This window comes from Beta vulgaris, chromosome 5, assembly GCF_026745355.1.
Source record: "Beta vulgaris subsp. vulgaris cultivar EL10 chromosome 5, EL10.2, whole genome shotgun sequence".
NCBI classification, from domain to species: domain Eukaryota; kingdom Viridiplantae; phylum Streptophyta; class Magnoliopsida; order Caryophyllales; family Amaranthaceae; genus Beta; species Beta vulgaris.
The window spans coordinates 63,131,487-63,201,626 of NC_079206.1; the positions used below are offsets into that span (position 1 = coordinate 63,131,487).

Sequence of the window (70,140 nt, forward strand, 5' to 3'; positions counted from 1 at the left end):
AACCATTTGCAGTTTAACCATCGGTTTTCAACCAAACTGACAGCACTACAAGTAACTCCATTTATTCATAAGGGTTTGTGCATAAGGGTCAACTTCAAAAGGTCATATCTCACAGCACACTTAATATTTTGGGAAGATATAAGTTGGAGATGAAATTTTTGGCTTAATGCTTTCCAACACCTGATCAAAAACTCGATTCCTATGAGAAACGAGTGAGATATGACCATTTGAAAATAAGCTGATAGGGTGTCGCACGCGCGGCTATACATGTAATTTCACGTGTGGCCGGCCACCTGCAAGACGCGCTGGATGAAAAATATGGATAAAGTTACATAGGAGTACCAAGTTATCTTTCAGGTCGCATTTAGGTTGACCCATTTATCTAATCGGATTGAAAACTGAACCCGAATCCGCTATTTTTAGGTTGGATTCAGATTGAGTTATTAAATTAGACAGCTTTTGTCAGGCCTACCAAAAACCTTGCTTAGGAGCCAAATGATTGCTCTCTTGGAGATTAAGCCATTAGAATAAAAATGCGGCGGTGGGACGTCAAGAGAAGAATAAACACAGAGCTGGAACTCTGGCAGGCCTTCATAATTAATGCTCCTATCTTATTGTAGTAATATCGTCATCTGCCATTTATATTCACGTTTCTTTTGTAGTACAGTATATCATCAGCTCACCAACTTTCTTGACCTTCGAGCAGTCTGTAGGTATAATCCCCTGTAATCTTACGACTTTACATAAATCTGTGATTTTGGTGAACAGTCTCTTGAACATGGTCACTTTGAATAAATTTTTTAAGCTCGATTAGTAATATAATTAGATGTAAAAAACTTTGTGGTATACTTCCACTACTTATTCAGGACTCAGTTAAGACATCAAAAATATCAGCTCGGTTAATATTGTGAAATGCGTTCCATAAGTTATACTTCCTCCGTTTCTTTTTACTTGTAATGGTTTGATTTTTACATTATTTACTAATTAACTATACTTAGTTTATTTTTGGTAATTTATATTTAAGAAAAAACATATTCATGGGGATGTATATTTTCCGAATATCTACTTTTTATAATTTTAAATGATTGACAATTAAGTTACTAATGATTAAAGTTATGCATTGACAAGCGTGAAAGTCAAACGATTGCAAGTAAAAAAAAGAAAAAAAAGAAGTATAACTTATGTGTAATATGAAGATTGACAAATTATAAAATTTATTTATCAGATGTATGTATATGATCTTCAAAGAAATTCCTTCTATAAAAGATGCAAGACTTGTTTATTAGATCAAGTATGTTCACGATAGATTTTTAAACTTGAAAAGAAATCGAGCATATATATGAGTTCAAAAAAGTTCAATATTTAACCTGCCAAGCTCAAACAAGAAATTTTAAAAGCTTGTTTGAACTTGAGCCATGTTCAAACACTACTAATAATATTTATCAAGCTAAGCTTAACTCGAGAAAAACTAAAACCCAATGATTCGACTCGACTACTTCACCTACACAAATTCTTGGGTGTAATAAACCAAAAGTCACTACTTTTCTAAAAAAAACTCAAATAGCATGAAATAAAACTGTCATTATCTGTATAGACCATGTTATTCTGTACGTGTAAGGTTTTGTTACACGATAAGTTATGGCGTAATATATTACACCGAGAACGCACAAGGATAACTAGTTTTTGCAATCTTCTTACCCGCGATCAATGAATATTCACATCAACAGAGAAGGGCCTTTGCCTTCCGCAGAAAGTACATATTACCTTATGCATATCATGATCTATCATCCATATGCTAACTGCTTCTTGACCTTGACACCTAATTCTTACTAATTTATATTAATTCACTTTAACTTTTAGTGGCTCCGACTCGTACGCTTTCCTAAGGGACCTTTACTGCTCAATATATGGTACTTTGATTAAGCTTTATAGTTACCCCTTAATTAAAGTATTATAGCAGTGACTTCAAGTTAATTTCATTTTTATCACAAAATAAAGTTGGAAAGAGTTATTAGTAGTAGTTGTCATCATCATCCCCATTCATGCTCTTAAAAAAATAAGTAATACAAGATCACTAAAGCAAATATTATTCCTCCTTTACTTAGGTCATGTAATTAATTTAATTCTTATCATAAGATGACTACTTAAGCAAACATAATTGGCATAATGACCATCATGATTGCCCATCCTTCTTTAGTTCCACTATATAATCTCTAGTAAGTTATCCCCACATCAAACAAAATTAACTAGCTAGACCATAATTAGTTAATTAATTACAAGTCATAGAGAAGAAGAGAAAAGTGAGTAGTTAATTACTAAGAATGTTTAAGTCTAGGGGATCAATTGATGTCTCTATACTCCCTAACTCAACCCTTCTAGTGGGGTGGTGTCGTCCACGGAGGCGAATGAGAAGGCGGAGAGTGAGCACCATAAAGCTCGGAAACCGACGCCGGGGATTTAGTCTTGGCTCACGTCCGGTGGTGCATTGGAGTTGCATGGCGGTCCCTCTACGAGTGTTGAAGAAGTTCATGGCTGATATAGGGGCTAATGGACGGTGGCTTGATGCTTGTTTGAGGTCCTTGCCTATACTACGGCCACAAGCATTTCCATTGTGTTGATTTCTTCCTTTTTTTTGTCTTTTTTTTGGGGAAGGGGGGAGTTGTTGATCTTGTGTTAAACTTGATTTCATGCTTCACCCAAAATCAGGGTGGAAATAGCATTTTCTTGGTTAATTTAATGATCTTCATGGGATTTTCTATATATGCTTTCTCCGTTTCGTTTTAAATGCAACAAATGAATATTTTATATTTAAAAAATATATCTCTTTAGTATATTTAAAACGAAACGGAGTAAGTATATATAAGTGAAATATCACGGCCTATGTAAAAAATATAGGATGTATGCTCTTGTGATAGAATATGAAGGGAGCTTGATATTCTGTCTATGCAATGTGTATATTTCTTTTATATTAATAAAAAAAACTAAATATGGTTAATTATGTAAATTCAATTTTGTTTTCAATTGATCTATACTCTTTCGTGTGTACTTAAAGTGACTTGTTTGATGCACTTTTAACTTATTTGATGTCTTAGCCTAGTGGTTAAAATTGAGGTGCTGTGAATGATAGGTACCTCCCTTTCTTTGTACTTTGTACTGCCTTCGTGGCTCATATGGATCAAAAAAGAATCATAAATACATATATATTTATCAAGTAGTTTTTTTTTATGTTAGTTAGACCTACTTACTTGAACCAATGTAAATGCAGAAGTGGTGAAAATTTGAAATCATTGAACTTTATGAACTATGACATGGTTTATGGTGCAACTCTTATGGCTTAGAGAGACATGATGAACACTTCCAATAATGAGAGAGCATATTCTTTATTACAAGATCAATTTGGACTTGTAAGTTATACCTTTTTAGATTTTGTACTTTGTAATAAAATATCGAATGGAAAGATTTTCATTGAATATAAGGTTCAATTCAAAAATGTTTCCCTTTGAACTAAAACCAAACATATATGAGATAATACTCCCACGTCAAATAGAAACCTTAACTAGTTTTTAGTCACAGGTAGGGATGACAATCCAGTCCGGATCCGACCATAGTTCCCTCCGATCCGGAGTAAAAATTCGAGTCGACTCCGACAAAAAAATAATCCGACTATGACTCCTTTTAGAAAGCCCGACTCCGAGTCGGAGGAGGGCCGGAGTGGGATCTCATAAAATAATCCGGCATCCGAATCCGACTCCGACTTTGAGTCAATAAATCCTTTTTTCTTATTTATGTATAAACTGACTTCGCTTCCAGCCAATTATATTATATATGATTGTCCCATTGAAAAAATAATTGTTAAAAATAATAGTAATATTTAGATTATTTGTACTATATAAGATTTTCATATGATTATTACAATTAATTGTAATGATTAGATTATTGTATTATAGAAGACTATTCTATTATAAAAAATGGGTAAAAAATAAGTCGGATCGGATTCGGAGTCAGATGTTCGGATTTTAAGTCGGATTGTAAGTCAGATCGGATTCGGAGTCAGATTCGGGTTATAAGTCGGGTCGGAGTCGGGATCAGATTTAAAACCCGACTTCTTGTAGGGTTGGGGTCAGATTGTGCATAATCCGGTCCAAATCCGACCCGTTGCCATCCCCAGTCACAGGCTATTCCCCGAATAATTATACGTTATACCATGTATTTTCTACTTTTTATTGTATATGGAGTACATATATATCTCTTTTCCCTATAGGAAAGATATTAAGTAGGGAAAATGGAATTTCCACAATAATTGTAAACCCTTTCTATTATCTTTCCGAATATAATTTAAGTAAACATTTTAAGGGATAGTGTCACGTAGCACAGTTCGTTTAAGAACGTCTTTAAACGAAATGTAACAATATTAAAAGAAGTTCTTAAACGAATATTAAATAAAATATCATTTTTTTTACCTAACAATACTTACTTAGTACTACTTCATCACCACATAAATACATGTGATTTAACTTTTTAAATTTAAATAATACACACTCTCCCACCAAATTTGGAGGAAAAAAATTGTGCCATTTATCTGTACAAACTCCTCCATCAGCAATCAGCATATTACCTCGGATGAAGATTTTGTTCGACTAAAGTAAACCTAGTACGACGTACCATATTGCACATTTGCACCAATTCAAAATGAAGTAGGAGAATCAGGAGTGACCAATCCAACCGTAATTTCCGGGATGTGCTAATTTCAAGCATTACTTTATACTAAATTTGGATTTGCTCAATCTAATAAACATAAGCCAAAATCACGTCTAATTTGTACAGTTGTGTATAATGAGGCATGAGCTAATTAAGAGCCCAGCCAACCCATTTTTCCTGGGATCTGCGCACGTCAGCTATTAGCAGCTTCTAGCCTTCAACATGGATCATGCATGATGCATCCGGAGATAAAAGGCCAAAAGTATAGACAGCAACACCTTCACAGTTCACAGTAGATGAAGTCTTAGACTGGGGAAGTTAGCAAAATACTAACTTTAATAACTTTTACTTATGCATAATTTAATATATTAATGATATAAGAAGTGCATTGAATTATATGAAAAAGTGAACGTAAAACTTATTTAGAAACGAAGAAAGTATATGTTTTATTAAATTCTTTTCAATGTGTATTTTGAAATTTTAGGGTTGATGAATACTGACTTGATAAAGTTTGGCTTGAAAGTCATATCCCTACCACCAAATACAATATATGGACATTATTTTTGAAATTTTTGGACTTAAATCAGAATTAGTGTATATTTGGACTACTTTTACTTTATTGCTCACCTTAGTTAAATTAGGACGTTTCTTTTTTTTTGGGTCGTGTATCGAAAAAGGGATTAAACCCTTTTTTGTTTTACACGAAAGAAATGGTAGAGAATTTTACCGTCAAGGTAGAGTAGCTTCAAAATCGAATTTTAATAAAAAAGCAAATCATGCAAGACCGTCTTGTCTTCTTTGTGATCTCGACCGTAGTCCGGGGAAGATAGTGAGCTACACTAGCTCAGCAAGGTCCGCCTTCTTTGCATCAAACTCTTTGGTTTCATTTTGGGAGAAAACTGGGACCTCTCCGCTTTCAGTTCACAATCTAGTTCTTTTTGGAACAGATCCCTCCCCCGGTTCTCTATCGAGAATCCCGATATTCCTGATGTTAAGAATATTCTCTTATGCTTTGCCAACACCCAATAAGGACTATCTCGAATTCACGGCACTGTAAAAATATCCCCAGTTCTCCCCTACCTAAAAGAGCGATGGCGTCCTGCCTCTCAGTTCACCTCTTGCATCCCTTACCCAAGAATAAAAAAACAGCAGTCTTCATAATGAGCTTATCTGAATAAGCGGCCCTTTTTTCTACCAAATTTTATCGAGTTCGATAGAATCTATGATGAATATTAAGAACCAACCCAACTCCCAAGGCCAAAACGGCTTGGCGCAGCCCATAAACACCTGTAACTTACCTGAACTATAGGAAACAATTGTTTTAGGTAGTGTTTGGATACTTGTATTTCATTTCAAATAATGGAATTGAAATCTGGAATTTAAAGTTTGTATTTCAATTCCTAACCATTGTTTTGTAAAAGGGGTTTGATAGAGGAGAGATACATAGAAGTTTAATGGAGGAGAGAGAAAAAATGTGGGTTTGCTAAAGGAGAGAGAAATAAATATTAGAAAGAAAATGGGTGAAGTTGGGAAATAGATACTCATGGATATGGGATATGCATGAGGAGAGAATTTCAAATGACAAGGTAATAGCTTGAATTTCAAATTCTACTAATGTAGGCTTTTGATAAGAATTTGGACAAATTTCATAATTTCAAATTTCATGCCATCCAAACAATAGATTTTATCCAAATCCAGGATTTGAAATGAAATCTTGCTATCTAAACATAGCATTTAGTGGTTTTGGAATGTGGTGTTTGTTTCAAGAATAGGTATACTAGTGACTAGTGAGAGAATAGAAGCGTATGGTGAATGCTTCAGAAGTGCCAGAACTTTCTCGGTTTTATGTATTGCTCGTAAGTCGTAACTACTCCTCTACTTTTTATTAGCGTACCCATTTTGTTTGTGTGCTCTTTATTACTTCATTTATTCTTCCGTCTGCAAACTTCTTCTTCCTTGATCCGCAAACAAACACAAAAATGGCTACCAATACCATCACCAACAACAACGTATCTTTCCTCCTTCACCACAAACTAAACTCCACCGCCCATCTCCGCCGCAATAACCACCATCACCACCACCACAATCTCAACACCATCACCTCTCTCTCTTTTCCAAAACCCACCAAAATCTCTCTCAAAAAACCCCTTAAACCCTACTCCTTAAAACCCCTCAATTCCTCCTTAAACCCTTCTTTCCCACAATCCCCCCAAAACCCCCAATTTTCCCCCAATTCAACCAAAACCCTAGCTACCCTTTTCTCTCTCTTCCTCTCTCTCTCCTCCAAAATCGCCCAATTCATCACAACTCACTTCCAAAACCTCAAATTCGCTTGTTCATCCTTGCACCTCCAAACCCTTCAATTTCTCCATGATAATGTCATTTGTACTTTGGGTCCCCTGTTTTTATCCACCTTTAATAGTGATCATTCTACTGGATTGGTCAACACTCCCCTGTTGACTTCCATAGCTTCTGGGTTGGCTAAATGGCTTGATATTTATAGTGGGATTTTGATGATTAGGGTTTTACTTACTTGGTTCCCTAATACTCCTTGGGATAGACAACCTTTATCTGCAATTAGGGATCTTACTGATCCTTTCTTGAGCCTGATTAGGACTATTGTTCCTCCTGTTTTTAAGTCTGTTGATATTAGCCCTCTTTTGGCTTTTGCTGTTCTTGGTACTCTCGGTTCGATACTTAATGTTCCTCGCCCATGATGCTTGATCATCAACATTTTTCGAACTTTCGGGTTTAGGTATGATGCTTTTGCTGAAGTGCATTACTTGGCTAGTTCATTATTGATGAAATGGCTTTTGTTGTAATACATGAATATGATTAAGTATATATATATGTGTTAAGAGTGTATGCTTTGGTAGGATTACTTGCTACATTGTTCTTGTCTAATTTCTGAATATGTTGCCAATATTTTGACCTTGGATGAATGAATGAGGACATTGAAATTGTATTAGCATGACCAACTCCATCGACACGAAAAAGAGCTACTAATACTAGCCAAACATATACTAATGTGCCAAGGTTTTATAATTTGTGCATTATGCGGGGAGATCAAGTTTAATTCTTTATCAGTAGCGATCATTTGATCAACTAATTTATCGTTGTCTCTTGGTTTTGAGCCTATTGCACCTTTGTGGGGAGGTAAGTAATTCATATTTGTTATAAAACTGGAAGGGCAATGTTTTGGATTTTGGGTTCTTGGTACTTGGAGTAGATGTATTTGTTGAATGTTCACATTGTAATTGCAGTTTTCTTTGAATTTCTGACAAATTGAACCAGACCCCTGTTTCCTTTTGTAGAGTTTAAGAATGTTAAGGTTTCTTTTGCTAATTCTCTACATATGCTCAGCTAATTCTACAGTATTGGCTTTTCTTACAAGAGTTGGGAGACCACCTGTTAGAACTTGGGACACAATTGTTGTTAAATGTTACCTAGCTTATGAGATATACACATGTGCAGAGATTGATCTTCTCTTATTGTTGAAACTATTGATGTCTGTTATGTAATTTAATTAGTTTATCATGCCAAGCATTGCTCTGTATAATGGTAAAAGTATGTATCTCACTTGACAACAAAGAGGTAAGTGAAAATTCCCTTAACTTTCTCCTTAATGTCGAGGGGCCTTGCCTATGTAACTGGAAACATATTGAACCTTTGTGGGGTTTCACTCCAGTAGGGAACTTTTCTTACAAACCTGATTAAGTTTTTTAATTAGAGGCCACTCTTGGCTTTATCCGTTTTAACGTAAAAGTTGGCAACCAAATTGTTAGTAATCTTCGTTATGTCCCTTGCGGACCAATTTCCTTAGTAGAAAGACTCAACGATTAAACAAATTCATCAACTCTTTAGCTGGTTCCAACAAGTCTCAAATTTCTCATTTTCATGTTGAAATCATGCACCAAATCTGGTAGCAAATATTTGCCATCTATTTTTGTTTCTCTCTGGATATGTCTAGCTTCTTATAGGTTCGGATTAGATAATATTTACACTCTAATAGCTTGTGATTCCCTGCATCAGGAGGTTTTCTAAAAGTCTTGTACATTACCTTCTGAACTAAAAAGGGCCTAGAGATTTCAAGTGGTTTACATGTGCTCCTTCCACCTTACAGAGAGTTTTAGGTAATAGCAAGTTTAGGTGAGTTCAGAGCAAGGCCAATAAGTCCTATTATATTTTAAATTTTGATCAATGGCTTAGGTCTTTATGAGCAAGTGATGATACTGTTGAAGCAATTGATTTCCTGTTCTTCTTTCCCCTCCTTTTTTCAGACTCTTGAGTGATCTTAAACAGTAATTTTCTTCTCTGTTCAGTGAAACGACAGGCGAGGAGTTGGTAATGATGGTTCTTTCTGCTCCAGGATCAGGGAGGAGCCATGGCAATCAACAAAGCTTTAGTGATGAGTAACCTTCATAAACAACTACTTGATGTGCATAGCTTTTTACTTGTTGGTTAAATTGCATATGTTATAATTCAGTTTGCACAGGATGGATTAGTTATTATTTATTTTTATTTTTTTTTGGGTTGAGAATGGACGTGATTACCAAAAATTTTGTAAGGTGATTATGCTAAAAGTTTGAGGATCTACCAGCATGTTTCTTCTAATTATAATATAGGGTTTTGGGTTACATAATTTTTGTTTCTATCACTTCTTGAAAGTTCAACTAACTCCATGAACAAACCTGTATTGGAGTTTGGTGGAATATTGATAATTAATGGATTGCAATGCAAAGAAAAGCCTGGCCTCAATGAACAACATTCCTCCAAGATGACGGTCTAATTTGAGGAGTACTAGTGATTATTATTAAGAGGGTGTTTGGTATGAAAACTTTTGATGTAGGAAACGGATTCAAATAAGCGTTTCCATTTCTAATTGTTTGGTATGAGTGTTACGACCGTACTCCCCAGGCGGAGTGTTTCACGCGTTAGCTGGGCCCCTGATCCGTGTAGACCAAGTAACAAATACCGTTTCCGGAGGGGAACATAATCCCCCCATTTGTTACCCTTATCAAACTAGTGGAAACAAATCACGTTTCCTTCCTCAATCATAAACCTCTCAATTGTTTCCGTTCCACTAGGATACCAAACAACTATTAAAGGTAACGGTTATTATTTCCATTTCCCCTCTTTATCCAAATCCTCTCCACTCCATTTACGTTTATCATACCAAACACCCTCTAAGAAGTGTTCATGCTAAGCTCATTTTGTCTTTTCATAGGACCAATTATAAATAAGACAAAAATTAATAGAATAAATGAGACAATAATTAGTTTCATATAATAAATAATGAAAATGTCCTACTAATCAAGAACCAAACATAATTATATAAGGGTGATCTTGAAGATAAACCAAACAATAGAAAGTAGAAAATTTCCACCCAATCAAACATTTGTTATACTTTTTTTTCTTAAGGAATTGGCTTTCAAATATCATATGAATTATATTAAATTATATCTCTGCAACTTTACAAGATATTGTTTCTTGACTAAGTAAAAATATAACATTGAATTGCTTTAGATTTTATACCTCATACAAATATTATGTACTAATATAATATAAGGAGCTTAAAGATAAAAAGTCTTGAGTTCTAGGCAGTAAAGTCTAATAGATGAACTGTTGCATGTATAACATAAGTGTCGCTTTGGCCGAGTGGTTAAGGCGTGTGCCTGCTAAGTACATGGGGTTTCCCCGCGAGAGTTCGAATCTCTCAGGCGACGTATGATTTTGGAGCTGATTCAATTTTCTCAGGCGAAGTATATACAAAGCTACCGGTTAATAATAATAATACTCCCTCCGTCCCATAATATAGTGCTTGTTTCTTTTTTACACGGTCTCCAAGACGTAACTTTGACCTTTAATATCTTCAATTCCATATTAATAAAAAATATAAAAAGTTGGTATTATGAAACTACACATTGAGACGAATCTAACAAGATCCCACATGAATATGTTTTTTTATATATACAAATGAGAATATTCGGTCAAAGATTTTAAAGTTTGACCCACCAAAAAGGAAATAGGCACTATATTATGGGACGGAGGGAGTAACTCGTATTTGGGCTCGCTGATTCAATTTTCTTTGTGCATATATACAAAGCTACCGGTTAATAATAATAATAACTCGTATTTGGGCTCGTTGCTTCGGGTTGGTATAGTTTTCTGAACTTAAATCTTAATGCAAGCTAATTTTACTTTTGCTAATTGACATTACATTGAACAATTTTAGTGAAATAACAGAGGTGCCACGTGGCATATATACATTGTCATGCACGTATTTTGATATATTTTTATAGGTGGTAAACTAATAATCGAACTGAAAAATGAAAATAAGTCTAAAAGCATAGAAGTTAGGGGTAAGTACTCTTTAATTGTTTCCCTATTCTCAATTTTAGTTATAGCTTAATGTCTCAGACGATTTGGTATAAATATATTGTATCAAAAAAAAGTTATCTTGTTTTAACGGGATATTTTAGATTATTTTCTTAAACTATAATTTATGATTTTTTTATATTATTAAAGAATTACATTTAGTCTATCATTTTAGAATAGTTGCCATAGATAGAAAATATATTTTGAAATGGTGGTTGCTCTTTCCATCTTCTGTCATATTCCGATGAATCTTCTCAATTTATAAGAAAAATATAGTTATGTTCGGTCTTGTTTAATTCGTTTTAATTAATATTTTTTAATATTCACTATAATTTTTACTAATATATAATGAAAGATATTTAAGTTCAAATATGTGTATTGGGAGACGTGCACAAAAAATGAGAATGATAAAAATAGAATGAGTAATAACAATAATAGTTTTTTCACCAAGTACCATGAGTTTTACGAAAATTCACAAGGTACCCTCGTGCTTTCAACAATTCACCTGGTGCCCCTGAGGTTTTGAAAAATACTCGAAATACCCTATATGACTAACGCCGTCAAACTCCGTTAGTGATTAAACCCAATTCAATCTAATTAAGTCAAATAACTCTTAATTAACCTAATGGAAAATTTGTGAGAAACAATATTTTATAAACACCTTTTTGCGAGAAACAAACTTTTAAATTTTTTTTGGCATTTTACAACCTTAACCAAAATTTATTTTGCGAGATCATACCTCAAAGCTATTTTCCAATGTTAATTTTCGATCACAAACGTTGGTCAAGGCATTGAACACCTTTAGGTGCGAGGATTGCACATGAAAAACGAATAGATCAAACAAGAATCAATACTTGGAAAAAACCCCTCAAAAACACCAGGTGAATTGTTGAAAAACGAGGGTACCCTGTAAATTTTCGTAAAACTCAAAAGTACTTGTTGGAAAAACAATATTAACAAATTTTATTTGAAAAAGGCTTGTACATGCATAAAAAGCATGGTATATTAGTATGCACTAAAAATCTACTTCGGTTTGATCATTGATAGATGAGGAAATTATTTACTATATATGTTTTTTTTTCTAAGACCTTAGTTCTTCCTGCTAGACAGGTCGTTTGGATTTAGTAGTATGCGTTTAATAGATTTATATAATATCAAGTCGCTTTGGCCGAGTGGTTAAGGCGTGTGCCTGCTAAGTACATGGGGTTTCCCCGCGAGAGTTCGAATCTCTCAGGCGACGTTTATTTTTCTACTTTCTGGCTCAAGGCACATTTACTTTAACACAGTTTTTGGTGCTCTTTTATCTAAACAAATTCTTTATAAAAATAGTATAACATATCAAGCTGCTGTAGCAGTGTAGCACAATTGTTAAATCTTTATTCTTAAGATCCCAGATTCTAGTATAGATGTTTTTAGTTCTAAGATTTCTAACAACCTCATTTGATTTTATCTAAATAATTTTTTGTTAACAACACATTAAAAGTCGTAGTAGCACATCTACACTAGCTAATATATTAAATGGCTTTTCTAAATAAGGAACAATGTTACGTGATGCTTTTCCATATAAAAATTCAGAAAATACCTTGTATAAAATTTGATCTCATGATCACAATTCACAAGCATATATACTAAAGTTTTATTAACCAGTAAACTAAGGCCTCGTTTGGTTCACATGGGAAGTAATTTCCCATGGGAATTTATATTTCATGGGAAATTCTTTCCCTTGTATATTTCCTAGGAATTAGACAAAATTGTTTGGTTGACACTATAGGAAATTGCATTTCCTAGGAATTACTCACCAAGGGGGGGCTTGGTGAGTGATTTCCCATGTTTCATGGGAAATTCTATTTCCCTTGGAATTTGTATTTCTTATGCTTCTACCATTTCCCTCCAACCAAACACAACATCCATAATGTATTTCCTAGGAATTTGTATTTCCAAGGGAAATAGCTTCCAACCAAACAACACCTAAGTGATGCTTGTTGTTATCATTTTAAAGTAGAATATTATGGGAAAATTTCGTAAAATTACTTTTTATAATCAAAAAAAATTCACAAAGTTACCTTTTAAAAAATTTCTATAAAAAAACTACCTTATATAACAAATTTGTTTTAATATACTACCATTTTATCATAAATGGGGTTTAATCACTAATAATTAAGTCACTGTAAATTATTTTTCTTTCTTCCCCTCTCGTTTCTCTCTTCTTTTCTCGCTATCCGTCGGCAGCAACACCTACGATTACTGTCATTTATTGATTAGTATTAAGTATAAACATAAAATAGTAGTATATTGAAAAGAATTTGTTATATAATGTAGTTTTTTGATAGAAAAATTTTAAAAGGTGGTTTTTTTTGAAAAAAATTGATTATAAAAGGTAGTTTTTTGAATTTTTTTCAAATCTCTATTATATAAGCCAAGGGAGGAGGTGTGGTGTCCTCTTTTGAAGTGACTAAAATTCCCTTAATGATCTAATTAATGGAATGAAAAAAATTACAAAAGCAAATCATTTAAAAATTTTCATTCCAACTTGCCATTTAAAACAAGTTTAAAATGGTATATGCATCAAATACTTCAATCAAAAATTAAATGGACAAAATACTTATACCTTATAAAAAAAGATGACATACATAACGTGCACATGAATTAAATGTCTGAACATTCACTGCCTTTGATACTCTTTAATTCAGTTAAACCAACTCATTATTTTTGTTCTTTATGTTCAATATTCATTCACAAAAAATTAATGTTAACAATCACTCACAACCTTTTTATTTTTTTACATTAGCGAATTAATATATCTAAATTCATCTAACTGTTGAATTTTTCACATTTAAGTTTAATCATAAATAAAGTACGAATGGAGTATCTAATAGAATAACAAATTTTGAAATTAACGCACGCATCGCGTGCATATGAAGGCTAGTATTAATAAATGAAAGATACAATTACTCGGGGACCTAAAAACTAGTTAGTGAAATATTACGTGGCACTACTTTTCCTTAAAGTGTTATACTCCATGTTATTCACGTACAATAAAAAAAGTAGAAATTGCGTTGTACTCCCTTCGTTCCAAAATATAGTTTTCATAACCCTTTTTTCACGGTACTTTATGCAAATAGAATCTAAAAGGGATAGTAAAGATTTTTTTTTTTATTTAAATAAATGTTGTATAGGGAAAGATGATTTTAAGAGAGAGAACGAAGAATGATTAGTGAAAGAACATGTAACCGTGTGGGCTAATGATTAGCATAAATAAAGCTACTGATAATGCATATATGCGATTACAAACAGTAACTATTAGCACATTTGTTTATTAAGTTATAGACAATTTCAATTGAGGTTATTAATATGCATACTTAAAGTTACTTTTACCCTATTACTCATTGATCTCATGCCACACCATCTAGACATGCACATTGTGTGAACATGAAAGAGGGTGTTAATTTTATTGTTAATATTAAAAACTTTAACTTTCCCACTCAATGTGGTTGTTGTAGCTATCATGGCTCTCTCCCTAGCTTGGCCAAATTCAAATCTTTATGATACTTGTTTTGACAAATTCAAATCTGAAGGCGGCACACCAGTTGCATCTGGTGGTTTTCAGCATGCCCACTCAAAAGCGTTTCTCCTTTCTGATAGAGAAACCTGAAATACTTTCGAGTAAGAGTACTGAGTCACAAAGGAACATAACTCTTCACAAGATCATGAGACCAGAATCCCAAGCAATAGCGGTTTGTTGGAATTGCTCATGCGATGAGATAGGACGTTCGCCGTTGGTTGTTCGTTGTTCGAATCGTGAAAGACACTCGCTTAACTCACCACTGCCATCAGCCATCAAAGTTTTGACTCCGACATCACTAACATTGACCAGCGACTCCCTCCCTCACATGCGACTCTTTATCGTTTTTGTTTTTTTATAGATTGTAAGAGCTCTTACATCTTATTTAGGTCCGTTTTTTTGTTTTAAATTTGGTTGTATTAGCATTAGGCTATACTTACTCTTTTAATTAATGTACGATTTCTTGTTGTAAAAAAAAAAGCTATCGCATTATTCTGTGGCGACAAGTTTGTGACAATATGTAAATACAAATCTAACTATTACCAGAATCAAAATTTGTGCCAAAGGATATTATATTTGGTTCTACTTGGTAAAATACAAACCTGATGTTTATTAGTATCACAATGGATGCCAAAGAATATTTGGTTACATAAAGAAAAAGGAGTCTAGTCTAACATCCTTTTCAACAAAAAGAAATAGGAAGCCTGAGCAATGATTGGTTGTAAAAAGAACCAAAGATTGATGCTAGATGTAAAAGATTAGATCAGAACCTATGCCGTATGGCCCACTAGTTAACTCATGTACAACAAGTAGTAGTATAAATTTGCAGCTTCTTATGACTGATATTAGCAAGGAAGTCCATATATAGTTTGGTCAGAAATGGGTAATCTGCATCCTGAGGCTCAAAGCAATAGAATGAAGCATCTTCTTCTAATGCCATTTATGAGCCTCTAGATGCAGATGATCTGTTTCTTGCCAAGGCTACTTCATATTATTTCCAGCTATGTTTTCAGCATGATAATGGTAAGTTTCTTTGTCATATAAGGTTGATATAACATATAACTTAAGGGGGTGATAATGAGCCTATCTTGAGCTATTTGAGCTCGTGAGTCAAGTTGACTTAAGAGGCATGATAACAAGTTCAAATAATTATTTTTAGTTCGTACGATACTTGAAAGATTTAATCAAAATGTGAGTAAGAACTTCACAACTATCTGATTATTAGGTAGTTGATTTCAAATAGATCCTATGACCGTGGAATACATTTCATCGAGTCGATCTGTTTATTATGTCCTAGAATTTCCTGAAAACATGAATATATAGCCTTGAATACATGGTATTTTGGGGATATCTATGGAGATTTCTAAACCTGATGATATCTTTTTGTCTGGGACCTTCCCAAGGGTCTCCAAAGGCTTAGGGATGATCATCTACATTGCGCCTAAGATGTCTTCTACAACTTGTTTTTTATAATTTTCGCTCAACACTGAAATGAAATTCTATAGGATAACATATCCCCATTCATAAGTATAGAATAACTTTCAAATGAGCCTTCTATGACCCTAGGGTACATCTTTTGGGGTCAATTGTACGAACCTCATAAGTATCTGAAACCATGTATTATTCCTCGAAATTTGTTTGCATTGGAACTACTTTCGAACACAACAATGTAATTTTCAAGGGACCTTTTCGAGGGAATTGAGGTGCATTGTGTTGACTAGACACCAGGTGGTTGAGACCGTCTAGATATATATTACCTCAAATGCATTCTACAGCTTTTGACGTTCATAACTAGTCATTTCATAGCATGTTCCTAATATTCATAATTAGGCTTTGTTATGAATCTCGCCTGTTTGGTCATAACACTATATTCCCGTGGAAAGTCTTGCCTTTTTATATTTTTAGGGGACATTTGTACGCGGTTTCAAGAAAGGAAAAGACAACACAATACAATAATAGTGATTAGTGCATAATCCATGAAAAAGATATAGTTCCCCTTTTGTGGAAATGTAATGCATAAAGGTGGCCATGGGCCGGGCTGGCCGAGCCCGTCCCGTTTTTGGCCCGCTATGGGCCCGGCCCGGCCCGCTGGCCATAACATGGGACGTGGGCCTTGCACGTTTGGAGATTTTAGATTTCGGCCCGGGCCCGGCACGAGCCCGTGGGCCTTGCAATTTTTTTTTTTTTTTGAAAAACTGCGATTTTTGGACCAGGCCCGTGGGCCGGGCCGGGCCATGGACAAGTTTCCCAGAATTTCAGCCCGGCCCGGCACGACACGAGTTTGATGGGCCACGGGCCTGGCCCGACCCATATTCCACTTCAGCCCGCGGGCCTGGCCCGTGTTCAGGCTCAGCACGGCCCGTGGCCAGCTCTAGTAATGCATATGACATATACCTATTTTTTTGGTAATTTTATGTTAATAGAAAGATATCTTAAAATTACAAGCTAGCTAGATGTTGCAAATGTAGCATATGGATGAAGAAAAGGTTTATTGTGCTACTATTACCAATGTGGAACATTATTGACCTATTCTCTGGTTCCCCTAACACAACTGTTTTCTTGACAAACTCTCTTACAAAAATTATTAGAAGAGACGGTCTAATTTTATAAAAATTATTTAAAGAGACAGTCTAATTCTAATATAAAAATAGACCTAGTAACTAAATGGATTAAACTAGTCACCGAAAGAAAAGGTTTAACATGTCAAATTATTTTCATTAATGCAAAATCTATTAACAACAACTTTAGCCAGAAAATCTTGAGTGAAGAATGCCATTTCTTGCATACTGCTCCAAAACTATGAAAATCACAGCTTATTTTCAGACGTCCGGCGATATTAGGCAGGACTTTCTCTGGAGCTCCGATCAATCAATGTCAAGGACTTTCTCTGCGTTCAATGTCGTCCTCGTCCTCACGTTTCATTCTTTTATTAGGAGGATTCATCATAAAATGGATGAGAGATCAGGCACTAGTAGAATAAATGCTTATTGCTGATGTGAAATTATTTTCATTAATGCAAAATCTATTAACAACAACTTTAGCCAGAAAATCTTGAGTGAAGAATGCCATTTCTTGCATACTGCTCCAAAACAATGAAAATCACGGCTTATTTTCAGACGTCCAGCGATTTTATAATAAATAATAAACATATATATTGTTGCGATTTTTACCGGAAACCGCGGCAATAGGTACATGTGTAGGTAAAAAAAAAAATATTTTTAGCATTTTGTAATTAAATTTGAAAATCAAAAAATCATATTATAAAAGCAGCATATTTTGAGCATAATTGTCCCAATATTATAAAACTGTTGAAAATCAAAAAAATCTGGCTACATTATATGTAACTTTTCAAGTGACAAAATTCAACTAGTATAACATCTCAAAATGGAGGATGAAAATAAGATCATATGGCAACTTATTTTAGTTACAATGACTAATTACAAAAAATATATTAAAAAAATAAAAAATTGAAAATCAAAAAAATACTAAAACAAAAAAATTACAAATCTAAAATAACCGAAAAAAACAAAAAAAAAAAAAAAAAACTTAAAGAACAGAAATTATATGAAACCCTAAGGAACCTAAAGAACAGTGACGCAAAGATCGGAGCCACGGCGGAGGACCGGAACCACGAGCGAACGAACCGGAGGGAGGACGCGCCGGAGCAAGGGACGAACGGAGACAAACGAACCGGAGATCTGGAGAGTGAGGAAGGAACGAGTGATGAAGCGTTGGTGAGCGAATGAACGAACCGGAGGGAGGAAGCGCCGGAGGAAGGAACGAACGGAGACAAACGAACCGGAGATCTTGCGGGTAAGGAACGAACAAATGACGAAGCACCGTTCAGCGAACGAACTGTAGGGAGGAAGCCGGAGCGAGGAACGAACGAAGCGAGGCTGATGGCGTGAGGAGGGAGGAAGCGTCGGTGGGTGAGAAATACCACCGCAACAATAAGCAATTATTCTACTAGTGAGAAGAGGCTAAAATTGAAGAATGGAGCTTGTATTAATTTCTTGAATGCAAAATAATGTAGCTTAAGGTTGTATTTATACACAATCTCTTAAACAAAATGTAACAAACTCTCGAACAAGTTGTACCAACTACTTTTCCCGCCAAATCTAACAACTTAGATATTAACCCAACCTAGTAAAGAAAAAAAAGAAATTCTCCAGCCCAAACAATCTACTACACATTACACACACAATCATACGACTTACGAGTACACTATAGTCTATAAATAGACATTTCAATTCTTTACACCAAGAAACTCTAAGAAATTCACACATTCTTTCATACAATGGCTTCCCTCCTCCTCCTCTGTTTCTCTCTTTTCCTCACCCTCTCCACCTCCACCTCCACCGCCTCGGCCGCAGTCAATGCCACCATTGACAACCAATCCCCACTCTTTCTCCTCACATTAACACCACCACCACACACCCACCTCCAAAAACCACCACAACAACTCCAACTTAACACCATCATCGACTCAATCGTCGGAGCCGGCGATTTCAACAACTGGGCTTCCATGATCGCTGAAGTTGACCCTTCCATCTTCCCTCTAACCGCCACTCTTTTCATCCCCGACGACGCCGCTTTCGTCACAAAAACACCTCCTCCGTCGTATCCTCCACCGTCCACCACCGCCGTAAACTTCGCTGACCCTCTTCTTTTTACGTACCACATTCTTCCTCGACGCTATTCTTACTCCGAACTCCGTCGCTTTCCCACTGGGTATCGCCTCCCTACTCTTCTCCCCGATAACACCCTCTTGATCACTGACAATTCCGCGGGAAATTTCACCATTAATGGCGTCGCCGTCACTCGGCCTAATCTCTTCCAAAACGCCATCGTTTCTGTTCACGGTATTGGCAACATTCTTGATCACACCCAGTTCGGTAAAACTGTTCCCTCGCCGGAAAAGTCGCCGGAGACGGTGAATACTCCTCTGCCATTGTTGGAGGTTTCGACGAGCGTGGTGAATACCGTGAATATAATAAAGAATATTTGTTTGGTGGCATTGCTTTGTTTGGCCTTTTTGGGGTTTCTTGGCGTCGATCTTGATATCATTTTAGTTCAAGCTTTATCAGCCTGCGTTCTTTTTGCTGCGACAGTTAGTCGAGGTTTTTACATTTACATGCAAGATGAATTTCGTTTTTTTCTGTATTTTTGTTTGTTGTGCATAGTTGCTTTGATTTCTCTACTTCAGAGTTTTCATAATTGGGGGTTCTGGCCGTAATGGTGGGTTCGCCTGAAAGTTGTGAATGATTGATTCTAGCTTTATAGATTAATGGTTTAATGTAGTTTTTGCCACTTTGAAACTTTGTTGGTGTATAAGTTTTGTTTTTGTACCATTTATTTCTTTTTAGTTTCAAATCTTTGTACTAGAAGTGATACGTATGTCAAGAGTCAAACATTAGCAATTTGCAATAATGGTAATGTAAATATGTTGGTATTAAGACTCCATCTCTGTTTTTTTTTTTGTTTTGTTTTTTCACAACGAGTTGTTACTCTTTGACGTGACATATTTGTTCATGGTAACATGGGATGATGAGAAGAATGTATCATATGTGTGAGGAAAAATTGATGTAAAAAATCGTTCATAACTAAAATATTAATGATTTAGCTCAGATTGAATGATAAAGTACTACCAAACAAAGCAAATATTTAAAGTATGTTAGGAAGAAAGGTAAAGTAAGGGTTTGTTCATCTCTCGTATATTTGGAGAGCATAATGAAGCATGCTTATCTACATATTAGATCTTTACAAACGTTTTTTATGACTAAATGAATGGATAGCCAATTAAATTGAAGAATACTCTTTATCTGTCTAGCAGTCTAGCTAAGGCATTTAAAATACAGTCTATTCAACCTTAAACATCTGTTATGACTTATGACTAAATGAATAAACAATTGAAGGCTCACTTTTTATCATCTCGTGGATAATTATCGAGACAATACGCAATGGGATAAAGAAATATTTAGCATGCAAAACTTAACAATGTAGGTTGGATCTACTTACTCCGTAACAAATTAAAATAGATGTTACACTTTGACTTGCACACTTGTCGATGCATTAGTTTGACCATTAATAACTATCTTTTGGAATATACTTCCTCTGTTTCTTTTTACTTGCAACAATTTGACTTTCACGCTTGCCAATGTATAATTTCAACCATCAATAAGTTTAATTACCGATAAATAAAAAATATAAAAAGTATATATTCGGAAAATATACATCAAGACGAATCTAACAAGATCCCACATGAATATGTTTTTCCTTAACTATAAATCACCAAACACAAACTAAGTAGAGTTGGTAAATAGTGTAAAAGTCAAACCGTTGCAAGTAAAAAGAAACGGAGGAAGTATAGTTTATTTCCACTAATATAGCATTGGGTAACCTATAATTATCTTTATTCTTACCTTTACAACCTAATTTGCTAATAATTTACTGTCCTCTAACATTTTTGTTACGAAACTTTTTAACTTTATCTTTATCTTGCGTTGTAATTATCAATTTTTTTCTATTTTAACCAAAATTATGTTTTAATCTATAAATATCAAAGAAAATTAAGTAGAGTTATTTGTAAAAAAAAAAAAAAGTATTAATAAGCCCGTTAGACCCGTGCGCAAGCCCGTTAGACCCGTGCGCAAGCCCGTCCGTTTATTAGGAAGGATCATGAACAAGTAATTAAGCCCGCATATAAGGATTTGCATTAGACATGTTAGGCCCATTGGACAGAAATTTAAGATTAGACCCGAACTATTATATCCCCAAGCCTACAAATGACCACCTCTACAGCTCTATTATCTGCCTATTTGGTGTCAGTGTTAGTTATGATCTATTTGGGGTCTATTGGCATCAATCTTGACGTTAATCCTTTTAAAATAGTTGCATGTAAAAGGTTTGATCTGACCAACAAAAATGATAGATTAGTCCTCATGCTTGTTCCTTGAAATTTTAAGAGTGGAAAATATTTCAGTTACAATTTTGGAACACGATCTCTCAGAAGGTTTCTGGCGAATAAAATAAGAGAAAGTCTCAAAGATAGTTTCATACATCAACAATCTTCAAACCTCAATTACAGAATAATAAAGGTTAGTTCCAAAAACATATTCCAAAATGGAGTAAGCTTAGTAACTTTCATCTGATATCAATACCTTTACTGCTTTACAGAAATGAATGATATATAGTTGCAACATATCAGAACCCCAAAATAGCCCAAAGATACACCCTGATAAATCCCAAACTCAAAGATACCCCCATAATACAGTTACAAAACAGGATATAGGCAAACTTTTATAATAAGTAGTATTCTACTTCAAAATATTGAAAATATTCACCATAATAAAGCTTATAAACTTGAATAGACACTGCACATCATCCTTCAGCTAAGCACATTCTTTAGCTCTACTGGAGGTGCACCCACAAAGCTCTCAACAGCGAGCTTTTTGTGTTTAGCAAATCCGCATTGTACATAATGCAACTGTGCAAGAAGATTGGAATATTGGATTTCGACATATCAATCCCCTTCATAAATTTAAATTGCTGCTGCCCATCATGCAGTGCCAAAGCTTTTTGTATGAAAGGATACTGCCAGTCCAGTTTGTAAGACGCATCATTCAACCTACAAAACATTCAGTTCCACAAATCTAACTCCTTGTATTGTATTGTATTGTAATGTCTTCCTTCTCATGGCTTCCAAAACCTATGGCCCTCTCCAAGTCACAGTCATCAATACCTTTTTTTGTCCATGGATCCTGCTTGAGCGCTTACAATGTATGTCGTTATCCTTCTCGATTGATCCCCACTCCATTGCCTATAACATTGTTGTCACAGTTGCCAACTTCTCAAGGCTAAATGAGCCTAGGCCGAGAGTCTGTTAGTTTAAGGGTTGAGGAGGTTTAACCTACTTTATCCTCCTCGCTAACAGAGTAACAAAAAATAGCTCGAGGGGAAACAACAATGCATATCCTTAATTCCTTATATCCATAGTCATTAGTATGATGACAAATCAGCCCTAAGTTATCCCTTAAATCTAGCAAAATTGTTGAAATTCATAATTTATATTGAGCAAGTACAATAGTTAAACTAAAGTCTAAAAACTAACTCTCCCCAAACAAGCTTTCAAATACCAGTCAAGAGCCAGCTCAACTTCTTCAGCCCAAACACTCTCCCCAAATCTCCTCAACCCTTTACTCAAAACCTTAGCCACATACTCATCAACCTCCACCCCTGATCCTCTACATCCCCACCCACCTTTCTTCATCACCTTATAAATCCTGACTGTTGATTCCCTTCTCTCAGCACCAATTAACGCTTTCACCAACCTACTCAACCCTTTCTTATCATCCCAATCAATCACTCCACCACCATCAATTTCCATCTCTAGCTGTTCAATCAGATGATCAATATCATCTTCCATCTCACCCTTCTTATCCAACGCCAAAACCAAATCAGCGTAAATTGATAAATCAGTCTTGTACCAGGGTTCTGATCGGACAGTGGAGAACACTACAAGGGCGAGGTCACAATGGCCTTGCCGTAGGAGCTCTCGTAGAGTAGCGACGAGATCAGATTTGATGAGACGTGAGAGGGTCTTTTTACTGACAGTTTCATCGATGATATTTGTGGTGGTTGATCTTTGGGCTCGTTTTAGGGCCTGGACAGCTTGGATTGCTTCTGTGCTGAGAACTCGGCCTTTTACTAGTGGGCCACGGTTGCCTCTAGGCCCACAGTAGATTGTGGTAGTGGGAAATGAGGGCGATTTTGAGCTTGGGGAGGAGAGACAAAGGCGGTTTATGAAGGGTGTTAGTTGTGAGTGTAGGGCAGATGCCATGACTAAGTTAAGGTTTTGTAGTTTGGTGTTTCGGTTTATTTTCTGTTTTCTTCCTTCTTCTTCGGCTATGTTTGGCAATTCTAGCTGAAAAGAAGCTTAAATTGATATGTTAGCTAAAATTTACAAGATAGTAGCTGAAATTGATAAGGTTCTAAAACTATAAGGTAGCTAATCAGCTTAACCGTTTAAGAGATTTAGTTGCTTAAGTTGATAAATTATCAAGATATTGTAATTTCTATTCTATATTTCCTCCATTTATTAGATGCAACATTTGATTGTTGGGCACTATTCATCAACCAACTTTGACTATATTCTCTCACCATTATATAAAAAAAAACATAGTAAAATGAGATCTTGTTCGATTTTTCTACATACAATGATTCCAAATATCGACTTTTTGTAATTCTACTTGTACGCAATCAGAGATATTGACGGTCAATAAAACGTGTCAGGAAACGTGAAAAAGCAAAAATTGCATCCAAAAAATAACAGAGGTAGTATATTTCAACACGAATATAGATACATAAAAATGAAGACAGATGGCAAATAAGCTTAATTGAAATCTAAATATACATATATGTTGAGTAAGAGTTTGAGAAATGTCCACCATTAATTTAAAAATCAAGGGCTACAATTTTCTGAAACAATCTCATTCTCTCTTCCCACCACCATAGCTCAACCATCGAATTTTAAATAAGATTAATCTCAACCTTTAATTAAAACTCTACCAAATAAACTGGATTCAGACCCATATTTGTTGGGTGTTTTTGGTATAATTGAAAGTTACAATCCTAGATATCATGGTTTATTTACTCAAACATTTGAATATGATTGAGCAAAATTAAAGACAAATAACAAGTACCCAGAACAAGAATCGAAGAACACACAAACAAATCTCTTAGTAAAAATTGCAAGAAAAAACACAAGTTTTGTGGGACCAACCTGGATGCAAGAAAGATCTCAGCACTGCAGCAGTAGATGGAATAAAGCTTTGGCCTTTGAGAAAAACTCAAGTAGCACAGTGTTACGAATGAGAACTAACCAGAGCCCAGAAGAGGGTTTGAAAAATAGACTTCCTGATTGTTTATGAAATTGCATCTTATCTTATCGGTTAATTGGGATAAAAATAAAAGCAAATTTTGCCAAAACAACGTCGACAGCAGGATTCGAACCTGCGCAGGCAAAGCCCAACAGATTTCGAGTCTGTCTCCTTAACCACTCGGACATATCGACTATCATGATTGCTGTTTTCGTAATTTTTGATTTTTCTAAGTTATTTTATCTGTTTCATAATACTCGCTACACTTCTCAATTTACGGACTCCTAGGTAATTTTTGGAGAAGAGAGAGGTAAAGTAAAAAAGAAAAGGGACCCACGTGAGAGGAGAGAGATAGAGAGAGTTTATTACCCAAAAAAAAAGTGTAGCAAGTAATGTGAAACTTCCCACAGTGGAAAGTGTAACGAGTATTACGAAACAGAGGAAGTATATGACTTTAGAAAAGTTGATGAATACGGATATTTATATATACATCCTTTTTCTTTTTTACTTGCGACACTTTTTTTTCCATCAACTCCAATGTAAAATTTGGGTAGGAGAGAGGTAGAGAGGAAGAAAAGAGGGAATCTCATGTGATTGGAGAGAGATAGAGAGAAAGGAAAAGCAAATATTGTTGTCTTGTGCAAGGAGCTGTGCAAGGCATTCCACTCTCTTAGAATCATCCACATCACACAAAGGAAGAACCAACTTGCGGACAAGCTTGCAAAGGAAGCAAGAAGACTAGATGATAGCATGAATGTAGTTACAAATTTTCCCATGTCGTCCTATTTTCTGCATGAATGCGTACATCTCATATTGTAATAACTATAACATTATGCTTGACTTTATTTAATTCTCGCCTTTTTCACCAAAAAAGAAACTAAAAATAAACAGAAGGAAATAGATGTCTAGATGAATGGAGGGGTTTTGTGAATTCCAATATAGTTACATTTATATTTCACTTCATTAATTCCCATAAAAAAAAATAAGAAATAAACACTATATTATAAGGTAAAGGGAATATAGCATTAAAAAAAGATACAAGAAGTAGTCAAGTATATGTGATCATGTAATTGTAATTGAGGTGATCTTGGACGGACCGGGTCGGGCTTTGTCACAAAAAGTGGAGGTATAGCTGCGAAGCATTCAACCGCAGCTTATAATACTTAGTTATATGTTGGTTCTTATATGCGTATCACTTTGTATATTTAATATACTACCTCTTGAATCTTGATTAGATAGACTATATTTTCTACACAATATACTACTAAGAAATTAGAAGTGTTACAAACTGTAGTGATCATAGCTTATATTAGGTTTTTAAGCAAACCTTCATAAGCATTCTACTTCAAAAATATTGAACATATTCACCCTGATATAACTTCTAAACTCAAAACTACATTGCACATTGTCCTTCAGCTAAGCACATTCTTTAGCTCTACTGGAGGTAAAGCTACAAAGGTTTCAACCGCGAGTTTCCTGTGTTTAGCCAATCCGCATTCTACATCACGCAACTGCGCAAGAAGGTTTGATTTCGAAATCTCAAGCCCCTTAATAAAATTCAGTTGTTGGTTCCCCTTGTGCAGTGCCAAAGCTTTTTGTATGAAAGGATGTAGCCAGTCCAATTTAAAATGCATACATTGAAGTTGATACACGGTTGAATTTAACTGTGCAACTTGAGAGTCGTTTAAGCACATCCCTGATGGACTTTGTAGAAGCATCACAGTATTTGCAAGTGACTCTAATGCCCATTTTAGTTGGTCATTGTTTTGCATCACATGTTGTCCTTGTGTTTGTGCTATTATGTTTCCATGTTTATCCCATATTTTGTTCAAAGTTGGGACAAATTGTGGACTCACATAAACTCCTGGGATCTTTCCCTTGTAAACATCATATTGAGTAGTCTGCAAAACAGTATGAAAGAAGTTAAAAGAAGATGCTTCCAATTGTAGACTATTTACTCAGACTTGAGTGCTTGACTACTCGTGTCAATTACAAGTTCGAATCAAGTTTCATATCCATGTTGTAGTGTTCAAAACTATGTTACTCAGACACGGGTTGAGTGTCTACTCGAATATGGGTGTTCAAGTGTCCGACTCGGCTATTTTGTAGAAAAAAGTCAAGTTTTTAGTTTAAAATGAAGTATCCAAGTAAAGTGTCGTGTCGGACACACCCCATTTTTGAGGTAAATGAAGGTGCCGGAGTAACACTGGTTCAAAATCCAAACGAGTACTTGATGTAAAACAAAGATCCGAGTAACATAGCTTAGGAAGATTGTTTTTTTTTCATTCATTTAGAAGAAAGAACCAAGTATTTACCTTAGCAGAAGTGATGTCCATTGAAACATTTCGAATGTTACCTGCAGCTTGTGATGTTTCTACCTGCGCTAGAGGTTGTGAAGTACTTTGACCTGATGAATCATTTTCTAGCTCTTCATCTTCTTCTTCAGAAGTACTTCACCATGAACAAACATACCATTTCAAAGTTATAAGCTTTTTAGAATACTAAAACTCTTCTAATATTAAAGAAAAAAGTGCAGAGTAGGTTATGCAGTAATCAAAAACAGATTTTAGCAATCTACACCTAAGTGGATTACCAAATTTCCCCTTCTCAGTTCTCATAAATAGTGTGTTTGGTACATGTCCAAGTAATTCAATTCTTCAAATCATCTAACTTTAGTGATCTTAATATTTGGTTACAGTGCATTACAGTCATGCATACATATTGGATACCATATATCTAGATAATATGGTAGAAGGTAAATACAGCAATAAACCCATGTCATCTTTCTTCATGTATTTGATAAATGTGACCAACACTCCACAGAGCTCATACTTGTTTTCATCTAGTGAGTGATGGCCACTTGTGCAGGCTAGGCGGTTCGGATCGTGGACCGTAGCAGGCTGGGCTGAGATTTCACAACCCAGGACCGAACCATGAAATTCATGGGTTGGGTGGGTTGGTCCGCGGGCTGAAAATTCTTGGCCCACACGATCTATTACAAATTTTCACAATTCGTGAAGCGGTTCTGGCGGTTCGTGGGTCTTGTGGGATGGACCGAGCTGGCATTAAATTATTTAATCATTGAAATTATTCATTACTGTTACATAAAATCTTTAAAATGAATTGAAATATATATAATTATTAATATTAATGAATAATTTCATTATTTTAAAATTTGATTAAATTATAATATATGCAATTTAATTAAAATATATATAATTTGATTAAAATATACGCAATTTGATTCAATATTTACTTGGACTGGGCTGGTCCGATTCATGGACCAGGATGGACAGGTTTCGTGGTCCGGGCTGCGCAATTTTAGTAGCGGGCTTTAGTGGGTTGAGCTCAAGAAATCTAGCCCATGACCCACCCACCAATTTCACGATTCGAGCTGGGTTGGATCGGGCTTTTTGCGAGCCCGACCCACACAGCCCACAAGATGGGATGGGTTGGATGGGTTGGATTGGCCCGCACTATTGGCCATCTATATTAGTTCCATATGGCACATCGTCAATATTAGAAAAACTAATGTAATTAAGTACTAAACATATCATACATTGTAATTACCTAAAGAGAGAAGTTACTAAAAGTTTAACATTCCCTCAATTTATACATGGTTCCAATTGCATCAAAAACAAAGTTAGAAGCAAATTATACCTTGTGCTCAAATTTGTATCCGGCGAAAGCCACGCTGGGGGTGGCCAGAACACATCAGAATATAGTCGAGAATTTGATATAGGCCAACCATTACCATGCCCATAGTGGAAAACACCAATGCCAAGTTCATCATCTTTCGTCCAAAGATCAGAAGTAAGTTCAAAATTTTCACCATTAAGTTGAGGGAAAGTATCACTATAGTACACAATAGTATTGCCTCTCCATCCAGGAAAATCCTTTGTCCTAGCAAAGAAACATCCATCATATGTCACAAAAAGTATATTATTACCTATACCTTTCACTTGTTCCCATTCTTCCTCCTTTTCCATCAACCTATAGACCTCGAAATCGGTACCAATTCCAGGACAGTTACAAACAAGGTAGAGTTCACCCCATAACACAGCTAAACACTTCCTTTTATCAGTTGATGAACCATCACTCAATGGCTTGTCTACGATCTCCCGCATCGATAACGAATTATAATCCATCTTATACGCTCTTCCTCGCCGATCAACAGCATATAATTTTCCCTTCATATTCACAATATCATCAAACTTCCTCCCTTTAGGACTAATATGTTTTTGTTGCTCATTTTTAAGCCTAATTGCAGATAATGTCCCATTATCATACAACACCATTGCAGTACAATTATCAATTGTAGGGGTGTTTTTACAATTGGGATCTACGAATAAAACCACCTTATTACTAGATTTCCAACACTTTTTCCGAAACATGTCCAAAGGATTATCTGCCAACCTTAAAGTACAGAATTTACCAATTTCAGTCACTTTAAAATCAGATAAATGCAAAACCTTTGGGAAATTTTCTGGCAAATCTTTGATGTTAACTCGAGAAAGGGGTTTTCGGCAGTAAAATTTACCTGGATTTACCTCTTCAACGGTAATTAACCAAGGTGGGAGCTCTGGATTTTGAGATGATCGGAGGAGAAAAACAGAACTTGCTACTAATAATATTTTAAAGGAGATTGGGTTTCCTAGAATGTCGACGCAATTGCCGTTTTTATTAAGAAGAGGTGGAGAAGTGGTTGAGAGTTTGTGGGGTAAGAGAGGTGATAAGATGTTTTTATGGAGGAGGAGAGAGAAAGTTGCTGATTGCCGCCAATTTTGACAGACTGCCCGGAACTTGAGGATATCGGACCGAGTTTCGAGGCGTATGGCAATGGCGGATAGCAGCTCCGGCGGCAAATTCGACCAAGAAGTTTGTCGACGGTTCATTTTTGTTGTGGTGGGTTTAAATGACTAATGAGGATATTCTTGATTGGTGATGTTGATTGTTGTAAGTCGTTGTGTTGGAATACTTGAAAGATGAAGTAATAGCTTGATTTTTGGTTTTGGAATTACTGTTACAATGTTTTAGCGCCACTTTTGAAATTTCGTTGCCGCCAGTTTTAGTTTACTCACTACTCACTACTCACTACTCACTACTCACTACTCACTACTCACTACTCACTACTCACTACTCACTACTCACTACTCACTACTCACTTAGTCTGTAGTCACTTCACACTTGCCATTTGCCAACATTCAACATATTTGGCGCGAGCCCTACAAAAAACAAAATGGCGCGTAACATAGTAATTATCCTATCTTTAAAATTACTACTTTATATGCACGCAATGACGGACATTACTATTTATCGTCCATATTTACTAAAAATCGTTTATATTTTTTTTCAGATTTTTTTGAACTAGTCCTATGTACATAATATACTCACCCTCTATCTCTTCTCCTCTCATTCTCACTTTCTCTCACCTCACCCCAACAACCACCACCACCGCGTCAACCACCATGACAGAGGCAACATCAACACCACAATGAGACTACCGAATTTTTTTCGTTTCCACCACCGAGAAAACGAAAATTCGTTATGTTTTCTCCATGGAGAAAAACAAAACAAAATCTAGGGCAATTCAGATGGTGCGAAGCACCACAGAGGCATTACAAGTCGTGTCGTACCCCATAGAAAGGTTTTGGATGAAAAATATGACCGGACCGCGGATGAGTCCTAAAACGGTCAAATTGAATGCTATAAGTCACGCTTTTAGACGTCCCTAGGACCCGTGCACCGAATGTCGTGGGATACGTCGAGGGGACATTGTATGGTATATTAAGGACTTTCATGACTTTGAACGAGCATAAGAACAACTTTTACGACCGTTTCGGGGTCATTCCGTGGCAGCACCACAAAATTATAAATGGATAATTTGATGGCAATCTGGGGTAACACCCGTGATGCATTATAAGTCGTGTCGCACCCCATAGGAAGGTTTTCGACGAAAAATATGAACGGGCCCGGAGGAGCCCTAAAACAATCAAAATTGAAGACTATAAGTCACACTTTAAGATGTCCACGGGACCCGTGCACCGAATATCGTCGGATGCCTCGAGGGGACATGAGATGGTATATTAATAAGTCCCACGACTTTGAATGAAAATAAGAAAAACATTTACAACTGTTTCGGGGCCATTATGTGGTTGCACCAAAAAAATCATAAATGGGTGGTTTGATGGCATTATGGGGCAGTTCAGATGGTGTGAAACACCCAGGATGCATTATAAGTCGTATTGGACCCCATTGGAAGCCTTTTGGCGAAAAATTTGATCGTGCCCAGAGGAGCCTTAAAACGATCAAAATTGAAGCCTATAAGTCACGCTTTTCAACGTCCACGACTCGTGCACCGAATGTCGTGGGGAAATGGGATGGTATATTAAGGACTTCCATGATTTTGAACGGGTATAAAAACAACTTTTATGACCGTTTCGGGCCATTCCGTGGCTACACCACAAAATCATAAATGGGTGGTTTGATGGTATTCTGGGGCAATACAAATGATGCGAAGCACCCGTGATGCATTATAAATCGTGTCACACCCCATAGGAAGGTTTTCGGAGAAAAATATGAACAAGCCCGGTGGAGCACTAAAACGGTCAAAATTGAAGGCTATAAGTCACGCTTTAAGACGTCCGCGGGACCCGTGCACTAAACGTCGTGGGATGCCTCGAGGGGACATGAGATGGTATATTAAGAACTCTCACGGCTTTGCAGGGGCATAAGAAAAACTTTTACGAACGTTTCGGGGCTATTCTATGGTTGCACCAAAAAATGAGAAATGGGTGGTTTGATAACATTTTGGGCAGTTCAGATGGTGCGAAGAACCCGAGATGTAATATAAGTCATGATGCACCCCATATGAAGGCTATCGGCAAAAAATGTGATCGGGCCAGGAGGAGCCTTAAAACGGTCAAAATTGAAGGCCACGGGACCCGTGCACCGAATGTCGTGGGATGCCTCGTGGGGAAATGGGATGGTATATTAAGGACTTCCATGAATTTGAACGGGCCTAAGAACAACTTTTACAACCGCTTGGGGGTCATTCCGTGACTTCACCACAAAATCATAAATGAGTGGTTTGATGGTATTCAGGGGCAATTCAGATGGTGTGAATAACCTGAGATGCATTATAAGTCGTGTCGCACCCCATAGGAAGGTTTTTGGCAAAAAAAATGACTGGGTCCGGAGGAGCCCTAAAACGGTAAAATGTCGTGTGATGCTTCGAGGGGACATGGAATGGTATATTAAGAACTCCCACGACTTTGAACGGGTATAAGAACAGCTTTTACAATCATTTTGGGCCATTTTGTGGCTGCACCACAAAATTATAAATGGGTGGTTTTACTGCATTTTGGAGAAATTCAGATGGTGCGAAGCACCCGGGATGCATTATAAGTCGTGTTGCATCTCATAGGAGGGTTTTCAGTGAAAATTTTGACCGGGTCTGGAGGAGCTCTTAAACAGTCAAAATTGAAGACTATAAATCACGCTTTTAGACGTCCACGAGACCCGTTCACCAAATGTCGTGGGATGTCTCGAGGGGACATGGGATAGTATATTTAGGACTCCCACTTCTTTGAACGGGAATGAGAATCGCTTTTACGACTGTTTCGGGGTCACTCCGTGGCTGCACGATGAAATAATAAATGGGTCGTTTAATTTGGTGGCATTCTGGGGAAATTCAGATGGTGCGAAACACTAGGGATGCATTGTAAATCGTGCTCCACCCCATTGGAAGATTTTGAGTGAAAAATATGACTGGGATTGGATGAGCCCTAAAACGGTTAAAAACTGAAGGCTATAAGTCACGCTTTTAGACATCCCCGGGACACGTGCACCTTATGCTGTGGGATGCCTTGAAGGGACATTGGATGGTATATTAAGGACTTCCATGATTTTGAACGGGTATAAGAACAACTTTATGACTGTTTTGGGCCATTTCGTGGCTGCACCACAAAATCATAAATGGGTGATTTTAATGCATTATGGGACAATTTAGATGGTGCGAAGCGGCCGAGATGCATTATAAGTTGTGACGCACCTCATAGGAAGGTTTTCGGCGAAAAATATGATCGGGCCCGGAGGAGGCCTAAAACGGTCAAAACTGAAGGCTATAAGTCACGCTTTTAGACGTCCCCGGGACCCGTGCACCTTACGTTGTGGGATGCCTCAAGGGGACATTGGATGGTATATTAAGGACTTCCATGACTTTGAACGGGTATAAGAACAACTTTTACAACCATTTCAGACCATTTTGTGGCTACACCACAAAATCATAAATAGGTGGTTTTAATGCATTATGGGGCGATTCAGATGGTGCGAAGCGCCCGAGATGCATTATAAGTCGTGACGCACCCCATAGGAAGGTTTTTCGGCGAAAAATATGACCGGGTCCGGAGGAAGCCTAAAACGGTCAAAATTGAAGGCTATAAGTCACGTTTTTATACGTTCACTGGACTCGTGCACCAAATGTCCTGTGATGACTCGAGGGGACATAGGATGGTATATTAAGCACTCCCACTGGTACTGATATACCAATTTAACATTCTAATTTAACGCATCTTATCTTACTATACAATAAGCCTTTGTACTTAATATCTAGCTGTCATTAGTCCTATATCCCACAATTCTAAAAAGAAATAGCGTGATTAAATAATCGAGTGGGGAAGGGTTTTTATTGAGATTGTAACTAATATGGGGATAGGTTTAATTCACCTTTAATTGATTGGTTATTCAAGGTTTAAGTGGATTAGGGTCACTAAGGGCATGTTTTGTGCAAACTTTTAAGGTAGCTTTTAGTGTTTTTGATTGGGTCAAAACACTAATTAAGAAAAATAGGAGTGTTTGGTTAAGTAGGGCTTGTTCTCCCCAACTTATTTTCAGTTGTTCAATTCAATTCAGTTCAGTTCAATTCAGCTCTGGACAATATATTTATCCTCATATATCAATGTTCATTTCAGTTCAATTCAATTCAATTCAGTTCAGCTGTTTTATGCTGAAAAGAACAGGCTTGTAGTGGTATGAGTAGCTTTTAGTGGTAGAAGTAGTATTTTGGTAGTTTTTGTCAAAAGCTATAATTTGTAGCTTTTGGAGTAGTGTTTAGTGGTCTATGAATTTTATATTAAAGTTTTATTTGAGTTTTTGACCAGTTATTTGTAAATAGTTACTTTGAGAACTTGTTTTACTGAACATCAACAGATTATACCACTACTTTGACATCTAACAGATAACAACTACACATCAAACACTAACAATTACCATCACAACTAACATTTGCTCTCACAGCTAAAAGCTACCACCACAATTGCGGTTGCCGAACACACCCTAAGGGCCTGTTCGGCAAAAGTAGTTGTTGGGTAGCTGTTGGAGTAGTTGTTAGCTGTTCGGGTATCTGTTAGATGTCAGCTAGTAGCTGTTAGCTTTTAGCTGTGAAAGTAGTTGTTTACAATATAAGTGTTCGGTAAAAGTAGCTGTTATGGTTATATATGATAAAAATTACATATTTTTTAATTATAATATTAATTATAATTATATGATTCATACTAGGATGACAACGTCCTCATCAGTCCACTTAAATACCTCGTTCGTCCCTTCTTTGTTATTAGATGAAGTCATCTACGTATCTAATATAACCATGAATAATATAAAAATATTAATGAGAATATAATGCACCAAGCCATCTACGTATCTAGCAGCCATATTAGTATACTAATCAACGTTGAAAAATATAAGGAGAACGAAAACAAGATAGTTAGTTGATAAAAAAAATTATCTTTAATAAAAATGATAAAGTGGGATTTTTTATCCTTAAAAAGTGGGATTTTTTTTGTTAATCCCAAACTTTTATCCGGAATATATGATATTCTATTAATTCCAAATTAGTAGAAAGCTACCTACAGAAACTGAACGCTATAAAATATAACGTTTGGGAAAAGCTATCCAAAAGCTATCTGAAACTCCAACAGCTACTCCAACCTCTATTATGCCAAACACTTAATTAGAGTTTTGACTTAGTCAAAACACTAAAAGCTAGTGCAAAAGCTGTTGCCGAACAGGCCCTAAGTATAATTGCTTAAAGTAGGATGTCATTTGTTATAAATTATTTTGGCTTGCCACCAAATAGAACAATTGGAAGTAGGAGAGTAGGAGACCATCACGTAAATTTTTCCAGAAAAAAAATATATAAATACAAGAAGTATATCCGATATCGTAACACACATGCGGCAAATAAAATGGGGATTTTTGTTCCTTCTTTTTCCCTAAATGAGGAGGCGCTCCAACAGTAAATAAAAAGTAATAATCAAATAAAATGGGGGGTTTTTGTTCCTTCTTTTTCCCGAGCCGCTCCAACAGTAAATAAAAAGTAATAATTGTAAGAAATAAAAGTAATAAATGTGGCATAGCCACAACCTACTGTATTATCAACTAATTTTTTTTTTATTTTAATCCCCTTAAGATTTAGACAAGGGTTAGGAAAATAGGTGATCCTAATAGCGTGCTCCAGTTCCTCTTTTACAAGTTACTCCCTTGAGGTTTTTTTAGTTGCTATATTTTTCTTAAGTGATTGTTTCTTTTTAATTGGTACATTATTTTAAGTTTCCTCATTTACACTAATTAGCCCACCAAAAAGTAAGTGTTTTTTTTAATATTTTCCACTCGACAATGATTCTTCCAACATTATTGAATACCATAGAGTTCAGAGTTTGCGTCTCGTTTCACAGGAGTAAAAACGACTTAATTAAAGGAAGAACTAAGAGACAAGATATCCTCTAAAATGTTATCCAAATCCAATAAATAGCAAAACGATTTAGCAACCCGTGAGATCCCCAATTGACAATCAGACTCCAGCCTCCAATATAATATGAACAACCTTCATAAGCATTCTACTTTAAAATATTAAAAATATTCACCATAAAAGAGCTTATAAACTCAAAATGACATTGCACATTGTCCTTTAACTAAGCATATTCTTTAGCTCTACCGGAGGCACAAAGCTCTCTTCCGCGAGCTTTCTGTGTTTAGCCAATCCGCATTCTACATCATGCAACTGCTCAAGAAGTTTAGATTTGGACATCTCAAGCCTCTTAACAAAATCTAGTTGCTGCTGCCGATTGTGCAGTGCCAAAGCTTTTTGTATGAAAGGATATAGCCAATCCAATTTAAAATGCATACACTCAAGTTCATATACGGTTGAATTGATGTACGCGACTTCAGAGTTGTCTAAGCACATCCCTGATGGGCTTTGGAGAAGCATCACAGTTTTTGCAAGTGACTCTAAGGCCGATTTTAGTTTGTCCTTGTTTTGCATCGCACGTCCACGTGGTTGTGGTATTACGTTTCCATGTTTATCCCATATTTTGTTCAAAGTTGGGATGAATTCCGGACTCACAAAAACTCCTGGGATCTTTCCCTTGTAAACATCATTTTGAGCAGTCTGCAAAACAGTATGAAATAAGTTATAGGAAGATGCTTCCAATTGTAGACTATATTACTCATCACTTGGGTGCTCGACTACTCGTGTCAATTACAAGTTCCAATCAAGATTTATATCCATATCGGAGTGTTAAAAATCCAAACGCGTACTTGAGATAAAACAAAGAGCCGAGTAACGTAGATTAGAAAGATATAAATACACAACCAAGTATTTACCTTAGCTGAAGTGATGTCCATTGGAACATTTTGAGTGTCACCTGCATCTTCTGATGTTTCTACCTGCGATAGAGATTGTGAACTACTTTGACCTGATGAATCACTTTCGAGCTCTTCATCTTCTTCTTCAGAAGTACTTCACCATAAACACACATACCAGTTCGAAGTTAGAAGCTTTCTAGAAAACAAAATCCTCTAATATCAAAGAAATAGTGGAGAGCATGTTATCCAGTAAAAAAAATACTCATTTTAGTACAGAATCTACACCTAGTGGATTCACCAAACTTCCCCTTCTCACAAAGCTGAGTTTCCTTAATCCTCTGTCCCATAAAACTTCTAACTTCAGCAATCTTGGTATTTGCTTATAAATTAAAAATGCTTTGGAATCATGCATATAAATGTATAAATGATTATCTAATAGAGCAATAAGTATGTGTTCTCTTTCTTCATGTACATAATGTTACCAACTATCCACAGAGACCATACTTGTTTTCATCTAGTTCCATATTGCATCATCAAATATTGGAGAGAGTAGTGTGATGTACATGTTTTTGTTAGAAGAGAACGCATCCGAACTCCAGCAGTGTCTTACACCCAAATTGCCATCTTTTTCTTTGACAAAGTAATGAAGTAATAAACAATTGAACATATCATTATAATTACCTAAAAAGTGAAGCTACTAAAAATTTAACAGTCCCTCATTTCATACATGGTTATAATTGCAGTAAAATCAAAGGTAGAAGCAAATGATACCTTGTGCTTGAATTTGTACCCGCCGAAAGCCACGCTGGGGGCGGCCAGAACACATCACAGTATCGTTGAGATACTTCATGATAGGCAATATCCCAACCAGGATTATCACACCCATGGTGGAAAACACCAATGTCAAGTCTATCATCTTTCTTCCCAAAATCATCCAAAATTTCAACATTATATAGAGGGAAAGTATTAGTATTATAGTACACAATAGAATTGCCTCTCCATCCAGGAAAATCCTTAGTCCTAGCAAGGAAACATCCATCATATGTCACAAAAAGTATATTTTCATCTCTTATACCTTCTTCAACTTCTTCCCATTCTTTCTCCTTTTCCTTCAACCTATAGACATGGAATTTAGTACCAAATTTAAGACATTTATGAACTAAATAGAGTTCACCCCATAATTCGGCTAAATGATACTTCTTATCATCAGTTGGTGAAGCATCATCACTCAATGGCTTGTCTACAATCTCCCGCATTGATAACGACTTATAATCCATCCGATACGCTCTCCCTCGCCGATCAACAGCATATAATTTTCCCTTAAAGTTCAAAATATCTTCAATCTTTCGCCCTTTGGGATTTATATATTTTTCTTTCTCATTTCTAAGCCTAATTGCACATAATGACCCCATATCATACAACACCATTGCAATACAATTACGAATCTTAGGGGTATTTTTACAATTAGGATCTACAACTAAAACCACCTTATTTCTGAAATTCTTCAAACGCATTCTCTGAAACATGTCCAAAGGTTTATCTGCCAACCTTAAATTACAGAATTTACCAATTTCAGTCACTTTAACATCAGATAAATCCAGAACCTTTGGGAAAATTTCAGGTAAATCTTTGATGTTAACTCGAGAAAGGGGTTTTCGAAGGTAAAACTTACCTGGATTTACCTCTTCAACAGTAATTAACCAAGGTGGGAGTTCTGGATATTGAGATGATTGGAGGAGAAAAACAGAGCTTGCTACTAATAATAATGAGTTTCCTTGAAATTCCGTGGAAGAACCTTTCTTGTCAAGAAGAGGTGGAGATGGGGTTTTGATTTTGTGGGGTAAGAGAGGTGATAACATGTTTTTATGGAGGAGTTTGGTTGCTGATTGCCGCCAACTTTTACAGACTGCCCGGAACTTGACGATATCAGACTGAGTTTCGAGGCGTTTGGCAATGGCAAATAGAAGCGTCGGCGGCAAATTTGACCAGGAAGTTTGCCGACGTTTCATTTTCCTAAGGTTCATATTTTAATTTTTGTGGTGGGTTTAATGACTAATGATGATATTCTTGATTGGTGATGTTGATTGTTGAAGTTGTTGTGTTGGAGTACTTGGAAAATTTTGGTTTTGGGATTACTGTTACAATGTTTTAGCGCCACTTTTGAAATTTCGTTGCCGCCAGTTTACGGTTACTCACTAATCAGTGGTTACTCAGTTGCCAACATTAAACATATTTGGCCCGAACCCTTCAAAACAAAACAAATTAGCGCGCAATATGACTATCTTTAAAATTAAATGAGGAACTGATCCAACATGTAAATAAAAACTAGTACATAGTAAGAAATAAAAGTAATAACTTGTGGAATTTCAACGAAAGTAACAAATTTGGAGAGAGAAAAATTCATATATGAGAAACAATTGTAAGAGAAATGTGAAGGTAAGAGATAAGCAGTTAGACTCGTCAAATTTTAATTTTTATAAATAAAGCTTAGCAACATTTTATACGCTCAACGACCCAAGTTTTAATATGTAAGAACTTAGATATTATTGCTAATTGTTTATTTGCTCCATTTTTAATTTAAGTAACCCGAAATTTAATAAGTGGTTCTGTTAAAGTCGTATTTTTTACAACCGATTAATTAATCTATACAAATATATTAAAAGGCGTACGTGATAATCTATACATGCCATGTAACACTTTTGTTACTCCACTAGAATTGTCCAATGTGTACATAAGTTATATCAATTAACAAAAGTAAAATTAACTTGCAACAAAATTTGAACCCGTGACCTCTCGCTACAAAAATTATTAAAAGAGACAGCCTAATTTTAATATAAAAGTAGACATAGTCAATGAATGGATTAAACTAGTCGCCAAAAGAAATTAACCTAGTCACTATTGGGCTAATTATCTTTTTAATATTGGACTTACCAATGCCTAATTTTAATTTTAAAATAGACGGTCTCTTACAAGATAAACTCCCTCTTGCTATTATAGATGACATGCTTTAGTGTACACATTATTATATTTGTATCTTTCAAATATTGAGTTTCCTTAATATATTTTAATGGAAATGAAACAAAATGCATATCAAATTCGAAAAAATAGTACCAACCTGGAGCAACGCTCCGGCCCAAATACTAGTTCGTTTAAGTTAAATGTTGTTCTTTTTTTTTGTCTAAATGTACTACAAAATTATCTATGGAAATAAGATAAATAAATACTTTAATGATATGTTATGACTTATGAAAAAAAGTTCAAAAGAAAATCAATGATGAATCTTGTATATAGATAGACTGAATGAATGCTGTAAGGTTAGAAAATGCAAAAACTAATATGAAGTTGAAAAATTATTTAGAAACTATAAACTCTTTTTTTCATCTTATTAATTTAGGATTTACATAAGGTGAACACATTATCAAAAATCAACTCCAAATTCCCCCTTTTCAATTCACATCCCTACAAAAGAAACATATTTCACAGCATCTATTTCAATCCATCTAATTTTAGTTTCACAATTCTAATTTCAAATCAAATGATTTCAATTTGAGAACTTCTAATTTCATAACTTCCAAATTCCATTCCATAAATTAACAAATAATTTATTTTAAGAAAACAAAAAAAAAAGACCTTGAACTGATACTGACCGAATTGTCTGCTGAGCCACAGAGGTATAACGATTTTCGGCAGTCCGGCGTTCCAACACTCCCACTCGCCGCCGTTGAGAAGAGTACTAAAAGGAGAGGTAAAAAATTAATGTTATTGACTGTTGACAGAGGAGAGAGAAAGAGAGGAGAAAGGGGAAAAAAGAGACTTAGAGAAGGATGCGTACAGTTGCGCGTGGAGAAACAAAACAATGGATTTATTTTTTATTTTAAATTTAGCAATGGGTAATGGGTAGGGAGCGGATTACGAAAAATTCAAAGTTTAATTCAATTCAGTCCAAACTTGTCAGATTGAATTGAATTGGATATAATATAATATAAGAGTTGTATGTCATTTATTATATGAAATGGATATAATGAGGTTTTTTTTTCAAATTCAATTATGAGAAAACAATGTGTATCATTGAATTTAAATCGAGAAAAGATTATGATCGGACTGGGTTGGAATGGATTCGGACTCAAGATAAAAAATATTGTACTGGACTTGACTAGACAAAAACAATTAGATCAGACTTGTACTCAATTTCTCGAGTCCAAAAAACTTTGAACTAAATTTGGATTTGACAAAGTTCAATCCAGTATAATCGACTTACACCCCTAGCAATGATAATATAGTTGAACCCACTGTACCCCTCTAAATTCGCTCTTTATTGTGAGATAGTGTCAAATTATATATGTTTAATATATGGGGTTAGATAGTGTGGAAAAATAACAAACCTAACAAAAAAATGTATGATATTGGAAGAGTGGAGGACTTGATGTCCACCCTCTTTTACCATTATGCCCCTAATGAAAAAAATTACAAATTCTGTGAGTTTTTCTAAAAATTAATTAATCAATAGCAAACTATCAAGAGTTAGTCTTCATTTCAACTATAAGCACACGTAACTTTGATAAAGGTTTTGTATCCATAGCGTGTATATAAGAAAGAAAATTTTTTCAAAAAAATCTTTTAAACATTCAATTTTACAAGAAAAAACCTTTTAAAGCATTTTTTGCCACAAACTTAATTTCTTTTGCAAGATGAAACATATTCTTATTTTTCGATATGATTTTTGAAATTTAAAAAAAAAAAAAATTGGCAAATTTTCTAATAAGAAATTCATAAATTGTTTAGTTTACGAAAGTCATTTTTAGTTAAAAAAATTTGGACCATTTCTCGATTTGTGCGTGTCATCCTTGCGCAGGGGCCATGCTAATCTTCTCTGTATCGTTCCAATTTTATCAGATGTCTCCGAAGAGACAATGCTTACATGTAGCATGCACAATATAAACAAAGTAAGAAACTGCTCTGGCAGCAATGTGGGACTTTTCCTTCCTGTGCTCCATTTCCTTTCAACAAAAACACCTCGGACATCGAGCACTACTAAACTTACAAACGTATGTGCTACCTAACTCGATTAAAGACAACGATTGAGTTTGCAGCCAATTTAGAATGTATTAGTAGCAAAAGATTACTTGCCAAACATTAATACAAAATCAGAAATCATTTCTTTCACCCACCAATATTGTACAGCCAAACAAGATCCCAAAAAAAAAAAAAAAAAGATTCAGACAAAATTACAGGAATCAGGATACAGCTTCGAACTTCGAAATGACATGGGAGGAAGATGAAATAAAAACCCTCATGTCTGAGATCATGGACTCCTCAGTCCTCAACTCCTCACAGCAAGCAGTGTGATATGCACATATGCCACAACTTACAACATACAAACAGAAATACAGAAGCATAAACCACTAGCTTTTAGTAAAGTATGAGCTCAGTGTGGCCTGCTTCTCAGCTCCACTCTTAACTTTACTCTTCTTTATTGGAGTCTGAGCTATCTTACCAAGTTCATTGCTGCTCGGCTTTGAATCAGTCAGAAACCGATCATAATCCCGTTTCGCCTCAACCTTAGAGTCAGAGCCAGGAAAGAGAGTGGAAACATCAGGCTTTGTCTCAGTGCATGTCCTTCCACTGGATGAAGAGAGTTCCAAACTTGATTGCGCCTCAGCTTCCACCTTAACATCGCTCGGCAGATCATTCTTGGTAGACTCCTTAATTGAGCTCTTGATGGACTTATCTGATTCCTTATCATCATTTGTCCCTTTCTTGGAGAAAAATTTCGTGATAGGATTAGACTGCTCCTCAGATTTCAATTGTATCTACACAAGATGATATCATCAGCAAATCTAATCCTGCCATTGTTTTTCTTCTCTCCAATTCTATGGAATTAGGTGAAAGCAATGCTACACTCATAGTTGATATGTTGGGTATATGGTAGTATATGAAGCTCATGGAGGTGTATGGGTGTGGAGATGAGGTTGCGTAGAAGGAAAACGTCATTTGGGACATAAGGCTAACTTTGAATGGACATATCTTTCAATATATAAATGATTTTGAGGTGATTCAAAGTGGAGGTGATAGCTTGTTCCGAGAGCTTTCCAATGATAGGTTATATGTCCAATTTCGGTGAGAAACGAGAAAGCTATGACGGTTTTACGAAGAACTGACGAAACTGGCGAGTTTCTTCAACGTTTCTGTCCGCCCGCGGGCTATGACCCTGCGCCCGCAGGATGTCGAACCGCGTGATGCGTTTTTCCGGTTTTCTTTATCATTTAATGAGGGTATAAATATAAGCCCTAATTATAATTATTATAATTCATCATCTCTAAACACATATTTGAGAGAGAAAAAGCTGTAGAGAGAGTTCTTGAGTGCTTTTGTAATCTTTCTTGAATATTCATCGATTCCTAGTGCAGATTCGTGGTTTTTCTCCCAGTTGTTGAGTTTCCACGTAAAAGTTCTGGTGTGTTCTTTCCTGCTTTATTATTTGATATTCTATTATTGTTTGCTATTATTCTTAGATTGATAGTCAATAGAACTTACATGATAATAGATGTTACTCGGACTAGGCTATCTTACAAAAAATCTCCACGATTTTGGTCCAAAAGAAAGTGTTCACGATTCAACACAGTAAGTCAGTAATGGAGGTAAAATGAATAACATATCCCTAGTGTAGATTTATATATGAGATGCATAGCAAGATACATATTATGAAAAGTAGCCATACCTCCTTGATGCATTCAGGACCATCAAATGATGCCTTGTTCATTGCCTGGGTCACTGGATACCAGACCTGACAACATATTTAAGGTTTACATTATTTATTAATTATACCGGCCCTCAATGAACAAAATTTTCATCGTATACATAAACAATGTCTGAAACTCTGAACATTCCTACCAAATCTGCCTTTTCATATGGTTTAAGAAATGAATTGAACTTGGTATCTGAAGAGCCATTCAGCCATATATCAGTTGAGGCTTCATCTCCCAGGATAACAGGCATCCTATCTGTACATACCAAGTTAGTATCAGGAAAATACCTTTCAGATTTGAGATTTCTGTAATCTCCTTCTCCAAAATAATATAATTGAGGATGAACAATGAACAGAACAAGTTAGCGAACAAATAATATACTTTCATAACCAAACATTACAATAGCTACAACAATAATAACTGAGATTATGGTTGCAAGACCAAAAAAAATTACAAGATTTTCTTGCCATAAATAAAATTCACAAAGATATCGTCCCCATCTTAGTACAAAATTATTGTAGATAAAATTTGAATTAACAACCAGCTGTAATGTATTTTCTCCAGGTATAAAGTAAACTTTAGGATAAAGAATCTAGTTCATTACATGAAAAGTCCTCCATTTTCATGCATATATAAGAAATGGCTACCCAACACCAAACCTCACGCGGCATCACTGGGCAAAGAAGAAACAGAGAAACTAAGAGATTAGGTGCACTACAGAACACAACTGAATGAATTTGATTGTCTTGTTACACTTTACAATACTCAAAATGTCGTAACCACAACCTTCTAGTATCAAGTTACCTTTTCGGCTGTCCCGGGGGGGGGGGGGTTAAGGGGACAGGACAGGCATTGGGCAGTTCCCATATAGTCCCTGACAGGGTAACAGATTACTATCTACCACCCAATTTTTCAAGTCAATTGTGTCACAATTGGACTATCAATCTCAAGTAAGCAATACTGGGCAACTGGTTACCGACTTACCATGTAGCCACTTTAGAGCTGACGATGAATCAGTAGTTACAATGGTAAATGTATAGATAATTTCTCCTGCAGGATACAGTAATAAAGATGTGAGTAAATGAATGAAGTAGACAATAAGGACAGCTAGATCTGGAGAGAATATTTTAAGTATTATAAAGTAGAAGTAGCACAATCAGAACATGATCCCATGTTTTCTTCTCTGATCAGGATAGCTACTCACAGAAATAAATCAAGTAATACAATTATACAAAGGACTGAGTAATGTAACCTCACATAGAATAGAACTCTAAATAATGTAACCTTATGACATGCCCTCAATTGAAACTCCACAACTTGTAAACAAAGAGTGGAATAGAAATTTACCTTCTGAATTTTTCCAGGAATCATAGAGGCCAGCAAACACTAAAGGACGGCCATCATTAAAATGTATGTAGTATGGCTGCTTCTTCGGACCTTTCTTCCATTCATAAAACCTGAACAAATAGAAATCCCAAGTCAAAAATGCACAAAAGGAGATGGCGAGTGCCAAGTAACGGTTATGGGATGCTAATATGCTATGTCAAACAAAACACACACACAAAGCTAGCAAGTAATGGTTAGGGCCTTAGAGGTCACTTGTTGAGTTGGTTCAACAGATTCAGGAAGGAGAAAAGAATCACTACCTTTTTCCCAATAGTTGAACCACAAGTCTGGAGACACCCCAATTCCAAGGGTCGTGATTTCCATACATCCCTTTCCCCTTTCACATCCCCACCCCTATCACCCCGAGAAAATAGAGGTTTCAAACTCTCTTCTTTAGTATTAAGAAAACAAAATAAACCGAAAATTTTAAAAATGGATGACTACCTAAGTAGTCGAGTGTCACCCATTAAAACATCTCACCCTCACTCCACTAACAGTCTACCACCACGATTCTACCTCCCTTGGCACTCTTGCGTAACTACAATTATCCATCCCATGATCCCACTCTTCAATACTACCTACACCACCCTTGTTCTCCCAATTCTCCATATCTCTATACTATGCTCATTGTAGTAAATTATTAGTACAATGCATGAGAGGAAATGGAAATCCTTGACCCTTCCTTTTGAAGCGAAGATCAGTAACAAAGGCAATGAAAGCAGTATGCTATTAGTAGACATACACTCTCTCTTTTCAGTTAGTACAAGAGTGATTTGATCCACAAATAGCACAAAGTATAGGCAAAGTTTACAACAATGCAATTAAGGCTGGAAGAGTTTGTTCTACAATTTATTTTCCACTGTTTTGCACCTTTTATGAGAACCACCAGAAATAAGCTCTCTAGAAAAAATAAACCAAAGACACTAGTACAAGTCAATATAGTTTACTTGAACATATGCTGAGTTGAAGAGATATGACAGGAAAGCTATCCAATGCAACTCACAATGCTAAACTCTAGAGCCAGTTGCACAAGTTATCGACGAAACATCAAGATCGAAGAAAGCAAAGTCAATAAAAGAAGTGAATAAAAGTAATATCGTAGAAATTGTGGTAAACCTTCACATATCTGCTAAAACTTGCACCTTCAAAAGACAATTACTGCATTAGATTATGCTTGTGTTAGACATTTAAGAGGCCACGACATCCAAAATGCAAGAAACAATCAAGACAACCAAATCCAATGCACCAAAATGGTAGTCAGCAGTCCAGACTCCAGACCATAACATTAAAATCTTAAACCAATTACAAAAAAGAAATGGGATAGAAGACAGCAATGTAAATAGCACCAGGGACAGGACAACGAAAAGGATGGTCAGAGCTCTACATTTTCTACTTGTTTCTGATCTCAAAATATTATAGATACACTTCATTTGGGCTTTCATTAACATTCAAAAAGACGTAGCATCCATAAATAAAAACAAACTGCAACGAATTCAAAGAAATGACGAACAAAAGCATCAAAAACTGATCTAGAAGATACATCCATACCCTTCAACAGCAACAAGGCACCGATTTTTAGGAATAAGCCGACGAAATGAGGCCTTTTCCCCAATTGATTCAGACCTTGCATTGAACTGGATATACAAGATTGACACCCAAAAATGAAAGGAAAAAAAAAAAATCAACATCCTACAAGAAAGTACGATTCATAATTAATTTAAACAGTGTAATTAAAGGCGAATTCATAGTACCATCTTATAGTAATCAGGTTTCTCATCCTTCTTGGTGAAGCTAGGAATTAACCCCCACTTCATACAATGTACAGCTGCAGTGTAACCCTCGTCTCCTCCACTATCACGGCGAAGTACCAGCATGTAAGAACCCGGTGAGACATTATTCGCTGGCCGGTACCTAAACAAGTATTAACTAACTCAACTTGCCAGACACATATTATATATAATCCTTTGTCTCATAGTAGTTGACAAAGGCAAATACACTGAAATGGGAAAAACATTGTTCATAAAACCAAACCTATATTAAAAGTAGCAATTATATCAGTTCCTATAATTAGTAAAGTTCCCATTGGTAGAACTAATTTTAAACATAATTAAAACCCAGAAAATCTAACACCAGATTTAGCCTAATCAATAAAGTGGAAATCTGAAGGATAGGAGTTAGCTCATAGAGCGCTCCCTCTTGGCCCTTGAGTCAGGGTTTCGATCCTTACCCCCAGCATTATGCTTGGGTATTTCCTTAGCATGCTATACATGTTTTACCAGCCAATGTGTTGGTGTTTCCTACAGGCTAGTAGCCTTGGAGGGGTTAGCCCTTGGGCTAACTTAATTTCCTAATAAAAATAAATTGAAAATGTTTTCCGCACTAAGATTGATGAAATTCGAGAAACAAACACATAAATATGAACTTTTGTTAAGAGAAGCTGAAAAGTAGTCGAAATGTTCAAGTAGAGTTAATTTTTTCTCCCCCTACTATAAGTCTAACAAATTGAAAATAAGAAACTAACGAAAACTTAACCTTGACTTAACAGAGGAGTAACAATAGAAAGTTTACGAGTACAACATGGAAACAAAAAACAAAAGGGGTACATGAACATAGAAGAAAATAGAAAAACACAAACACACTATATATGAAAAGAGAGAGGAAAAGAAATACCGATGAACATCAACTTGGCGCACGGAAGTGTTACGAATATGGCAAGCCCTAGGAACGTCGTCTGCCCGTATACTGCAGCGGCACCGTCCACACATCTTCTCTCTCTTTCTTTTGCTTCGTTTTGCGGTTTTTCTGGTTTCTTCTCTCACTTGCTTTTTCGGTAACTATAGAAGAGCAAGCGCGGGAACGAATTTTGGTCTTCTTAGGTAATGCGCGAAGGAGCACAATGACAATTGTGCTTCTATAATACAAAATAGAATATTTATGAATACGAAAATAAATATTTTACTGTTTGGATGGAACATTACAAAAATTTATTTTAAAAAAAATATTTTACTGTTGAAATAGAACATTACAAAAATTTATTTACGAAAAACAACATTTTACGGTTGAAGTAGAACTTTATCATAATCCAATTACGAAAATGAACATTTTATTATTGAAATTGAACGTTACTATAACTGAATTACTTAAATAGAACATATCCTTATCAAATATAGAACATATTTTTAGGGAAAATGAAACATATTTTTAGGGAAAATAGAATATATTTTCAGGAAAAATAGAACATAGTTTTAGGATAAATAGAACATATTTTCAAGAAAAATATAACATATTTTTTGGTGGAAAATAAGTTTTAAAAGAACAATTTTTAAAGTAAGATATTTGTTTATCGAAAATAGAACAATTCTCACAAAAATATAACATAATTTTCTACTGAAAAATTAGCTTAAAATGAACATTTGTTGAAATACAACATTTGATTATTGAAAATAGAACAATTTTTACGAAAAATATAATATTTTTTTGCTGAAAAATATGCTTAAAATGAGCATTTGTTGAAATACAACATTATTCATCGAAAATAGAACAAATTTACTGGGTGCATGGTGTGCACCGTGCTCTTGGGAGCACAGTATAATTTCCACTTCTTAGGTTGTGGGATTCTGTTTTGCAATCCCTTTCCTTTCAACTATTCATACTAGCCTTTTGTGCACGCGATGCGTGCGATGATATTTTTAGGCCTAATACTAAGTAGTAAACAAACTGAAAATGCAAGTTAGTATTTAAGTTCACCTCCATTTTGTGAATAAGATTCTTTCATGTTCTTTTTTTTGTTATTCATTTTTGTGATTTTGAATAGTTTTTTGTTTCTCAAGTCTTATATGCGCATATTCTTTTATAATTAGTATGATGCTCTTTACTAAATATCCTTTTTTTTTTTTGCTTTTATTCATTTTTGTAATTTATAATAGTTTTTGATATGGATTTCAGTAATTTCTCTATGATCCCAAAATTGTAACCGAAAAGTATAAGACAATTTCAGTTATTTTTCCTTGTCTAACTTCTAAATTATGATTTCACAAATTGATATTTAAAAATTTTCATCATTTTAATTTTTCTCCTTTTCTAAATGTTCACACTCTGACTTTCAATTATATTTCAAATGAAATTTTAAGTTTTTCATACACAATATGATTTCGCATGAAATGGTCATTTTTTATTTTTCTCCTTTTCTAAATTTTAACACTTTGAGTTTCAATTATAGGTGAAATGAAATTTAAACTTTTTCATACACAATATGATTTCGCAAATTAATGTAATTTTTTTTTTCTGAAAATGTATTTTTGCAAAAGTTGTTCGCAAAAAGGATTGATATTGTTTTGTTTTTCGAAATTTATTTTTGAACATGGATATTTTGCAAAAGTTTTGGGCAAAAATTTATATTGGAATTTTAAAAAAAGAACTAAATTTGTAACCTTTTCATCATTGTCATAAATTAATCAAATTTCATACACATCTTGTTTTCAGATTTTATCTGAAGATGAATCAAATTTAAGTCTAATTATATAAAAGCCCTTTTCAACTAATTCCTATTATCTCCGTTCCTTTTGTAATTTAGAAATAGAAGGGGGGCAAAATAGTCAGTTCAAAAGAGGACACCGTTGTTCCCCCCTTCTCTTATGTAATAGAGATCATTCCTTCTCGAGACGATGTTTACATTTATCAAGACACATAATTTAAATGATAAATTAATGTTAATTTATCAATATATTTTGAATATCTGACCACGATCTTCATTATCGGCCCTTCCATGCAAATAGATGATTTCCTAAATTACTAGTTCTCTTGAAAGTTTGCTAGTCTCTCATCGATAATCTAAAAAGGATGGATATCACGACAATCTAAAAATACAAGTTCCTTCACGGAGTAGATAACCATTTTCAGTCATGCTTAACTCTTGAGTTGTATTTACACATGTAACATCTTCCTTCACAATATATGAGGTTACAAACCTTTGAACTCCGTCATAATTCTCCAACCCAACGTATATTAGATATCTACATTGCCTTAACTAGTGGACTTTATCCCTCCTAGTTGTAAAAGTTTTTGAAGGCATTCCAATAGAGAACATGTATTATTTTGTTGCTCCTCACTTCTGCCCCATATAATTGATCTTTCACAGAGATCATCACAAGTACTTTTAGTACTTTTAGTAGTCTACTTAGATTATGTCTTTTGACATTTATCACTTGACATATAAGGTGTAGTATTACCAAATACATCCACAAGTCTTGCCACTTGACAAGCTGAATAAAAGATTCGCGACAAGAGTGTTATTACCGCTCACACAAATGGGTTTTCAATATTCACACAGGAAAAGATTCGTGATTGCTTCCTCGATCACTTAATTTTACTTTTGCATACACATTGCAAACATTGAATATGATGACAAAGAGATCTCTTTGTGCAACACCCCCAAATAACAATAGTATATGACTACATTGAATATAAAAACACAAAAATCTAGTATTAACACTAATAGATATGACTCAATCGAAAGTCTAAACTTGCTTAATAAATGTCCAATATTTATCTCTTGATATTCAAACAATTATATAATTAGCTATTGCCCTAATTATTTACTTACTCATTCAAATTGATAAATCCAACATAATAATGATATACTCCATCCGTTTCCTAAAGATCTTCCCACTTTCTGTTTAAGGGTGTTTCCAAAAGATCTTCCCACTTTTGCTTTATTCCTTATTTGGAAAAACAAATTTCCCTATTTACCCTCTCATGTCACTATCATATGGTCCACCATTACATTATTAATTCAATTTTACTCCCTTTCTCTCTCCTACTTTAACCCCTTTTTATTTGTTTATTTATCTTAACCCCTTTATCTCTCCTATTTTACTTACACCATGCCCCACACAACTTGATTTTCCTTGGTATCTGTAGGAACAGTAAGTGGGAAGATCTTTAGGAAACGGAGGGAATACATTTGAGCATTTCCATCAAAATTCTATCTAATGAGCATGCTTTGTCAGAGTAACCTAAACCCAAGGCAATCTCATTCGAGTAGGTAAATAATCTAACAATTAGCAAGAAAACATTGGCGTTTTGGTCTTTAACTTGACAACCCAAAAATGTTGTCATTAGTAATCAGGCGACTCCAGAAGCCATGCGCGCTCCTGCAACTTCAACAACAACTCCGACATGCCGGCACCGACGCTGGCCACACTCGGGCTCGGCGGCGTCCGAGATATTCGGCTGCAACGATGAAGAAAATCGACGAGACATCGGAGTGGTGGGTCGTCGACGGTGAGATGCATGAGATCGGAGAGAATGTCCCTTTAAGAGAACGCTTCGTAATTCCCAGAAATAACCTCCCAAATCGACGTCGCAAGCAGCTTCGCGACCAGTTCATGCGCCGCACTCGTCTCGTTCTTAAAGACTCTGTTCGTCTCTCTTTCTCTCTCTCTTTTTTATGGAATTGCTTCGTATATGGTGATGCTAATTGTTTCTTGTTTGGCAATTGTTTGGATTACTTAGGGTTTTTAATGATCTGGGTGCTTTGTTTGTGGCATTTGTTAATGGAAGTTTGAATTGAGTTGTGGCATGCACACCACCTGTTTGTGGAAATTCTCGTGTTTGTTTTTTTTTTTTTTTTTTTTGTGAAGGGGAGAACAAGTACCGTGTAGTAAGTTGGCTTTGTACTGTGTTGTGAATTTATGATGCTGAATCATGCTGGAATTTGTTGCATTCTAGTTTGTGCTAGAGCAACAAGCATTTTATGGGTTTGATGAGGTTTGAATATAAGGGGGTTTTTGTGCAGCTATGTCCTATGTGTATTCGAGCTTTATGAGCTAGTTTTCGATGCCTCTTGAAATGAAAGTTTTATTATTGGCCTTAGAGTGGTTAAGAGGGATCAGTATTGGGTTGTTGAATTGATGTTATAATGTTAGCAATCACCCTGCCAACACTAGGTAGGTATTCATTGGGGAAGGTTCAGGCTGTGATCGAAATTTCTTGAGGCGAGTTTGTCATGTTAGTAACTTCATAGCCTCAGCCATCGTTTTATCCCTTCTCTTTTCGGTGTATTTGTTATGTCTACTTGAACACAAACACATTACAAAAAGGTTGTTCCTGGCCTGTTAGATTGTTGTTTATAACTTTCATCATGTACGCGCTGAATATACTTTTGTGATGCTGGCTGGTAAAAGTGGTAATCAAGGTTCGATTTTCTTTGTAATATGTTATCGACGAAGAATATTCATGTCTCTTTGAATGCACTGTACTCTATAGTCTATAGGACTAAAAGTCTCCTCTTATTTTCTGTAAGGAACAAGAATCTTTCTGCAAAAAATACATGCAACTGTACAATGAGCTCAGAGAGAACTGGGAAAGGCTATATTGGGATGAGGGATACTCGAAAAAGCTTGCTGCTGAGCATGCAAATTATGACTCTCCTGATGATGATGATGAAGACTTTTCACCTTACAGGTTTCCTTTCTTTGGCTGGTTCCCCTGATTTGTTACTGGTTCATATTTGTAGATGTGCGTGATTGGCGTAGCTTTATGCCTGTATCTAAATTTGTTTGTCTATCTTATTTGTAGGAGAGGCGGATCACATAGTGGGCAATTCCAGGTACTGAATGATGAATTTGTTAACAACATTGCTGTTATCTTTTAAGTAACAATTCAATAGTGGTGAAATGTTAGTAACTTTTTTTTCTTTGCTTGAGAGGAGAGGGTGGCATGCAACAAGTCTTTTATATACTCGAATGCATATGTGTAGGGTTTATCTAGTCCAAGCTAGAGGTTGTATGGGAGAGTATGTTAGTCCATAGACGTATAAATTGACTGGTCTACAAGATGCTGAAAGTGCTCCTGTATTCCTATTTTTTGTGCTTGTATTCTATGGTTGTATTAGATTTTAGAAACCATGATTGTCTCATCTGTCTTGGACAGTGTACAACATGGAGGTTTATTGCCGATCTACTCTTCTATGGCCTTAATGCATAGTTACCAAATGTTGAGCGCAGGTTCAAGGTTCGGCTGGAAACAGACAAGCGGAAAGTTGGCAAAAAGTCCACCAAATTCGGGATAAGTTTGAATATGATAGAGAGACGAGGATGAGAGACAAAGGTAAGCTTACTGTTAGGTCTTTTGAGTTGACAGCATATTTCTGTTCTTTTGCATTATATGTATATGATGGGATTTACTTCCCAAATTTCTTTTATTCATTAGACTGCTCTAAACCCCTTTCTTTGTCCGAAAAAAGCACAAAAATACAGAATAAATGGAGAAATAAATTGAATACTTTTAACACTTATTCTGCTCGGTATTTTGTAGAAGAGCTTACTCCACAAACTTGACACAGCTAGCTAGCCTCATTAGCTGTATATCTTCTATATATAGTTGCCTAAGGTTAATTCATTGTTCTGTTGAGTAACTTTTTATCTCTTTGGCTATTCTAGTTCTATTGCAGATGATTGTCAGTGCCCTTCATATCTTTTTCTATTGGTGTAAATTTGTAAACATGGGAATAAGCAGATAATGATCTGTTTGTGTCTTTGTGGTATTTAAAATGAGTCTACAAGAAAATATACTGCTAAATGAAGTGCTAAGCTGATTGACAAATTCAGGCTCAACATTCTCTCAAACTGCCAAACGTTTTTCTATGTGACAATTGACATGCTTTGCATGCTTTACTGCAGCTTTTGCACCAATGAACATGAGAAATTCTGCTGATGACCATAGACCCGCCCCAATGAATCAACCCTTTGATGCACAAAGATACTTTTCAGGAGAGGAGTCTGATTAAAATGATGCTTTGAACATTTTATGTTCAGTTTATTAATTGTAATACTTGAGCTGAGGGAGTCTGGGGAATTCTTGGTTTGGCCTCTCTCCAGATCCCTCCACTCTCGCCTCTCCAGACACCTTTCCACTCTCGCCTCACAGCCATCCAAAAGGTTGGTGGACTTAATCTGTGGATTCTAACAAAGGCCCTGAAAGGCTGAAAGTGAGGCTCAGAGTTGGTGCCTACGGCAAAACTTTTTCGAAAAGGTCCAGTTAGGCACTGCTTATGATGTACTGCTTTGATTAGCTGCAGATGAACTTGGTTATGCTGTATGTATAATGTGAGATCTATGTTAGATAGTGACTTTTGGAATATGCTACTCATATTATCTGTATCATTTCGTGAAGGGCTGTCCTTTCGTGATTACTTTTATTTTTGTGATGAACCGTTCTTATTTGTGAAATATTAGCAATCCTTGTCAAAGTTTTTACTACGGCTTATTTTTGCCGGATTCTGTTTCACTTTTTGCTCCAATCACATCATCCTAGAAGCAAATGTAGCTTCGCGTTGAATCTTTGAGTAGGTCGTACCTGAATTATATTTGATTCGTCAAGTCGTCAATACTTGTTCCCATTCAAGTCACACTCTTCCTTGGTCGTTGTACCCAATGTCATGCCTCCCCCCTTTTTTTTCTATTCCTTCCTCTCCATAATATAGTGTTTGCATTGATTTTTGGATATTCCAAAATATTGTGCTTATTATTTTTTCATCAATTTGTTTGCATTAAATTATCCTTTATTTCTAACATAAAACTTTCCAGAATATCCCTACTGTTTTTTTTAAAAAAATATGTGCCCTTAATTATTGTTTTACACCATTTCAGGGAACATTTATTGCTTTTTCATTTTATTTTAGAGGAAGAAGAAGAAAAACACTAGTCCAAGACAAAAATACCCAATAAACATTTATTTAAATATATGTCTCTGTGAAATTCTAAAACTCCTTTCATTTTCCTTAGTTCTTGTGGAAAATGAGAAGTGAGCACTATATTATGGGACGGAGGGAGTATTTCACAATTAATCTTAAAATTCACCATGAAGATGGGATGTTGGTAGAATTGCCAACATGCTCTCCTACATTATATTTGAAATTACGGCTCTAAACTAATGATTTTAGTCATAATTGTGGTAAATTGAAGAATTCAAGTAATGATACTTCTTTTTAAACTGAATTAACTACCGGACTTAACTAATGCTACTATTATCTTAGTACTTGAAATTAATTCATGTGGATGTTAACTAGTTTAGTTGGTTAAAGCATGGGGAAGTAGTACCTACAACTTGAGATTGAAAACCGTCTATGTTCTTGTGACTCTCTCACGCCAAAAAGAAAATCTAATTCCTGTCATAAACAACGTAAAACATCCTCTTGAAATTTGGGTGTACGAACCTTTGCAGATACAATAGTTTCAACTGATTGATGATAAAAGAAGACAAACTTTTATAATTATTTTGCTAGGAAGATGACACAAAACACAGGATTAGAGTTTGAGAAGTACTTGGACAGACACTACAGTAAACAAACACATAAGAACATTAACCAAACAGATTCATAGAAATACAATTTTGCTCTATAAGCAGCACACCCTTAGGGCTCAGATCATGAAGCAACTACCACTCTTTGAGAAGTACTCTTAGCAGCTGATAGGAGGGAGGTTGCACAGTTTTGGGAGCTCGGTGCAGCGCTCAGGATCAACCCCGAAAGAGCGCAGCAAATACGCCTTGTTAGTCTTGTAATCACACAAGCATTGAATATCTTCAGCACTGAGACTCTCAACCATGTTGCAACACCCGGGTGATGGATCCGTTGGATTGCTCGTAGACACCGCGGACTTGCAGGTCATCAGGTCCTGCACATTTAGGTTGCAGGCACCATGGCAAGCCCCCCAAACTGCAACCATCATCACAAGAAAGACTGCCACCTTTGTAATTGCCATATTTTTTCTTTGTAGGTGTATCTGTTTTTTGCTCTACTCTCTTTGTTTGATCTCAATGAGCTTGATTTGTTTGTTGGTCGCATACACGCATATATATATAGGAGTATGAAGTAGGAAAACACAGATGAAATTTCTTTTAAAAAGGGGGGAAGCACACTATTTTAGCCATTAAGCTCCCGTGACTTAGAATTGACAGGAGTATAACAATCGGGAGAGCTAAACTTTATAAAGTATCGAGGTAGTATTTTATTCAACTCATTTTGACTTATATCGGAAAATAAGTTTAGAGCAATTTTAATAAATGTGGGAATATATGGCTAAAAATTAGCCATATATTCCCACAATAAATATCAAATAAAGTTCATAAATTATTAGAATAAAATTAGACGAATTCAAGACTGAATTTTTCTAGCAAGTCCATCTCATTTCACTCTAACCCAACATTATTTTAGTTATATATCCCTTCTCTTCTCCTTCCTTTGTTTTCTTGATTGTCGAACTAAAACAGACAATTTCAAAAAATAACTCGATATTCTTACCGAACGGATTAAACTAGTCACTGAATAGATTCAACTAGTCACTGAATGGGTTAAAGAATGTCATTAATGAATAGATTAAATTGGTCACGAAATAGATTAAATTGACCCCTAAATAGTTTAAACTAGTTACTTTATTAAAAAAGGTGACATGTTCTCTTTTTAATATTGGGCTTAGGCCGTATATAATTTCAAATTAAAAGTAGGCGGTTTCTTACAAGATCAACTGAATAAAGTTCTATTATGGTGGTTAATTTTTTTTAAAAGTTATATTACGAGTCAGGACTACTAGTACTATACTACTATATTGCAGTGTGTTAAAGACAAGTTCAGAAAGTTCAATTTAGTTTATAAAACATAATCTAGAAGCTTTTAAAATATAAATGTCTACAAGTGTTCTTATGGGAAGATGGATGAGAGGAGAAGATATTTACTTGTTTACTCTCATTTTAGGTAGGATTGACTCATACGCTAATACGCCTAGTGATTGATTTTAGTAGACTTACTATAATTAGTAGATAAAACACTTTTTTCTTGTCTAACTGTTAAACCCATTAGCTTAATTAACTTTAATCCAAATCATAAATAGTGCTTTTAGATACTCGTTCCCTCTTTTTTTACCTAATACGTTTTGCATAAATACATATATGCCTTTAGTTATTACATTTCTTTATTTGGTAAACATGACCCACAAAAAAAGTAGTAATATTTCCCTTTAATTTTTGTTATCATCCCTTCTGTAGGGTATAACCCAAGTATGTTAGCGGCTCAATATGGTGAGTCCGCAAACACTATTGCGGACGCGAGCATGGCAAAAGTTATCCGCAGCTCCAATAAGTCAGTTCACCAATGTGGTCCGACAACGTTGGCGTTCGCCTAATAAGACAAAATTATGGGAATCTTCCATAGCTGTCAAGTGCGTCAAAGGATTATGCGCTGTTTCAGAGCAATAATACTTCTATAAATACCCCACTAGTACTATTCTGCAGGTACACTCTCTCTCATACTAAAAGTAGCTTATCTCTCTCTCAAAGCTTTCTCTCTCTTAATCTTTATCGGACATTAGCTGACTTGAGCGTCGGAGGGGTTTCCTCACAACCACCCAAAGGGAAGCTCACGTTTGTTCTTGTGCAGATCACCACTCCCGGATATCCCTCATTATTGACGGACCATTCTTGAGTCCGCCACCATTTCACAACCGAAACATTTTCATTTTCTTAAATTGAGATAGTATTAATTAAATTATACGTAATTCGCCAAGAATATCTCAAGTGAATATCCATTTATAATTATATAAGAATAAGTCTCCACTCAATCACTCAACATTTTTCTTTGATATTTGGCCCAAGGATCCTACCCTGTCAGATTATAAGTGTGCAGGAAACATCAGCTCAAAATCTACGTACAAGACTTAACAACCCTAAATATAATAGGTCAAAAGGCCCATTGCTACCACAAGAGTGAAATTCTCCAATTTATAGTTGGAAATAGAATTGATGATTCAAACCTTGAATAAAGTCCTAAAACTCGTAATGGTACTCGATTATGCTACGAGCCTACGACCTCTTCCTCTTCATTACTATTTAATGGCCCATGGCAAAATAAATGTTACTAAAAATCAATAGAAAAGTATATTCAAAGATGTGTGAACATGACAATAAAAATTCCATATGACTTCATATCCAACTAGCGACTGAGCGTAGTACAATGGTTTTATCAACCCGTCGGATAAGTCAGGAGACATATTGATATTATGATATCAGATAGTTAGTTGAGTGTAATTTCACGGGGATTTGGCTTATTATGGACAGTGGATGTAGTTGGTCCACTAGCCATTGTAAGATATTCATGTGGCACATGATCATTGTTCGATTACTTGGGGGTTTCCATTGACTGTCTCTCTGTCTGCTCTCTAAGTTTCAGGTCTTTCAATTTGAGTAACAGGGTGTCTTCAGCAATAAAACTAGACCCCGTGAATCAATTTTGGATGTCTTTTTCTTGGAATTTTCTCATACTTGGAAGTCGGAGGACATATTCATATCATTCAATGTTAGGGTCTTAAGTATATGACTTTAATATTCCCTCTATTCCTTCTAGTTGTAACATTTTGCATTCTACGATTGTTAATATAAAACTTTTACTACTAATATGAACAGTGGCGGATCTAGGATTTTTATACAGGGGGCTGAATTTATTGATTAATTTCTTTGAAAACGATGTATAGATCATTAATAAGTCAAATATGTAAGTTACTTACAGATATTTTGGATCATGGGGTGGGCTGAGGCTCGGGTAGGCCACCCCCTAGATCTGCCCTTGAATATGAAGTATATAACTACTTATTTGTATAAAAAAAAGGAATTTTAAAAATATTGGAACGAATCTAGCAAGTTATTAATCTACTTAACTATTTTTTTTTCTTAAGTATAATTTAGGATTCTTTGATAATAATCACATTATGTTTTGTCCATTTTGGTAAAATCCACCTCATACTTTTTTTAAAAAATATTTTACCACCTGAACTTCACTAATTTCTTAAATTCCACTAGCACTTGACATTTCTCGTCCAAAATTACGTTTCCCCCGTTTTCTTCCTCTCTATCTCTCCTTGATAAGTCGAGGTAATCTTTGAAATTACATCGTAGATTGAATTACAAAGTAGATATATGAATTTGCCATCTCCTAATTATAGATTTAGTTGAAAGAATTTTGACAATTGAGAGAGATTTGAGATAACGGGCCAGGTTTGAGGAGGAGCAATGGAAGAATAATAGGGTTATAGGGTGGATTTGAGGGAAATAATAGGTGGGGACATGTTAGATGGAAAAATAGACGAAAAATGTTAAATGTTGGTAAATCTTAAGAAGTTAGTATAATTAAGGTGGTAAAAAAAACGTATAAGGTGGTTATTTTTATCGGGTAAAACATAAAATGGTTATTATAAAAAAAAAAATCTATAATTTATAAATTACAAATTATGAAAAAAGTAAAGTATATAAGTATTATCAAAGTACAAATATATAACAGTTACATAGATGGAGGGAGTATGATGATGCTTATGATCAATATCCTCATGATTAGAAGAGATAACAACAAGAAGCCTTTAGCATAATAGATTGTACTACCTTTGGTCTTAACTCTTAAGTAATGGTACTGGCACCAATAAGCTTCGGCTTGGATAATATTGTGCACATCTTTCAGGGGGGAAGGCCCAGCTTCAATGCTGGGGACAATCACTTTAATGGGAAATGGGATGGGACTTGGGAGTTAGTTTATTTCGGGCTGGGCCCAACCTGAGATAGGTAGCCCAGTCCAACCATACTTGAAAAAAAAAGGTAATGTTTTTGAACAAAAAAAAAAAAGTAATGCTACAAACGCAATAACCAAACAAAATTCGGAAAAAACAAATCCACCATAACTATTTTCCTATTATACTATTATAACGATATTCTAAATTATATTCCCTTCATAAATTATAACATAATATAGTGTTTGTTTCTCTATTTTGAGATTAAACTTAAAAATCTTTAGAATTCTTTTAGACTTTTTCCTAAGCATTGTCCTTTATAGTTAATTCCCTGTTTAGTTTCTTCGTAGAAGCAACAAGCCAACAAGCAGATAGATATGCTAAGCATATAATATTGGTTTCAGAGCATCTGATTATGTACTACATATTCAAGTATATTCTATTTGCCGTTTTATATTCCACTATTGTTATTTAAAAAATAGGCACAATAATAATATATGTTATTTGTGACTTGAAATCTTGTGAATGACATAAGGCTGACTTTGAATGCACATATATCTCAATCTATAAATGGTTTTAATGTGATTCAAATTGGAGGCGATAGCTTGTTCAAAGAGCTTTCCAATGATAGGTCATATGCCCAATTCCGCTGAGAAACGAGAAAGTTATGACTGTTTTACAAAGAACTGACGAAACTATTTCATCTCGCGCCCGAGTGGGCGGATTTTCGCCCGACCCGGTCGGGCGGAGTGCCGGTTTTTGCGGTACTGATAAGTCATATTTATATATAGTTTTTAGGTTCATTTAGGTTGCATTTTAGAGCATTTAGTTTCATATTTATGTTCATTGTTGCATTATATTCATGAGTTATACTTTTCTACTCCTATTCGGTATGTTTTCTTGTTTTTGATGAATTTCAGGCATTGAGGACGTATTTGGAGTATGATTAGCTAAGCTTAAGGATTAGGAGCACGTGGAAAGAAGCTACAATGAATAAGGATCGTATGGATATGTCATAGTACGAGTTTGAGCCAAAACGAAGCGGAAAATCATTAGAAGAAATGTGAAAAAGAGTCACGTCTACTCTTCTGATCATAACTTTTGATGTGCTCCTTAAAATCGAATAATTCCAGCAGATTTGGAAACTAGACTTGAAGATCTTTCCAACGATAGGTGGCACGCCCCGAGGAGATTTCTAGTCAAGGAGTTATGTCTTTCGGAAGATTGCACTGTTTCTGCTGGAATCTGCCACGCGTACGCGCGGATCACTAATCCGCCTATTAATGATTTATTTAAGACTTTCCTTATCTTGTAAATTACTTTCCTAGTCATATTAGGTGAATATTATTTAGATAGGTTTTCATTCTTTCTCTCTCTCCTCCTCCCCTTTCACGTTATTTTTCTAGGGTTTAGTTTTAGTTTTCTCCTCTCTTCTTCTCTCTAGTCTTTAGTTTAAACCCTAAATTTTCATGTTCTTCTTTAATTCATTAGTTTTATTATTTCATTCTCTCTCTTGCATTGATTTCTTTTCATTATGTTTTCCTTTCTCTTTGTAGATGTAGTTTTTATTCTTTATTTCATGATTGAGTAATTTTTATTTCTAGGGTTTGGGAATCCATGTTTATATGCTATAATTCTTGATGGATGCTTATTGATGGTTTCAATAGTCATTGTTATTTCTAATTGATTAGTGTTTATATTATTAATCTTGCAATCTGATCAATTGTCTGATTAAATATAGCTAATATAGAGTCATAGATCGAGAGATAGTACTCTTTAGAGGCTTACCTACAATTAGCAAATCTGATTATGTTGAGCGACTGTACTAGCATATGTTGATTTGAGAGCGTTAATGCCTGACCTAGGATTAACCTGTGCTCTAGATATCTGATTGATTGAACTGTGATGATATTTTGGTAGTTTATAAGTATAAAGTATAAACATGGTGAACCATTGCCGTAGATCTTTTTAGTTTGATTTTCGTAGTTTGGTTAGTTTAGAACATTAATTCAATTATTCCTGATCTTGTTTAGTTTCTCCATATATTAGAAGCTAGATTAAAACGAACATCTCTCTGAAGATTCGACCCTACTTATCCTACTACATTGTTAGAAGGTTTTGCAGGAATTATCTATGATGGGTGTACGACAACCTATCAGGTACACGCGTTTTTTCGTTTTTGAGTTATCTTTTAGGGTTTTTACGGGGTTCCTTATGTTATAAAAGGGCTTTCTGGTCTTCATTATTATTAGACACAACTTATGAAACACTTTTAGCCTTTAAAATTTAGGACTCCTTGTATTATTCTATCTGGTTTTTCTCCATTATTGTGAAAAAGCTCTAATCCCCCACCTGTGGACGTAGGTCAAATTTTGACTGAACCACGTGAATCCTTGTGTTCTTTGTTTGTTCGTCTTTATTGTTTTCTCACCTTTATTATTTCATTGATTTTCTGTTCCGCATTAATCAAACTACAACACCCTGTTTCCTAACAATATACTTGATACTTCTTCTATTTTGCTCCATTTGCTTTTTCACGTTTGTCAAGATGCTTATTTGAACGTTATTATTTCTAATTGAGTATAAGTAAAATTTATAAAAAAAAATGATATTTAGAATCCTCACATCGAAATGAATCTAACGAGATCCTACTTGATTATGTTTTTTCTTGTATAATGATGCGAAATAGTTTAGCAAAGTTGGTTAATGAATAGCATCAAAGAGGAAATGGTGCAATAGAAAAAGAAAACAGAGGAAAAATATGATTTGCCACACATATCGTCCCCTTTCAAAGTTCGGACATATAGTACCAGGACATCACATTATTTTTTGGAAAATTTTGTGTTACTCAAAAGAAAATCAAAAGCTTAAAAGAGGTCTTGAACCCTCAAGGTTTTAATCACTTTATTTAGGTGTCAATTATGGTCATTACAATCCAATTGATTATTTGATTTGATCACTTTATTTAGGTCAGAAAAGTAGTAGTATTGAGTTCTAGTACAGCCTTATTTGATTCTAGTAGTTAAGGAAAATGTATTCCAAGTGGACTAGCTATAGCTTCTTATAAGCACCATGTACTTATATGGAACATACAAGTGACTTGTAAGTTTTATTTCTTTTTTCTTAGTACATACGAGTGATACTACTATCAACTATGTTATATCATAGCACTTCATCTGAAAGAAGTTCAGCAATGCACAGAACCTGAAATGTTGCACAAAGCACTAAGGTGCATCACACGATCAGGATCAACACCAAAGGAGCGCACCCAAGTCCCATTATTAACTTTTATAAAACCACATACACATTGAATATTGTCAGCACTTAAGCCCTTGATCGTCTTGCAACATTCCGGGGACGGGTTCGTCGGCTTTGTGAGAGTTACCGCCGATCTGCAGGACAGAAGGTCCATCACATTCAGGTTGTTGCAGTTAGCTCCATTACAAGTCTCCCAAACCGTCACCATCAGCACAAGGAACACAAACACCTTCCTCATTTCCATGTTATATATTAGAAGTATATGTTACCGAGTAATTAGAAAAGGTTTGATGTGAATGAGTTCTATGTCTCTTCGATCATATATATAGAGAGGAAGTATACTATATGAAGCAATAAATTAAAAGAAAAATATATTACTGATAGTTATTTCTTGTAATCTTGTTATTAGTATACGTACAACTAGAATTGGCCGGGTAATACGATAGCACTTGTCAATTATCAAACATTTTATTTAATGACAAGGTAATATTTCTATTTTATGCAAATATATATGCAATGTTTCGAAATATTGTAACAACTGGTTAAATTACTAAAAACTATATGATCTTTGTGATCAGAAAAAGAGTAGTTTGATTTTGGATAACACTATTACTTAAGAATTTAATATTAGTAAAATCAAGTTTGACTTTTAATTAGCTATATAGTACTAGTACCTCCTTTCTTAGTTAATCTACAATTTAATTAGTTGTATGCATCCCAACCCTAAAGCTGACCATGCATTTTGAAAAGGTATATAAAGGGTCAATCAAATAAGATATGTTTTTTTCACCAAATATTCCGAGTTTTCGATTTATTCACGAGCTACCCTCGTACTTTTGAAAATACACAGAGTACCCCTCAATTTCACATTTATACACTCAAATGTCCTCAATGACTAACGATATTAACCACCGTTAGTCATTAACCCTAATTTCCTACTTTAAATCATAATTAATCCCTAATCCTAATACTAACTCCTACCCCTAACCCTAACCCTGACCCTAACCCATTCTCCCATCACTCACTTCCCCACTCTCCCACCACCCCACCACCCACTCCCACACATCACGCCCACCATCCCACCACCCCTGCCTCCTCCCCCCCCACTGCTTCCCAACCACAACACTCTCACCCCTCCCCCACCCCCCATAACTTTTCCCCCCACCCTTCCCCCACCCTCGCAGCCCCTCCCCTTACCCCCTCGCAACCCCACTCAATTTCTCCCTATCCTCGTCGAATTTCGTTCCATTCCCCCGAACCTTCGTCGATTTTCGATCCCATCCCCTCGACCCTCGTCGGTTGGTGCTGCTTGCTTCTCTTCCTCCTCTACTCACGCTAAAACACAACCTAGATTTTTGATCCCCTCCCCTCGACCCTCAGCGCGGTTTGTGCAACTTTTTCTCTTTCTCCTTTACTCACGTTGCATAAATTGGTTCGAAGCCACCAGTTGTGGGTTGCGAAAGTCGATTCACCCACTTGCTGTGGGCTGCGGAAATTGGCGGGGTGAGGGGTTTGCTACGAAAGTCGATGGGGGTGGGGGCAAGACTATGGAAGTCGACAGGGGTAGGGATGGGAGGGGGTTGCATGGGAGGTGGTAGGGTGGGGAAGGGGTGGTGCATTGGTGTTAGGGTTGTGGGTTTAGGGTTAGGTTTAAGGATAGGAGTTAGGGTTAAGGTTAGTGTTAGTGGTTAATTAGGTTGAAAAAAACAAAATAAGGGTTCATGACTAACGGCGGTTAACGCCGTTAGTCATTAAGGGTATTTGAATGTATTGTTATGAAACTGAAGGGTACCCCGTGTATTTTGAAAAGTGCGAGGGTACCTTAGCTTGTAAATAAACCGAAAACTCATGGGTATTTGGTGAAAAACCCCGAATTAAATATCACTTGATTATTTTTTTTTATACAAATAAATTACAAAAGATAGTCGAACAAATATGTATATAATGCAAAAGGCCAAAAGCAAACAAAAAGTTGTACATTGGATATCTAATGCATATTCAAACTTATAGGTATCTTAATATACTATCTCTATTTTCTTAGATGCACGCTTTTTTAATATATGGATCAAATTATTTGAATGTTACATCTTAAAAAAAAAGTAGGTAATATAACATACTTTTTTTATTTGCCAATCAAGTAGATTGGTGTGAAAAATTGTAAATCCATAGCATGACTATATGTGTGTAATTTCACGGGATCCATAGCTTGTAAGTTCACGGAACACATGATCACTGCTGGGAGTTAACATTCTTTCTCTGATATTGAGGTCCTTCGAATTGTCTAACCTGGTGTCTTCACTTTTAAAGCTTGAATTCATGAAAATTTGGTATTTTGGCCTTGGAAGCATTCTAATATCCAAAGATTGCATTCAAATGCTAATAAAATGTCATGATACTGTGAAACGTTAGGCTGATAAGTGATACCGACTTCCTAGTGTTACAAATCTTCTATCTATGCCGAACAGCTCAAGAGTCCTACATAAGACATAAACCACACCATACCATAGAAAAAAATTTAAATAATAAATAACATAAAATTATCAAACAATATATAATGATGAGGATTAGATAAAAGTAGAGCGTGTCAAATTACTTAAGAAATTAATGGAACTATAATCAAGAATAGTTTTCGCTTAATATATGATCCAATATTTTTTACTTATGAGTTCATTTTCGTCTTGAATCTCATACGCTAAATTCAAAGCATCTTGGACCAATTTGATTCAAGGGTGGAATAAACCAATGGCTATATATATATTTCAAAAGATTATAATATTACTATATATAGGATGGAAATGAGTTTCAAATATGCTTTGAAATGAGTTTCAAGTATGATATATCTGTTTTTTTTCTTTAGTTTATGGTATCATTAAATTTCATTAGTTATATACTTCTATAGTTATACTAAGGGTATGATTGTAGTGTTATAAGAATATGAGTTACATTAGAAATATCATTATATTATCATCATATAATTACAATTTTCTGAATTTTCCTATACAGTAGAAGTATCAATTCATAGAAGTATATTCTTAAGTAACAATAACGCCACAACGGCAAGGAATTGTTCTTTAATTTATCTTTAGCTCGTGGAATGATGGGTTTCAAAACTACCAGACCAATTTTTGAATTACGATTAAACATTTTAGTAAAGCAAAAGGAGTGAATGCTCAATCTTAATTGATCCTTATTGTTCGATCAAAGAAGAACTATAATATAGTAATATTGTTGAAACCCATTGAAAGCCCACTTGTGAGTGTCCCACATTGGAGAAATAGGAGAGAAGAAACCACTTTATAAAATTAGGAGTTACTCCTAACACCAATTGGTTTTAGGATAGAACCTCATAACTTGTAAGTGGCCTAAACTCTCCTCCTCCTTATTGGGTTACCCAGGCCAATTTTTATATAATCTGAAATTTAACATGGTATCAGAGCCCGGGTTGATGAATCCCTTGCACCAGCATATCTTGTGGCCTATTTTTCTTAGTTTCACATAAACATGTATCCAACATCGGATGAGCCTATTTTTCTTAGTTTCACATAGACATGTATTCAACATCGGATGAGTTCATTCCACTTCGGATGCACAATTCGATATCAGCTCGCAGGCTCCTTCCACGGCCTCCCAAATCAGCACCACCACAACAACAAACATCATTATTACCTGTCTCATTGCTGTTTCAATTTTTTTTCTCTTCTTGGTTTGATTATCGTATTATTTCAGATTAATTTACAAGTTCCTTTGTGGTAATCAGCTCGCAAGCTCCTTCCATGGCCTCCCAAATCAGCACCACCACAACAACAAACATCATTATTACCTGTCTCATTGCCGTTTCAATTTTTTTTCTCTTCTTGGTTTGATTATCGTATTATTTCAGATTAATTTACAAGTTCCTTTGTGGTAATCAGATATGCTACAATAATTTATATACTGATCAGTTTGATGGTATCCATTACCTAAAGCACCACAACACCAACCTATTCATTGTAATTATTATAGAAAACCCTACCTTTTCTCTCTAAAAAAACCCGCCGAAACCTAAGAACCTAGCACCCAAAGGCAACCCTAGGGGATCGGCCGCCGTGTGAGCCACCCTGGGTTCACGACAACAGTCGAGCCCCCCTCTTTTTCCTTTTCCAGTTAGATTCGTAGTATCCCCCCTTCCCTCAGTCGCGCTTGGTGTCGTCTCCCCCACCCCTGTATTTCGTTTGTTTTCCCCACCTCTCCCCGTGTCTGGTTCTTTTTCGACGACTTGCGTCGTTTCCCCCCACCTAAGTGTCACGTCGTCTCCGGCCCCCACCCTCGTATTTCGTTCGTTGCGTCGCTTTATTCCCCTCCCTGAGTTACATTGTTGTTCGATATTTTCATCTCCTTTCCGGGTCCCCGTCGCCTGTTGCTCACGGTTTATCTGGGCTGCGTGTTGGTTCAGTCTTCCCCGCTCCCGTCACTGCATGTTTGTTTCGATTTTCATGGTCCTCGTCCCCGTCCTCGTCCCTGTCCGCGCGTCTAGTAAGCACATTCCCTTGTGTAGTGTTTTCGCTGTTTTGGGATTCCCCTCCCCCTTCCCTTCCACTGGTTGTGTATTAGGCTCCCCTTTCCCCTCCCCCTTGTTAGAGTCGGGATCCCCTTTCTCTAACCCTTCTGTTAGTGTCGAGCTTCCCCTCTCCCGTCCCCTTATGTCAGGTTTTTTCTTCAAATGTGTGTTAAATTCCAAATAATAGGAGTGTGATAAGTCTCTATTTTATATATGATTTCTGCCTGTTATATAGCATTTTAGTATAAGTTTTGAGACTTATAATATGTTTTCTTCTCGTATTTTAATATTTTAACAGTTAAGTTACTTGAGTTACAAAGTTGATTTAAAATATGAAAAATACGCTTAAGAAATTACCTGCTTGATTCCAGTATTACTTATACATGCTAAATGCGTTTATTTAATATTTATAATATTGGTATGTATTTACTATACAAATACTTTGTTTTAAGAGCCATCTATTTATAATCTTATTAGTTTGCTTTGTAGGAAAAGAAAAAAAAAAAGAAAAGAAAGTCTTATCTAGTCTCACGTGAAGTCAAGTAAAAGGAGAAAAAGAAAATGGGCCAAAACCCATTATTGAAACAAAAAAAGCCACGCACGAAGGAAGCAGCAACGAAAATGAAACCTAAGACTAAAAGGGGGCTGCATATATACACAGCAGGTAGAGTGACGGCAGACGACGAAGGAAGAACTGAACCGCGGGAGACGCGACGCGGTGGCCATTGACGGAAGTCAAAAGTCTATCTAAACTGGAGTTTATTTCTCTTCTCTCTTAGTTAGTTTATGTTTAATTATTATGTTTAATTTCAGATTTTTAGTTTCAATTGGTTTGTTTGATTTAGTTTTTATGTCTAGCTAAATTTCTATGTTCTAGGGCTAGATGTAGTCTTTTAATTTTCTATCAATGAATTGAATTATTGTTTGGGTTTATCTATTTCAATTGCAATTTGATAATTTTGGTTTGATTTCGTATAATTGATTTGGCCAGTTGATTATATGTTTAAGGTATTGGATTAGTAGCGGGAGTGAACTTTCAATATTAGTTCGTGGAATTATCAAACGTCAAGTAGTATAATTTTAGGAATAGTTATACACTTGGGTGATCGTTTACATGAATTTCTTGTTCGTAATGAGTTTATGGTAATGTTTACGACCACGGAAGTAGGCGTAAAGTTAGTATAAATATACGTTTTCTACCTTGGAAGAGGAGATAATATAAATTAGGAAATTCGATCATTGCAATACAATAGTCTCTAACCCAGCAATTAGTTTAATTTCATTGTAGAAGTTAATTGGCGAAATCTAAGTCCTGGAACTGTTTCTCATATTTGATTCTTACCCATTAGTGTTAGAATTAATAGTAGTTTATATTAATTTAGCTTAGTTATTTTCACTACCCACGTCACCCGGATTGTCTAAATAATATTAGATTTTCTTAATTTGGTAGTTGACTATAGACCTCCTTGTGGGAAACGATATCTTGCTTACCTTATATTTACTTTAATTGACCCGTACACTTGCGGTATTTTAAGGTACATTTAGGACCGACCAAGTTTTTGGCGCCGTTGCCGGGGAGGCAATAGTTCAATATCATACTAGAGGGAATTTTAATATTAGTTTAGACATTATTATAGTAGTTTCCTGTTTTAGTGCGGTGTTTTAGTGGTATGCTAGTTTATAGTAGCAGTACTAGTTTAGGTAATTGTGATTGACGTATTTAGTGGTCTGCTATTCAATTGTAGTTTCTTAACTTTTGTTTTGTTTGCTGTAGTTTTAGAATTATTATTATTGTTTTCGTGTGAGTAAGTATGTGGTCTTGTCTTCTGATTTAATTTTATAGTTTATTATAGTAGTTTATTTTTTGTAGCGGTTTTAAGAATTAGTAGTCTAGTTATTTTGAATTGTTACCTTTATAGTGTATGCCCCGTACTAATCGTGCTTTGGTTTCTTTTGATCCTGAGATTGAAAAAACAGCGCGTGCACTAAGGAAACAGAAGAGGTTGGAGCAAATACAAAAGCTGCCAGATTTTGATTTGGAGTACATCTTCTCTGAAGAATCTGACAATAAACCTTAGAGATGGGGGATAACAACAACGAAAAGCCACTACGTGACTACGCAATGCCGAATGCTAGTGGAGCCCTTCAAGTATTGTAAGACCTACTATTTCTGCTAATAATTTTGAGCTTCGCCCCGCCTTAATTCAAATAATTCAACAAGACCAATTTAGTGGCCTAGATAATGAAGACCCTAATGAGCATATAACCACTTTTCTTGAAAAATGCGATACCATTAAGTTAAATGGAGTGACTGACGATGTTATTCGACTTGGTTTGTTTCCGTTTTCACTTAAAGATAAAGCTAAAATGTGGTTAAAATCTAATCCACCTAATTCATTTACAACATGGGCTAATATTATCTCAAGCTTTTCTTAGTAAATATTTTCCTCCGGGAAAAACTGCTAAGTTCGAAATAATATAACTAGTTTTGCTCAATATGATGGGGAGTCTTTATATGAAGCATGGGAAAGGTTTAAAGATTTACAACGTAAATGTCCTCATCATGGTGTTCCTGATTGGTTACTAGTGCAAACTTTTTATAATGGTCTGAATGAATCTGTTAGAATCACTATAGATGCTGCTGCAGGAGGTGCAATAATGGGTAAAACTACTGAAGTAGCGAATAGGTTACTTGAAGAAATGGCTTCTAATAATTATCATTGGTCTAATAATAAGGGTAAACCAAAGAATGATGCTGGTATGTATGAAGTAGAAGGAATTAACATGTTAAATGCAAAAGTTGACAACTTAGTTAATTTGTTTACTAAAATGAGTAATGTGAATTCTGTGTCTACTACTATGCCATGTAATTTGTGTGGAGGTGCTCATTTGACCAATGAATGCATTAATGTGGAACAAGCTCAATTTGTTTCTAATTTTAACAGGCCACCTAATAATGATCCATACTCCAATACTTTTAATCCTGGATGGAGAAACCATCCTAATTTCTCTTGGAGGAATCAAGGACAACAAAATGCTAATGTTAACTCACAAATTCCACCTGGTTTCCATCAAAAACAACCCCAACAAGAAATTAGACCATCTTGGGAACTAGCTATTGAAAAATTAGCTAATGCTACTTCTGAAAGAATTGAAAAGTTGGAAACTAAAGTTGATCAGATTGCTATTTCTAATAGAAATGTAGAACTTCAACTTGGACAGTTAGTTAATGCCATCAATTCTAGAAGTCAAGGAGCTTTGCCTAGTAAACACTGAAGTTAATCCTAACAACACTGCAACGCTGTCACTCTTAGAAATGGTAAGGAGTTAAGTATCATAAAAAGTACGATTAAAGAAAATGAGGTCGCCAATGAAAGTGAAAAAGAGAAGGAGAATTATGAAGCTGAAAAAGAACCTGAATCGACACCTCTTCCCCCATTGAGACCTTATGTTCCCCCTATTCCTTTTCCACAAAGACTTAAACAAACTAAATTAGATAGTGAATTTG

At 35.5% G+C, this 70,140-nt stretch overlaps 7 protein-coding genes and 5 non-coding genes across 16 annotated transcripts in view; 5 read left to right on the top strand and 7 right to left on the bottom strand.

The window, feature by feature from the left end:
* The first annotated feature begins 5,914 nt into the window (after positions 1-5,914).
* LOC109135032 (ylmG homolog protein 1-2, chloroplastic-like) lies at positions 5,915-9,350 on the top strand. Of its 2 annotated transcripts, XR_007274076.2 has the most exons (3): positions 5,915-6,023; positions 6,437-6,554; positions 9,021-9,350. XR_007274076.2 is itself a non-coding variant. In XM_057395277.1 (2 exons), exon 1 carries the CDS (start codon positions 6,678-6,680, stop codon positions 7,413-7,415), a length of 738 nt encoding a protein of 245 aa, XP_057251260.1. In that variant the 5' UTR covers positions 6,567-6,677; the 3' UTR covers positions 7,416-7,453; positions 9,021-9,350. The 2 variants fall into 2 exon arrangements, 1 of the variants encoding a protein (XP_057251260.1); XM_057395277.1 differs by lacking the exons at positions 5,915-6,023; positions 6,437-6,554 and adding an exon at positions 6,567-7,453.
* A 992-nt stretch (positions 9,351-10,342) lies between these two features.
* On the top strand, positions 10,343-10,424 carry TRNAS-GCU (transfer RNA serine (anticodon GCU)). The gene has a single exon. It is a non-coding gene; the product is annotated as a tRNA-Ser (tRNA).
* A 1,810-nt stretch (positions 10,425-12,234) lies between these two features.
* TRNAS-GCU (transfer RNA serine (anticodon GCU)) lies at positions 12,235-12,316 on the top strand. The gene has a single exon. It is a non-coding gene; the product is annotated as a tRNA-Ser (tRNA).
* Positions 12,317-21,667: 9,351 nt separating this feature from the next.
* LOC104894416 (protein THYLAKOID ASSEMBLY 8, chloroplastic) lies at positions 21,668-24,614 on the bottom strand. Of its 2 annotated transcripts, none has more exons than XM_057395278.1 (2): positions 24,420-24,614; positions 21,668-23,557 (listed from the first exon to the last, which is right to left on the bottom strand). In XM_057395278.1, exon 2 carries the CDS (start codon positions 23,475-23,477, stop codon positions 22,737-22,739), a length of 741 nt encoding a protein of 246 aa, XP_057251261.1. In that variant the 5' UTR covers positions 23,478-23,557; positions 24,420-24,614; the 3' UTR covers positions 21,668-22,736. The 2 variants fall into 2 exon arrangements, with proteins under 2 accessions (XP_057251261.1, XP_010678937.2); XM_010680635.4 differs by having other exon boundaries at positions 21,668-23,561; positions 24,420-24,606.
* A 14-nt stretch (positions 24,615-24,628) lies between these two features.
* TRNAS-CGA (transfer RNA serine (anticodon CGA)) lies at positions 24,629-24,710 on the bottom strand. The gene has a single exon. It is a non-coding gene; the product is annotated as a tRNA-Ser (tRNA).
* A 1,051-nt stretch (positions 24,711-25,761) lies between these two features.
* Positions 25,762-29,493, bottom strand: LOC104894662 (F-box protein SKIP23). The gene is made up of 3 exons (XM_010680953.4): positions 28,177-29,493; positions 26,832-26,967; positions 25,762-26,417 (listed from the first exon to the last, which is right to left on the bottom strand). Exons 1-3 carry the CDS (start codon positions 29,409-29,411, stop codon positions 25,929-25,931), a joined length of 1,860 nt encoding a protein of 619 aa, XP_010679255.2. The 5' UTR covers positions 29,412-29,493; the 3' UTR covers positions 25,762-25,928.
* A 5,902-nt stretch (positions 29,494-35,395) lies between these two features.
* On the bottom strand, positions 35,396-39,922 carry LOC104894417 (F-box protein SKIP23). 3 transcript variants are annotated; one of them, XM_010680637.4, is made up of 4 exons: positions 39,807-39,922; positions 36,931-38,404; positions 36,178-36,313; positions 35,396-35,962 (listed from the first exon to the last, which is right to left on the bottom strand). In XM_010680637.4, the coding sequence occupies exons 2-4, from the start codon at positions 38,181-38,183 to the stop codon at positions 35,483-35,485; spliced, it is 1,869 nt and encodes a 622-aa protein (XP_010678939.2). In that variant the 5' UTR covers positions 38,184-38,404; positions 39,807-39,922; the 3' UTR covers positions 35,396-35,482. The 3 variants fall into 3 exon arrangements, with proteins under 3 accessions (XP_010678939.2, XP_010678940.2, XP_057251262.1); XM_010680638.4 differs by having other exon boundaries at positions 39,790-39,918; XM_057395279.1 differs by lacking the exon at positions 39,807-39,922 and having other exon boundaries at positions 36,931-39,345.
* Positions 39,923-40,954: 1,032 nt separating this feature from the next.
* On the bottom strand, positions 40,955-47,169 carry LOC104894418 (uncharacterized). The gene is made up of 8 exons (XM_048644039.2): positions 46,962-47,169; positions 46,043-46,202; positions 45,840-45,925; positions 44,253-44,362; positions 43,890-43,955; positions 43,051-43,160; positions 42,878-42,943; positions 40,955-41,969 (listed from the first exon to the last, which is right to left on the bottom strand). The coding sequence occupies exons 1-8, from the start codon at positions 47,054-47,056 to the stop codon at positions 41,562-41,564; spliced, it is 1,101 nt and encodes a 366-aa protein (XP_048499996.1). The 5' UTR covers positions 47,057-47,169; the 3' UTR covers positions 40,955-41,561.
* Positions 40,966-41,068, bottom strand: LOC125498117 (U6 spliceosomal RNA). Its single transcript, XR_007274883.1, has one exon. It is a non-coding gene; the product is annotated as a U6 spliceosomal RNA (small nuclear RNA).
* A 3,132-nt stretch (positions 47,170-50,301) lies between the features above and the next one.
* Positions 50,302-53,579, top strand: LOC104894419 (hypothetical protein). Its single transcript, XM_010680641.4, has 5 exons — positions 50,302-50,710; positions 51,595-51,755; positions 51,870-51,900; positions 52,298-52,400; positions 52,973-53,579. Exons 1-5 carry the CDS (start codon positions 50,399-50,401, stop codon positions 53,077-53,079), a joined length of 714 nt encoding a protein of 237 aa, XP_010678943.1. The 5' UTR covers positions 50,302-50,398; the 3' UTR covers positions 53,080-53,579.
* A 15,133-nt stretch (positions 53,580-68,712) lies between these two features.
* LOC104886473 (uncharacterized) overlaps positions 68,713-70,140 on the top strand; it is a 2,604-nt gene continuing 1,176 nt past the window's right edge. The window contains exons 1-3 of the mRNA XM_057394815.1: positions 68,713-68,786; positions 69,257-69,853; positions 69,947-70,140. The exon at positions 69,947-70,140 is cut by the window's right edge and continues 153 nt beyond it. Of these exons, the coding sequence (XP_057250798.1) occupies positions 68,713-68,786; positions 69,257-69,853; positions 69,947-70,140 (865 nt within the window). The remainder of the gene's footprint in view (positions 68,787-69,256; positions 69,854-69,946) is intronic.
* Positions 69,097-69,202, bottom strand: LOC125498126 (small nucleolar RNA R71). Its single transcript, XR_007274892.2, has one exon. It is a non-coding gene; the product is annotated as a small nucleolar RNA R71 (small nucleolar RNA).

What these genes read in the sequence shown, in the direction of transcription:
- LOC104894417 (XM_010680637.4), bottom strand. Translation starts at nt 38,183, where the DNA reads ATGAACCTTAGGAAAATGAAACGTCGGCAAACTTCCTGGTCAAATTTG. An exon ending in GGTACAAATTCAAGCACAAG is followed by an intron (nt 36,314 to 36,930) that starts GTATCATTTGCT and finishes TTTATGGTGAAG; the next exon opens with TACTTCTGAAGAAGAAGATG. An exon ending in TGGACATCACTTCAGCTAAG is followed by an intron (nt 35,963 to 36,177) that starts GTAAATACTTGG and finishes ACTGTTTTGCAG; the next exon opens with ACTGCTCAAAATGATGTTTA.
- LOC104894416 (XM_057395278.1), bottom strand. Translation starts at nt 23,477, where the DNA reads ATGGCATCTGCCCTACACTCACAACTAACACCCTTCATAAACCGCCTT.
- LOC104894418 (XM_048644039.2), bottom strand. Translation starts at nt 47,056, where the DNA reads ATGTGTGGACGGTGCCGCTGCAGTATACGGGCAGACGACGTTCCTAGG. An exon ending in AGCTCTAAAGTGGCTACATG is followed by an intron (nt 43,161 to 43,889) that starts GTAAGTCGGTAA and finishes TGGTATGTACAG; the next exon opens with ATAGGATGCCTGTTATCCTG. An exon ending in CATATGAAAAGGCAGATTTG is followed by an intron (nt 42,944 to 43,050) that starts GTAGGAATGTTC and finishes ATATGTTGTCAG; the next exon opens with GTCTGGTATCCAGTGACCCA.
- LOC104894419 (XM_010680641.4), top strand. Translation starts at nt 50,399, where the DNA reads ATGTTGTCATTAGTAATCAGGCGACTCCAGAAGCCATGCGCGCTCCTG. An exon ending in GAAGACTTTTCACCTTACAG is followed by an intron (nt 51,756 to 51,869) that starts GTTTCCTTTCTT and finishes TCTTATTTGTAG; the next exon opens with GAGAGGCGGATCACATAGTG. An exon ending in CACATAGTGGGCAATTCCAG is followed by an intron (nt 51,901 to 52,297) that starts GTACTGAATGAT and finishes TGTTGAGCGCAG; the next exon opens with GTTCAAGGTTCGGCTGGAAA.
- LOC104894662 (XM_010680953.4), bottom strand. Translation starts at nt 29,411, where the DNA reads ATGAACCGTCGACAAACTTCTTGGTCGAATTTGCCGCCGGAGCTGCTA. An exon ending in GATACAAATTTGAGCACAAG is followed by an intron (nt 26,968 to 28,176) that starts GTATAATTTGCT and finishes TTCATGGTGAAG; the next exon opens with TACTTCTGAAGAAGAAGATG. An exon ending in TGGACATCACTTCTGCTAAG is followed by an intron (nt 26,418 to 26,831) that starts GTAAATACTTGG and finishes ACTGTTTTGCAG; the next exon opens with ACTACTCAATATGATGTTTA.
- LOC109135032 (XM_057395277.1), top strand. Translation starts at nt 6,678, where the DNA reads ATGGCTACCAATACCATCACCAACAACAACGTATCTTTCCTCCTTCAC.